Source organism: Sphaerodactylus townsendi, linkage group LG02, assembly GCF_021028975.2.
Source record: "Sphaerodactylus townsendi isolate TG3544 linkage group LG02, MPM_Stown_v2.3, whole genome shotgun sequence".
Taxonomy (NCBI): domain Eukaryota; kingdom Metazoa; phylum Chordata; class Lepidosauria; order Squamata; family Sphaerodactylidae; genus Sphaerodactylus; species Sphaerodactylus townsendi.
The window spans coordinates 33,983,100-34,055,188 of record NC_059426.1 but is presented as its reverse complement, the minus strand read 5'-3'; the positions used below and the strand labels follow the sequence as shown (position 1 = coordinate 34,055,188).

Below are 72,089 nucleotides of genomic sequence, written 5' to 3'. Positions count from 1 at the left end.
CCTAACTGTATGTATTATGCACTTACGTTTTATACCATTTTCCAGGAAATCACACTTTTTACCACCATTCAGTTCAGAATCTGCCAACCTATTCCAGCTAGTCCCCAAATGCCATCATTTACTATTTTAATTAATGGGAAGTATGTGCAACATCTGTTAGTCAATGGCAACTTGTCAAAATCAACTGCTGTTACTCAGCTGTGAGGTCTCTCCATATGCCTAAAAATAAAACTTGCTTTTTCCAAGACTTAGCCAAAATTGTGGCACATCATAGCCTCATCTTGCCAATAAGTCCCCATATTTTCCTTTCTTATTCAACTTTAGCAAAAGATGGATGTTTTCTCTTTTCTCTCCAGAGTCCCGTAACGTTATTTGTTAAATCTTTTTGTGTCAGCATGGATATAAGCTATCTCAGTACAATGGAAATGGCAGATTGTGAATAATTAACATCAGGCATCAAGACATTGACATGTCATTCACTGGTAACACCATGGGACGGAATGCCAATAATACTTTCTAAATATGCCATAGAGGGAATTCCTAGATTCTTAGCGGACTGTGCCTTGATACATAATGCATAAGGATGCATCCGCCTTCCTCTGCTACAACTGTGCCCAGATGAGAGAAGGTAACTGCATTAGCTTTAAAATATTGAGGACACCGATTTCAAAAAGAAAACTTTCGTATGGTTTTTTTTACAAACAAAACAACAAATAGATAAGAATTTTGAAAATAAAGAAACTTTTTGTAGAATATATTCTGTGTTTTATAACTTAGAGGACAGTCTTTTCTTCCTCGTAGGCTATTTCGTTAAGACAATTTAATACCTCAAAACAATTATCTAAAAAAGCACAAATGTACTGGGGCTCCAATCCACTATGGGCAATGTACAGAGAAATAGTTTCTTGAGCATAGATTTCCCTGTCCACAAATGTAAGCCACTGAAGCAGGCCATTAAGATCCTTCGCACTGAGCCTGCAATGAAGGACAAAATGTTTCATGCTGGACCTGAGAATCTATGGGAGAGGTAAACTTTACAACTGCCATAAAACTTTAATCCTAGTGGAAGATACAGAGGCCCTGTATACTTTTTTTAGTGAGCATCTGTTCTGCAGGAAATGGAGATTTTTCTTTGTAGAATATCACTTGCTTTACAAATGGAATACTACATACTACAGACCCTGGAAGACCTTTAAATTAATTTCTTTTTGTCTGGTCCTTTTTAATTTCAAAGAAATATTTGAATGCAATAATGTTCTAATCGCCATGCTGCTAAATCTCTGCCCACGTCCAAAAACTTGAACATGCTGTCTCCTTAAGAACGTCTTTCTTGATTGGCCTTGTGGCCATTTAAAACACAGTTCTACAATTAAATTCCTCCCTGGTTTTTTTGTGCACTTGAGGGTGGGGGAGTCAGAAGGCATATAGAAGTGGCTCAACAACTTTATTTTACAGTTCTCTTTCTGTAAACAAAAAAGCACCTGGAACATAACACAGCTCCAAACTACTGGTTTGTGAAGGAGGGTGCTATTTTGCTCCAAAAAATGGAAGCCACAAAAGGGTGCTGTGGCAAAAAAAAATAATAATAAGGAGAAAAAAGTGTTGTTGTTTTTAAAAACCAGACATTTAGAAGAGTGTGAAGAGAAGAAGAGTTTGGATTTATATCCCCCCTTTCTCTCCTACAGGAGACTCAAAGGGACTTACAATCTCCTTGCCCTTCCCCCCTCACAACAAACACCCTGTGAGGTAGGTGGGGCTGAGAGAGCTCCGAAAAGCTGTGACTAGCCCAAGGTCACCCAGCTGGCATGTGTGGGAGTGCACAGGCGAATCTGAATTCCCCAGATAAGCCTCCACAGCTCAGGCGGCAGAGCTGGGAATCAAACCCGGTTCCTCCAGATTAGATACATGAGCTCTTAACCTCCTATGCCACTGCTGCTCAGAGAAGCATTGTTTTGGCCTCTGCAAAATATTGCCCTCAGTCCTTTCACAAAAAGATGACATGAAAACATTCCATAGAAATGGTACAAGTTATCAGATATGAAAAACCAGGAGAGGGCATCTAAACAAAAGAAACGTGCCGTCTCCTGTGAAAATGTGTATCAAGACGGTGGGTCTTCAAAAAAGGCTCCAGGAATTGTGAAACATACTGACATCTGCCTCCAAAATTAGATTTATTTAGTGAGATATTTTATGACTTCCAGATATGCTGGAATTTGGCTTGGACTAAAGTAGAGGTAGGATACTGATGGCTACATCCCAGAAATATGTGAATAAATTAAATTGGCAAGGTAGAAGTTTTTGGTTTTTTAGCACCTGTTGAGTATTCTGCTATGGGACACACTACCTAACAACATGACTATCAAGGAGATGGACTGACAGATAGTTTCATTTCTATTTGATGACCAGATAGTGGCTAGCAGAATCATTCAGTAAGATCCTTTTGATACAGAGGCTTCTGTTCTTTAACTGACTATATCTTAGGTTTAGGGAAGTGAAAAAACTATTAAATGTAAAAAATAGAAATATCCTAAAATATTCAAACTAGAGATAAAAATGAGCTGGCACCAACATGGTCCTTCCCATTCCCAGGACACCATTCAGGAAAGGAAGGAAACAATTGGACCCAAACCAATATAGACGAGAAAATCATGACAAAATATGCTGCACATAAATCACAGTACAGCTTAGAGTTAACTACCAGTCCTCTTGGTTCAAGGCAGCTTACCATAATAGTTAAAATATTCCCAGCTAAAATCAAGGACAAAATAGAAAGTCTTAACCCCACACTCTTAACAGACGCCTGCTGTTCAAACTCCCTCAAAAGTCCTGGCAAGCAAGCAGATGCTGCAGCACCTCTTGAAGTTCTCAAGGGAGGGAGGGACCTCACTTCTTCAGGAAGCCCATTCTGAGATCCTGAATATGAACATTCACAGTCACTGAAGCTGAACCAGAAAAGATACAGGCTCTGGTCAATACAGATGAGCCAGTTGATGCACAGAGACATATGAAGCAGACAGTCCTTCAGAAATGTGGGTTCCAAGTTGTGAAGGGCATTAAAAGTCATAGCCAGCACCACTGGTGGAATTCAAACAATTTAACAACCGGTTCCGGTGGTGGGATTCAAATAATTTAACAAATGGTTGTTTACAAGCACCATTTCAACAACCGGTTCTGCCGAAGTGGTGCGAACCTGCTGAATCCACCATTGGCCCAGCACCCTGAATTGAACTCAGAAGCCCAATGGGAGACAACATACCAATTTTCAAAGCAGGTGATGTATGTTCCCAGTCCTTGACAGCAATTGGATTGCTGCATTCTCGACCAGTTATAGTTTCCAGGTTGTCTTCAAGGGCAGCCCCCCCCCCCCCGCAACCTTCACAGAGAACATTGCAGTAATCCAACTGTGAGGTAACAGAAACATGGATCACTATGGCCAGATCAGCTGAGTTTAGGTAACGAGAAAGTTAACAAATCAGATGGAACTGAAGGTGCTCTTGGCCACTATGCCAACTAACTGTCCAAATAGCAAGGCAGGGCCCATGAGCATCTCCCACCACCAGCTTTTAACCTGCTCTGAAAAAGCCAATGTTAGTCCAACTAGGTCAAATGGATTCTGTCCCTCACAGGGATAGGGAACCTGCGGCTCTCCAGATGTTCAGGAACTACAATTCCCATCAGCCCCTACCAGCATGGCCAATTGGCCATGCTGACAGAGGCTGATGGGAATTGTAGTTCCTGAACATCTGGAGAGCCGCAGGTTCCCTACCCCTGCTCTAGAATATCAGCTAAGATCACAATCATATGCATGGTTAAACAGAAATTAGTCTTTCCTCAATCAATGTGATTCATTCTCATACAGGTAGGTACGGGATTGTCACCTGCTAGAGAACTGGCTTCATTTTCTTTGGGCCAGGGAGGCACCAGCCTAGGCTTACCAATCTCAAGGTCAAACCTGGAGGACTCCCACAATAACCACATTAAGTTCTTCTGGAGGAAATGGCAGGTTCGGGAGGCAAACTCTACAGCCTCCCACCACCCTCAAATCTCCAGGAATTTACCAAGCCACAGTTGGCAACAAGTTACTCATTCCGATCAACAGCAATTATCTTCCATAATCCTTTTTCTTTAACCTTTCAGAGCCAGTGAAAAAAAAACAGACAATTTTTTTTACTTCTTTCACCCTGAGAAGCTGTTACCTGAAGTGGTGAGAAGTTTTTCCCTTTTGGTGTGGGGAAATTAGCTGGAGCAGACCCTTGGCATTGCAAAAGGCCAGGCAACACAGGGTCTTGACTGCCTATTTATACAAGAGTCACATGTTTCTATATAAAAATAGGCAGTCAACCTGGAATTTACATTGATTCCTATGGAAAAGTTTTCATCGGTTTTCACCGGTTTCGGTTTTCATCTATTCTTTTCAGACGGATTACCAACAAAAACTGAGGTTAGAACATAAGAACTAGCCTGCTGGATCAGACCAGAGTCCATCTAGTCCAGCACTCTGCTACTTGCAGTGGTCCACCAGGTGCCTTTGGGAGCTCATATGCAGGATGTGAAAGCAATGGCCTTCTGCTGCTGCTGCTCCTGAGCACCTGGTCTGCTAAGGCATTTGCAATCTGAGATCAAGGAGGATCAAGATTGGTAACCATAAATCGACTCCTCCATAAATCTGTCCAAGCCTCTTTTAAAGCTATCCAGGTGAGTGGCCATCACCATCTCCTGTGGCAGCATATTCCAAACACCAATCACATGTTGCGTGAAGAAGTGTTTCCTTTTATTAGTCCTAATTCTTCCCCGCAGCATTTTCAATGAATGCCCTCTGGTTCTAGTATTGTGAGAAAGAGAGAAAAATTTCACTCTGTCAACATTTTCTACCCCATGCATAATTTTATAGACTTCAGTCATATCCCAGGTTCTACTGTAGTTAGTAAACACATTTATCCCCTGATCTAGTGGGATGAAACCTCCGTGCAAGAAGGAGGGCTCTCCCCAGATTCTATGATATACCAAAAACACAGACAGGTACATCCCTCAAGGGAAGGGATGCTCTCCAAGACTCACTTCTGTTCTAGCCAGCCTTGAGCAGTCCCGCTACAAAGAAGATCCTGGTTCTGTCTGCATTCCCATGATCTGAAATCTGTGGATATCTTTATCAGTCATCTAGTCTTATGGACCAGTCCTCGATTCTGTAGACCCCTTGTCTGAGAGACAGACACCTCTAGTCTGTAATTGGAAGGATAAGTTGCTTTGGAATTTTAATATTACAATTGCCATTTTTATCCACTTGAATTTAATCCGTGTAACTCTTGTAATTGGATTTTGTTTCCGTTGCACATATCCCATTAGACTCCTTGAATGAAGAATTCATATCCTTTATATTAGTAATAATGATTTTGCTCAAATTGTTTTTAATTTTCTTTAGTGAAATAGCATTTTATGCCTCTTAGAAATGTCCTCTTACACTTTTGGAGGAAGGGATAATATTTGTTTTTTAATCTTGGTTTATTTCACATTTCCTGATGTATTATGGGAGGATTCTTTCCAACATCTAAATTTTGATCACTGTATATTAATAGTCACAAAACAGGACAAACATGCTTGTTGCTCTGCAGACAAATGTATAGTGTCTTGTGGGTATAACCGCAATTCTGTTAGACGTGATTTTTTAAATGATAAAAATAAAGATATGCATGCTAGAATATCTTCCAAATATCCACAAAAACCAGGAGGATGCCCCCAACAATATACCGTAAGACCAAACAGCTTCAGTGACTGTGAATGTTCATATTCAGGATCTCAGAATACCAGTTGTTACAAGCATATACTACTCCCTACAATTCCAATATGACTATGAATGGCAATAACCATTATTTCAGTTACGGTAAATTCATTTCCTAATGGATGTACATTAATTTCATTAAACTTTGGTATCTTATTGCCTGGGTCACAGTTTTGCATTGGAAAGGTTTATAAGAATTTATTTTTCCCCCTGTCTTCTTTGCTCCCGACCAAAAACTATATACTTAGTACTATATATCCAGTGATGGATGGAGTTCCTTTCTGTGCCAGTGTTTATATGCCATCCATAACTGATGACAGCGTTAACCTCTGTTTTTCAGTGTCTAATACATGTCACAAGCAAAAAACGAAAATGAAAAAACCTGTAGATAAATGTAGACTGGAGTGTGTTCATTTTTTTAAGGGAAATAATGAGAAAAATGCTAAATTCAGATAGGAATTCAGGGGAAAATGTGACCATTTAATTAATCCACCATTTCTACTAGTTGCTTTCAAGAGAAATGGCTCTTTGCTAGCTCCTTTTGAAAATGTTAGAAAGGTATTCCCTGAGCTATTATCATTAGCATATGGATGTGTCTCAGTGCTAATTTCTGCTTTTATTGAATGAATGTACATTTAAGATGGGGTGCTTTCAAAACAGGGAAATCTGATCATTTCAAAAAGATTGGGGAGAGGGGGGAGAGATTCCAGAATAAAATTTAACAAAAACAAATTGCTCCTTCTGGATAAAGATGTCCATATTTTAGAGCTTCCATCACTACTTACTGAACCAACAGATTTCTGGAATACTGTAGGCGAGCGGGGAAGATGCCCGATTAGAATCCTACTGCTAGGTGACAGAACTCATTAATCGGGCTAACAGTACCATAAAAATAGGTTATTTTGAACAGCTCATTTGTAAGAAGAAGAAAGTTAAAAATCAGCCTGGAAGTTAAAGTAGGAGCAATTAGTTTTATACCTACAGCAAAGTTCATTGAAGTGTTCCTTTCCAATTTCTTGTAAAAAGAAAAGGGGGAAAGATTATAGGGTTTGATTCAGTTGCTAGGGAAGTCACTGTCACTGCCACAGGTGGCTTCCAAGGGAATAGGATCAGGCACTTCTTCTGATTTCTGTTTGAAAATTTCAATGCAGTAGCATAGTTGCACTATGGGACACCTTGATCTTTTTGAGACCCAAGGGCATCAAAGCATAAATCAGTTGAGAATCCTATTTATCTAGATTCATCAGATGTCCTCCAAACCCATTTGCAGCATTAGGTGGGAGACAACCTTTATTATCAAGGACAGTATTCACTATCTTTGTGGCCTAATATTGTTCTTTCAAGCACATTATATTTACCAGTACTGTATCCTGGATACAGTTATTACTGGTTGTGGCAATCACTGGTTTGGATCTGGCTAGTTTTCTTAATCCAGTCTTATCCAGTTCTCCTTGGGGGGTTTAAACCCAGGTCTCTCAGATCACAGGTCATAGTCAAACCACTGCCCCATAATGACTCACTAAACTGGGCCTAATTGCACATTACAAGGTGTCAGGGGATAATATCTACATGATGGAGATGCATTCCTGAATCAATGTAACCATTTAAAACAACAAAGCAATGCTGTTAAAAGATATGTGTAACCATCACCATTTGGGGCATTCTTTCCTTGATCCTTACTTTATGGCTTCACATGCTTTGTACATAACTAGGCTTTCCCTGGCCCTCTGGTCCCATGAGAGAAAGAATTGCATCAGTTATCTCATGAGGCAGGAAGCCAGGTGGTTTTTTTTTTACTATCTGCCACCAACCTTGGGGTGCCTCAGTGCCAGGGGCTGTTTTTCTGTCTTTCACAACTTCTTGGGAAAACGGGAGGATGATTTACAACCGGGAATAAAGGGGATGGCAAAGACCAGGTTTGTTAGAACTGGTTTTGCCAAGCTTGGGTGCTCCATTACCTCAACAATAAACACTACTGATCAATACCTCAGAGTCTGTTTTTTGGCTTAAGATTCCGAGACCTAGCACAAGGCCCTTGTGTCTCCTCACAATACTACTCCAGTCCTTGCTGACTGGATGTGCCCTAGGACATCTGTATCTTCCCCACTGGAAAAATCTATGTGTAGCAATGGGCTATATGTAAGTTTCTGCAGCAGGAAACTCTGTGGCCATTTTAAGTGAGGAAAATCATGATAATTCCATGAGAAGCACCCTGTCACTTTACAGGTCTTCCCTGGAAGCAACGTTAACACCATCACACTGATGGCATCTACTCGCAGACTTCCTCTGGATACAAGCCACTGTCTGGTAACCTTGAACACAGGGCATGTGAAGATGCTGTAGCATGTACTTAGGCCTATCCCTTCACTCTTGCCATGTCAATGGACAATAACATGGTATCCCCCACCCCCACTCACACACAGAGACACACGTACAATTTACCTCTTTACATAACAGTTATTTAAAAAAAACAATTCACATTTGCCTGTTTAACTAGTGTCCTGAGCCAGCCCCTGTGAACTTACCAGGATTCAGAGGACTCTGAGGCAGAACCTGAGGACACAGTGCAGCCAGAGGAGGCTGCTCCTGAGGTAGACCAGGCAGCAGAGCCAACACCCAGTCTTTCCCTGCCTGATGACATACAGGTGGAGCAGCCGGCAGGGAACCCATTGATGAGCCAGCTGTGCAAGGGAGGCAAAAGCAGAGGCTGCTAACTACAGAAGCACAGAAGGAATGCTAGTTTGGCAGCAAGGTGTTGGAGATTAGAAGTCTCTGCGTCTGATGACGATTAACTCCTTGTAGAACCCCAGCCCCTTGAACAAGGCTCTCTATAAGCCTTGCTGTGAGCTTGCTTCTGCCTGGATGCAACAAGTGTATTTCCTGTTGCTTCTGTGTGCCTGGCCTACTGCTGATCTCCCGCCTGTTTGCCTGATCTCCTGTTCCGTGACCAGTTGGACTGACCCGTGGCTACGCCTTTGCCTGCTGCCTGCCTTGACCCATTGGACTGCCTTCTGACTACGCTTTTGCCTGCTGCTTGTTCTGTCCTGCGAGACTGGGCCTGACCACACCCTGCCTGCCTGCAGCACAACTAGAATTAGCCATTGTTATGGTGGGGGTAGACGTGAAAAGATATCAGCGCCCTCTGATTGAAATCCATTGTAATCAGCCAAGAAACAGACATGGCATGGCATTTACTTGATTTCAACCCAGACCAGTACAGCACTTCGCCCAAATGACTATCCATGTAAAGATATACCCAATGATTCTTACACTGGAAGTGTGTGAAGCTGGATTCATCTGTCCAGTTGAATCACCGCATGTGTGTTTTTTAAAATACATTTTTGCACTAGTTATCCTTCAAGAATGCAGTCACCTGTGATCTTTCTTTTTCTGCATGCATAGTGATTTCTTCTGCTCCATTCCCAGAGTATATAAAATGTATTCTTTAGCACTATAGACAATAAAAAGAATTCACAAGGGATGGCAAGAAATAATATTAGCTAACGCCACCCAATATTTACTTAACCAATCTCTTTTGCGGGTCTGCCATTTCCCTGGTCATTCCCGCCCCCGCCCCCCCTTCCCTTCCAATCTTAGCAACCCAGGAGCATTTAAAGTAGAAAGTTTTTAAAATATTTTCTTCAGCCTTTGCATGCCATATAATAAAAATATCTTTCTCCGCATCATCAGAGAGTGAGCAGAGGAAACATGCAGGAAACTCAACCACGATGGTCATGGTGTGTAAGTTTATTGGCCATGTTCTTTCTTTTTTTTTTCCTGTTTCAGCCGTAATTGTCAACAGGCTCCCTGTTAGTTACAAAAATGTTGCAATGTGACAAAGCAATGCGATCCATCAGGCTCCAAGTGGAGATGAATTTGGCAGAGGGAAGTAGAGTGGATGGGGTGATGTTTTTATTGTTCATTCAAGGTGGCAGTTGTAGAGACTTGATAAGGTATTTGTGTTTTTAAAAAAACTTTGCTGATTCGGTTTTAAAAGTACATGGATTCATTCAATGAGCAAAATGGCAAAGAATACCAAAAGTGCGCAGATGCCTGCCGGCATATCCCTGCAGCTCCTTTCTGCTATACGCTGTGTTCTAAATCCACCCCCCTTCCCTTAGTTTTCAGTTCCTCCCTCCCCCCCCCCACACAACCATATTCATTTCTCCAATATTTTTATTGTTTGTGAAAGTTGCAGACCTACATAGGATCCACAGTCAGCCATATTGTCCTGACCTCATTCACTCCAGCCATAGAGGTAGCTGAGATCCAGCAAAGCCAAGGAACACATGAAGACTGGAGTCCAAACGACTGACATGTTTTTTGGCAAAGGTCCTATTAACAGTGCGTGATGGGTTTACAGGGATTGGTCCCACACAGGAGCCACCAGCCAAAGTAGCACTGTAGCCAGGCTGGGGGGGTGGGGGTGGGGAGTCTTTGAATGTTTGATATACCTGGAATTTGTTAGAGCTGAAGAAGAGAAAGAGGGCCTTTGATCATGATGTGGGCCACCGAGAAAACAGAGAACTGACAGTAACAATTCTAAGGCCCTGATCACTCTTGGAATACCATGGAACTGGGCAAGAAGTAGGGTTGCCAACCTCCAGGTGAAACCTGATGATCTCCTGGAATGACAACTGGCAAAGATCAGTTCTTCTGGCAAAAAACAGCTCCTCCCCAAGCCCCATTATCCCCAAATCTGCAGGAATGTCCCAAACCAGAGTTTGCAACCTTAGTAAGTCATGGCATTTATTTTTATATGTTTGGACTGCACCTGGGGTGTGTGAAGAATGCTGGAGGGAAGCTATATCTGGCATTCTATGATAACTATCAGATCTCCTGCTCTTAATTTCAGTGGTGTAGGGGAGAAAAATAGCGCCCAGGGCAACATGACGCCCTGCCCCCCCTCATGGTGCCCACCCACCCCCTCGTGCTCCCCCACTTACCTCCTGCAGAGGCCTCCTGGGAGGGGCTCGCAAGGTCTCCTGAGAAGTGAAGTTCCCAATAGACTGCTCTTTCAGCCGGCTGTTCATTGCAGCCAGCTGAACTAAGGTAAGTGGAGGGGCACGAGAGGGGAGCGCTGGGGGTGTGGGACGGGGGTGGGAGTGATTTTCTACCCCCCCCCCCGTGACCGCAATGCCGCACACCCGGGGAGCAGCTATGCAACTGCTTAGTTTTCTCTGAAACAAATGCGAACATGACTACGCACTGGAATGTTTTTTGAGCAAATCAAAGGCAAAGCTCCAACATACATTTTCTACATTGCATGCAAGCATGGAAGTCCTCAAAGTGCCCAGAGATGCTTTACTGAATTATTTTACTGTTTACCTCTGCAGAGGGGTGTGGCATGATGGTAGAACATACGCCTTGAATGTAGAAATGCCCTGGTTCAATTCTTGCCACCCCCAATTAAAAGGATTATGTAGCAAGTGACATCAAAGACCACTTCCTGGGGAGCAGCTGCCGTTAGACTAAACTGACTTTGATAGGTAGCTTGCTATTTTTATTTGGCCCCCAAAAAATTATTACAAAAGGCCATTTTGCCATATCATATATTACTGTGTGTACTTTGTCACTACCAGATGAGATTACTAAGCCAAGTCATAATTGCCCCTCTCTGTTGGCTATAGCAATGGTAGCAGCTGCCAATCTTACCTGTTTGCTAAATGCCAGTTCTCTGTGCCTGGTTCAGATAGGCAGCAAGTAACCTTTTTGACACAAATTGGTACAGCATTATTTAAACATTGAGTAGAAGTATCTAATAGGAATATTATATATCCACGAAGACTCAGCCTTCTGTTTTATACGTGTATTTTTTTCCCCTATCAGGCTATGCAGGTTAAGAGGAATACAAGAAACTGGGATCATAATAGTAAGAAAATGGAAAATGCCTTAGGACAGCAGCATAACTAATATCCGCTAATGCACTGGATTTAGAAATAAAATTCACTTTCCTTCCGTTCGCAGACCCTATTCAAAATACATGAAAAAGGAAATGAATACCTGCTGAAAGATTTTGCTAAATAACATTTTAAAGTAGCATTTGCCCTCGCAATGCTCAGAAAAGTGAGGTTACCAGTGCATAGGCATGCGAGTCCGATCTGTACCTCTTGAGTACTACCCTGTTTCCCCAAATATAAGACATCCCCTAAAAATAAGACATAGTAGAGGTTTTGCTGAAGTGCAAAATCTAAGGCATCCCCAAAAGTAAGACATAGCAAAGTTTTTGTTTGGAAGCATGCCCGACGAACAGAACACAGAAAAATAAGACATCCCCTGAAAATAAGACATAGAGCATCTTTGGGAGCAAAAATTAATATAAGACACTGTCTTATATTCGGGGAAACACGGTATATGTACCCACCATCCATGTGATTGGTGTATCCCCTCTTTTCTTCTGGACAGATGAGAACATGGGCATTTGACCTGCCTGCAGCCCAGGAGATGGCAATTCACACCCATAATCAAGTGCAGAATCTGCATGCTCAAGAAACTGTGTGAACCAGCTCTCAATTACTTCCTCGTTATGATAGTCCTGGTCAATTTTTCATTACCTTATTCTCTTTATAGGTCGTACCACATATTTCTTTTAATATGGTTGTACCCTGCAAATTAGACTTCCAAGCTGACGGTACCATGGGTTGGATCCAGTAATCTGTCAGTGGAAAATGTTAACAGATGTGAATCTTTGGCATATTCCATGGCCCCAGCAATTCTTTTCAATGTCACAAGACCTATTTCAATCTAGTTTCAGGCCTGGGTAGGGAACAGAATCAGCCTTGGTTGTCTTAGTGTCTATTTGGAAGCTTAGGGGAATACACCCCATTCTGTTGGACCTTTCAGCAGCTTTCGGTACCATCAACCATAGTATCCTTTTGGAAAGCCTGGTTAGTTTAGACCTTGGGGGCATTGTATTATAGTGGTTCCCGTCTTTTCTGGAAGGCTATTTTCAGAAGGTGGTCTGGGACATGCCTGTTCAGTGCCTTGACCATTCGCTTGTGGTGACCCTCAAGGTTCTATTCTATCCCCCATGCTGTTTAACATCTATATGAAACTGCTGGAAGAAGTTATCTAGAGGTGTAAGGCACAGTGTCACCAATATACAGATGAAATTTAGCCTATACCTCTCATTTTCTTCATAAGTCAGGAAGGCTGTGGAGATGCTGAACCAATGCCTGAGATCAATAATGAACGGGATGAGAGCCAACAATTTGAAGCTTAATCTAGATAAGACAAAGGTATTACTGGTTAGTCGCAGTTCAGACCCATGGATAGGGAACTCACCTGTGTTGGATGGGGTGGCACTCCCCCTGAAGGCCCAGGTTCATAGTTTGGGGGTGCTCCTGAATCTGTTGTTGACCCTGGATAACCAGGTTTCGGCAGTGGCCAGGAGTGCCTTTGCTCTTTTTTGGCTTGTATGTCAACTATGTTCCTTCCTGGAGTTGTCATGCTGGCAGAGGCTGATGGAAATCATAGTCCATGAACATCTGGAGGACCAGAGTTGGACACCCCTGCACTACAGCTTTCACTTGGCAAACTAGCAAATGTTCATAGACCAAGGATAAAAATCTTAATGCTACTTGAAGACAGTGGATCACCCTCCCCTTAATGTTTTGGATTATCTTTTTGGGTTTTGGCAAGCAATGACTTTCAACTGGCAAGAAATGTCTTAGACCCCTTCCGCACGTGCAAAATAATGCGTTTTCAAACCACTTTCACAACTGTTTACAAGTGGATTTTGCTATTCCGCACAGCTTCAAAGAGCACTGAAAGCAGTTTGGAAGTGCATTATTCTGCATGTGCGGAATGAGCCATACATTTTAATTTGGTGTGCTGAGATATTAGAATGTTTAACCTGATGGGTAACAGTTAGGGGGACTGTGGTATTTTACACTGTTCTTTTGAGGGTCTAGTACTGAATCAGCTGTTCTGAAACTAGATGCGTGAATTTTTTTCTGCTATTATTGTAAAGCTAACACATTCCACAGATCCCACAAATCTCCAGTGCTTCCTCAACTGAGGACGTTAAACCTCACAGAACTTGGTCTGGACTTCTAACTACTTAGGGAAGTGTAGAATACTTAATGTATAGAGAGATTTCCTCCTTCGGCAGTTTGAAATACTCTTAAAATCTACTATGTTCCAGACTACTTAAATTGGATTATCCCACTGTAAACTGAGTAATACCATTGTGTTTGGAAGGAGCCTGACTCCATGCAGGATAGGCCACCTTGGCCTCGTAGGAGCTCAGCTGCCCTTTGAGATGAATGAAAACACAACTCTGGCTTCCATTTATAAGTTCTTTACTTCTGTCAGGCAGTTAACATCACCCTGCAGTCCTGAGGCCATGTACCACATGCCTCCTCCCTCTTTCCCTGTCTCCCTTTTATCGCTTCCAGGAGGCTCCCTCCCTCCTGGAAGCTCCCTGCTCCAACCTACTAATGGCTGCCAAACTCTTTGACTTTCCTAGTTCTCTCCCATGATTGCAGCCTGGTTGGGGCTGTGCCAGCCCTGCCCCATTCTCTAAGGCTGCTGAGGACTTCTGATTGGAGCTTGGCTAGAGCTGTGCTATCTCCACCCTTTCCCCTGAAACTGCTGATGCTTGCTCTTTCTGCTGAGGCCCTTTTGCAGTTTCTCCCAGTTTCTGGCTTCCTGGAGGTTTCTGCTCCTGCTGGTAAGTCCAAGGACAGGGCTGACAATTGTGGGGTGCTCTAGAGTGCCTGAATGGACATGTGTGACAAGGAGGTGGGTAGAACGGCCTTCCAGGTGCTGGGAGGCAACCTTGTCTCTGGACACCCATTATTCTGTAGTTTTGACACCTCCAACTAATACAGACACACTTCCATGACACCCTGATTTGTACAATTTCAGCAAAAAAGTAGTATAGGACTGCCACGATCAGGCTCCAAGACTACTGCAGGAAAAAACCCAGGACAGAAAAAACACACACAATAAAAACAAGACAACAGCAACTACTTGCTAGTGAACACAGGAAGAAATATGAGTGAGGTGGTTTTACTTCCCATTATTCTAGAATAAAATAATGGTTACCCTCTGATCGAGGGAAACATAAAGACCAGATTTGGAAGTTATGTTTCTCCAGTAAAAGTGGCAATAATGTGTTATTTACTTGTCTAATAAAATTGACAGCAATTATCAGGAGTTATTTGGTGCTAAATCACATTACCCGAAGGGAGAGAAAACAGTCTATTTGCTTAGTTTCTGCTTTCCTTCCATCCTCGGCTCTCTCCAATTCTCTCCCTCTCTCTCCTGCTGGAAGGTTAACAGAGAGATAGCACTTAAGGAAGGAAAATGTTTCTCCCATTCATTTTTACATACTGTGATGAATTCCTGTTCAATAGCTATTTTGCTGCCTCTGAGCTTTTAAAAATCTCCAGGCTGGGACCTAGCAGCTCTAATTCAGCATCATACTTAGAACATCTTCAACACCAGCCCCTGGGTAGAGTGGTATTTAAGGGGTTTTTTTTTTGTTTTTTGTTTTAAAAAAAGTCAATGCACACCTCACTAAGAGGATTGCCCTACCGGGCTTGAAGATTCAGAATGTCTGTACCTGTGGCCTTTTGAGAAATCTCTGTGATAAGAAACAATGTGCGTTTTCCTGGCTTTATAGTGAATCTTTGAATGCAATTTCCTATTTAACCCCAACAAGAAGATAAGGACTAACCTAATAGCTATAGGTCTAGTTAAGGTGCGTATTTGAATGCACAAATGCTATTATACCAGCCGCATTGCATAACAGTTGGGCAAAAATGAGCAGATGCATTAATTTCTTCCATGTTTTGGAAGGAGCATATCAGATGTCCTCATTTTGTTGCTGGCCTGTCCTAAACCCCTGGAATAAGAGGTGATCTATCCAAAAGTACAGATGATCCAGGCTGCTAACAGCTGTCTATGGTGAATAGTTCTACAGGTAAAAAGAATGTGAATGAAAGAGGTATGTGATGTAGTGGTCAGAGGTCAGACTAGGAGTCCCAGGGTTGAATGCCTGCCCTGCCATGTTTGCTGGGTTACCTTGAGTCACCCATGCACCGTCTCAGACTAGCCTGCCTTAAAGAGTTGTGGTGACAATGAAACAAAGAAGGGGAGAAATATATTATATCGCTTTGGGTCACCATTGGAGAGAAAAGTGAGCTATACATATCTAAATAAAGAGAACGTTCCCTTTCCATCTTCTTCACTCTCTAAATGGAATACTTCCCCTTGAGGGGGGATAATTATGTCAAGAAGAGTCACACTTAAAAAGAAATACACTACAAAAGCAATTAAATTTGACAAACACTCTATTTGAGTATAAAAGGCAACAGAGCACTCTAATCTCCTCAATTTTAAGGAATATCCCAAGGTATATTTCAAAAGTTTTAAGGTCTCGGCTCATCCACTGTGATCCTGAAGTCACAGTTGCCAACAGGGCAAAAACCACTACTTACTACAGGTAAGTGACATCTGTGGATAAATCAAATGCAGACATCAGTCTTTTAACCAAAATGTCTCTCTAGCGCTGTAACAACTCTTGTTAAATTCAGTTTTGGAAAAGACTAAAATATTCAGACAAAACCCAACCGCCACCTAAAGTTCTATGTCCCATCGTCTGCTTCTGAAATTTAGGTTTCTAAGGAATGATGCTAGGAGGCCTCAAAATTACACAACATGGAGGAACAATTAGTATTGATCAGAGAATTTTAAATTCCCCCCAAAGGCAATTCTTCCAGGAACCCATTTGATTCAGATGAGCCCCAAAGTATTTATGTAATTAACTAACTTTAGGGGGCCCACCAGATGCAAAACATGCTCTGCCAGGGACACAGTGCAGCATTTCAACTTCTTCCATTTAATGTCCCATCCCTGCTCCCCACCCCACCCACCCCCGCAACCCTTCTGACCTCTCTGCTTTTATAAAGTCTTTTTTTAAAATTAATTATACAAATCATTAGTATTTAAAAGGTAATATAATGGTTCCAAGAACAAGCTTCACAGAGTATCTGCATATTTAATCATCTGTGTTAATAAATATTTAATCATTCATTGAATTCAGGTTCTGTCTTGAAGCTTAACTTGATAACAAACCTTGCAACTGGTAGAACTAATTGGTACAGAACAAGTGAATAATTTATAAGGCGAAAAAGCACAGGGTTTTGCTGAAGGTGTGCGTTGCTGGTCAGCCTCCGCTGTCGCTGGGAGCGAATGGGGAAAAAACACAATGGCTCCCTCTAGAAATTCCGCAGCTTGCTGCTGCCCTCCGGAGGCCAACACGTGCCATTGTTCCCATCTCTTGAAAGAGGGCTAGAAGGCCGACTACAAAGTCAGATCCATTAAGTTTTAAATATTCATGCATTTCATTAAAGCTATCATAATTGGTCTACCGTACACATTGATTATGCATAGACCATCAAGTGTTTAACCTCTGAAAGCTTGCGTGCGTATTTAAATATATCTGTTATGCCCTGCCTTGGTGGCTTCAGAGGAATCTTCGGCAACATGAAGCCGCATTAGGGAGGGGAAAAAATATGTATTGCAGTGCTGAAGGAAAATGATAGGAAGTTTAACGGAAAAAAACACAAGATTTTAGCAGCCTCTTTGAAAAACATATTCGTTTTCTTCTGTCGCGCCTTCTGCAAATATGTAGCTGAAACATGGCGGAGGGATAAGCTTGTTAAAGAATTCTTCTCCACCATGAGATTTAACTTCAGGCTCCTATTCTTCCACACACATTTCACATTCAAAGCACAAGTCCTCGAAGCAGAAGCGGTGACTGGCAAACAATTTAAACCATTGTGCTTACTGTTTTAGCCTTTTAGCTTGAGCACACATGTAAAAGTTCAACATTTGATGCCCCAACACACTGCAGAATGTGCTTTGATATTAAAGGCAGATGATGTTCATCCCGCTCAAAAAAATAAAATAGACCCAGACATGAGAGTTAGCGTATCTGTGAATGTAGCTCTTAGTTGTTTCATGAAGATGACAATGTGCCTTCAAGTTGATTCAGGAAGCACATCTACAGTCCCCAGCTAAGGGAAGGAACTGTGTGTGTGGAAGGTCCTAGGGTTCAGTCTCTGGCATTTGCACCCAAAAGATCTCAGGCAAGTGTTGGCAAAGACACTTCCCTACCTGACACCCTTGACAGCAGCTGCCAGGCAAAACCAACAACACTCTGGGCACTTTCGCACATGCAGAATAATGCACTTTCAATCCACTTTCACAATAGTTTGCAAGTGGATTTTGCTATTTCGCACAGTAAAATCCAGCTGCAAAGTGCACAGAAAGTGGATTAAAAGTACATAATTCTGCATGTGCAAACGTGCCTTTAGTCAGACCAAAGTTCAAACTCGGTATAAAGAAGTCAGCTGAACAACCTTTATCGGGCAGGCTCCATTTTTTCCTTTACCTCATTTTAAGAAATAAAGGCGTAAACAGCACAGGAAGACCTAAAATCCGCCCCCCCCCCCCCCAAGTCTAATACTAGCTTAAAAGTATGAATTGTCTGAAAACCTGAATGTGTATTTATAGATCACAAATGTGTATTTAAGATCACAAATGAGTGTGCATTTTTATTACAATCATATTCTCCCCCCGACTACTTCATTTTCCAAAGTGAGTGCTTGCTGGCAAAGGTGTGGGGACCGGCAGAGAAATAGATCCACACCAATCAGACAGGTACAGTTGGAAAAAAAATTGGGTTCTCAGTTACATTTTCAAGCCAGTTCATTTTGACAGAGCATCTGAGACTTATTTAGTGCTATTGGGGTGGTTTTTAAAAAAAAATTCTGGAGCAAAATATGGTTTTCATTTTACACATAAGAAACTGAGGAATTGTGCAATTAAAACTGAAGTTATTTAACATACCTACTAATCATGCAAAGTACATGAACATCCTGACAAAACTTTTCACAATGTTTTATGCTAAATACTTTGGTGATTATTGTCTTATTTTTATGTGATCAGTTTCAGATAAATCTACTAAATCATATCTTATTTTAGAAGACCAACTAATTTGTATGGAAGGGGGAAAAAAACCTAAGTTGCCAAATGTGGAACATTCAAGAGCACAGTCTAATCTAGAGCTTTGTCGAAGATATTCATGTTGGGGTTGAAGTGCAGTAGGAATTGTGCTATCATATTAGAAAGAATTAGTACTCCAGTCTAAGCCCACTGAAGTCATTGGACTAAGACTGGTAAAACTTTGCTTAGGAAATATACAATTAGCCCACTGCATATATGAAAAACTGATGGTAGAAACCCATAATAATAATGTTGAGGCTTGTTGACCTAGGGGCATGATTCTCCTTTGGAATATGAAAGGGTCAGAGTTTGACTCCCAGAGAAGCCCATGGTTGAGATTTGGGGGAGGGCAACTACCGGTAAGTGGGGAACAGGAGACAGGCTACCGGTTTAACCTGGCACATTAGCTCTTGTATCTGTATGTATGTGTTCAGAGCAAAAAGGCAACAGCATCAAGTTGCTTGTTAGAGACTCGGTTATTTTATTTGCTATCTTCCACTTACTCCTCAGTTTTGAGACTTGTGAATTTTGCTCCAATTACAGTGCAGTCTTAAACAGAGACACACCCTTCTAATCCCATTGATTTCAGAAGTTTAGAAAGTTCAGTGCGTTTAGAAAGGTGTAACTGTTTAAAATGGCAGTGTTGACCTCTGAGGCTAGGATCCAGCACGCCCTTTTGGTGGTCATGAATTCTTTGTGCTATATACAGGAATCAACTTCGCATATCTTGGCTCAGTAAACAACACTGTGAGAGAAATGGTGTTAAGTGCAACTACTGGATTGATCACTGTAAATTCATCAAATTAATTAAAAAAACCCAAAAGACCAAGCTTGCATGCCTGCAAACAACATTCAAAAATATAGTGCAATATATGCTTAGGTTTTATTTCTACCCACTGTGGGTGCTGTTCAGTCTCACGGCGAACCAACCCCAAGCTCTTTGCACACAATTACTGTGTAACATTAGCAAGAATATGTTTCAACTAGAAATCGCCTTCAAAAGTATAAATTAAAGTAGTGGGAAAAAAGCATTTATTTGAAAAAGTAATCCCTAAGAACGCAGCATCATACAGCATTACACAATTTCAGCTGGAGATTCATTTTTTGGAAGATCACCGTTGATTAGTCAATTCTAATACAGAAGTATCAGATCCTTTGTTTTTCCGTGACACATACAGACTCTGCTTTGTAAGCCAAATTTTTACATTCACTGAGTGCACTGACTTTACACTCCCTTTATTTAAGAGACTGCTCTGTTAAAACAAACAAACGAACAAGCATACTGCCTTTGAATTCTAGGAAGCTTTGGTGAGACATTGCCATTTTGGCTAAAGTGCAATCTGGACACAATAATGTTTTAACCTGCAAGGAAGTATGCCTTTATTGAGCTGGTAGAACTCCACTAGTTGAATGAGATCAGAAAATCTCGTGTGACCGTCATCCAGTGTATAAAACAGTTTGCCTTCCTCATCCAACTGCAAAAAGAGAAAAAAAGAGAGAGAGAAAAAATAATCAGTGTTTTTAATATGGCTTGCTTGGTCTTACTGCATTCATCCGGCCTCTTTAAGGATGGTCAGGCAGATATCAACGTGCAAAAAGACTAGCAAACTTCCAGACTGTATTTTAACATTCATTTAAACTGGGCAAATGTATTTGCATAAAGTTCCATCAAGACACAGCCGATTTATGGCAACCTTGGAGGGTTTTCAAGGCACGGGAAAAACAGAGATGGTTCCGCCTGCCTTTGCATAGTGATCCTGGGTCGAATCCCCACTACCGTCTTAGCCAGGTTTCAGAACACAAACGACCTCAAACCTGGTTAGTTTGTGTTCTGAAACCTGGCTAAGACGGTAGTGGGGATTTGACTGGGGAGGTCGTCCCTCAAACCTGGTTAGTTTGTGTTCTGAAACCTGGCTAAGACGGTAGTGGGGATTTGACCGGGGAGGTCGTCCCTCAAACCTGGTTAGTTTGTGTTCTGAAACCTGGCTAAGACGGTAGTGGGGATTTGACCGGGGAGGTCGTCCCTCAAACCTGGTTAGTTTGTGTTCTGAAACCTGGCTAAGACGGTAGTGGAGATTCGACCCTGGACTCCCTTGGCAGTTTCCCATCCAAGTATTAACAAAGGCCATCCATCCTTGCATAACATCCGAGATCCAGCTAGCTTGACCCATCCACGTCAAATGTCAGGGTGGTAAACAGTGGGTCCACATGTCCCCACTTATGTATCCTATCAATTCACTGCTCTTTCCCCCTGATGGAAGGGCTTGATTTAACAAGCAACAGAGGATGAGGACAAAAGACAGAGGCTAGCTCTGTGCAAGAGAAACAGAGAACTAGTAGTACAGGCTCTCTCAAATTTGGTCTAGCACACAGACATATTGATGACCTGCAAAGCTTTTTGGAAATTAGGTAAGCTATCAATCGTAATTATAATGTTCATGATTGGACATAATGCTCCTGAACACTGCTGATTGGATTCATATATTGTTAAAAATAGAATTTAAAAAAAAGTTTTCTATCAAGAAAAGCATGGATCTGCTTGTGTATTCTCTCAGACATGGACACTGTGAGATAAGGCACTCCGCAATTGCCACTGTTCTACAAGGTCTCACCCAGGATGGACTTCCACACACCCCACTCTCCACTGGTCTTTTAGCCCCCATCTTCTTCCTTCTTCAGGTAGAGGGTCAAACTAAACTGGAGTCAGTGGGCAAGGCAACCTTGGAAGAATTTTTAAAAAATATCTAGCCCAGGGGTCTGCAACCTGTGGCTCTCCAGATGTTCATGGACTACAATTCCCATCAGCCCCTGCCAGCATGGCCAATTGTTCATGAAAATTTAGAGAGCCACAGGTTGCAGACCCCTGGGCTAGCCAAGTTTATTTTAAAGCTGCAGAGTGCTTAGGATTGCATGGCTAAATTCTTGGACACACCAAGCTGCCTTACCGCTAAGTCAATCTATCAATGTCTATTCTATCTAGCAGCAACTCTCCAGGATCTCTCGTAGCGGGCTTTCACATCACCTGCTACTTGAACTATTTAAATGGAGACAGTAGGGATGGAACCGGGGACCTTTGAATACCAAGAGGGTGATTTACCACAGTCCCCTCTTCTCTTCAGCAGATTTTTTTAAATCTCTACCCACAGAGAGACATTCTATATACTAGTAGAAAACACAGTGGTAAAGTTGTCAGGGGTGATAGCTCAGGAGTAGGGCCAAAGCTCAGGCTTTCAGATAACATAAGGTGGTTTCTGCACGGGCTGAAAGCAACGGCTTCAGCCCGGTAAAACACCATTTTGGCGGGGACCCTTCGCACAGGCGCCGCTGCCAAATCGATGCAGCAGCGCTCTGTGCCTGCCCAAACGGTGTATTCAAAACTCGCTTGGGGAGCGAGTTTTCCTGCAAACACCGGCTTCCATCCGCTGCCATGTGAATGGCAGCGGGTGGAAGCCAGCGTTTTCCCCTCCCCAGCCCCAAACGCCTCGTTACCTTCTGCTGGCAGCCACATCGCTGTATTGTCGCTCTGAGGAGGGGAGGGGACATGCCCCCTGGTTTCTGATGCTTCAGCCATCGCTGTGGCCATGGGGGCGTGTCCCCTTCCCTCCTCAGAGCGACGATAGAGCGACGCGGCTGCCAGCAGAAGGTAACGAAGCATTTGGGGCCGGGGAGGGGAAAACGCGGCTGTGCGGAGTTTGGTCCCACAGCTGTGCATCCCATGGGGCCGTTTGTGCGAACGGCCCCATAGCCTGCATCGGCATAATTAATGCCGATGCAGGGTCTCTCCCTTGGCTGTGTGGAAACCGCCTAAGTTTGAGGAAAGACTTGGGACCTGGGTATCTGAAGGATCATCTTCTCCCCTACACTCCTACCCAGTAAAGTCACAGGGAAAGACCCTTTCCCATCGACCAAAGAAGCTTGCCTGGTGGGTATATGACAGAGGGCCTTACATCGGCAGAACCATAGTTACGAACAAGTCCCCTCACTCTTGTTCTTTAGGAGACAGTTGAAGACAGTTTTATTCATCACAGCATTTGATTAGTTCTTCTGCCTACCCGCAGTTTTAAATTATAAATTTTTAACTAGTGGTTTCTATGTCTTCTATTTTTATTTATGTCGTAAGCTGCCTTGATTTCCTATAAGGTAAAAAAGCAGCAGCCCATTAACATTTTAAAAATAAATTAAATTAAAAAAATCCTTCTCTCTACCCGAATAGAAAGTCAGTATAGTGTAGTGGTTAACAGCGGCAGACTCTAATCTGGAGAACCTGGTTCAATTCCCCACTCTTCCACATGAAGCCTGTTGGGTGACCTTGGGACAGTCATAGGTGTCTCAGTCCACCCAGAGGCAGGCAATGGCAAACCACCTCTGCACTTCTCTTGCCTTGAAAATGCTACAGGGTCTCCATAAGTCAGCTGTGACTTAACAACCCTTTCTACCACCACTACCTGAGCCACTACCAATTAGAGTAGGGAAACAACTGGATAGGCTCCATATAGGGCAGTTTCCAATCAGATAACCCCTACAGCACAGGTGTCAAACTCACGGCCCTCCAGATATGGACTACAGCTCCCATCATCCCTTGCCAGCATAATGCTGATGGGGGATGATGGGAACTGTAGTCCATAACATCTGGAGGGCCACGAGTTTGACACCTGTGCCCTACAGTCACAAGTGAAGAGTCAAATGAACAATCATTTTGCTTTCAGAGAAAGAGAGGAATGAGACTCAGGAAGTACCAGGTGGAACAGGAGACCTTGGTTAACTTGGGCAGAGTATAACATGTTTTCAATAACAAAAATAACTGGAAAAGCAAAGTAGTTTTAGCATGGCCATGAACAAGAGTATTTGAGCCACTGGGTGTGGGGTGTCTCGTTTTTTTAAAAAAAACAAATCTCCCCTTTTCATCTCTACGGAGTTCTACTTGCTCTTGCTCTTTGCCAAGTGTTGGCTGTCCCCCGGGTCCTTTGAAATACATGGGAAGAATGATTATAAGGCCAGAATGGCAAATTTGTACTGAGAAAGAATGTTTACTATTGGCACATGGATCATGCTAACGGGGAAATAATACGGAGCAGTCGATAGACTCCCATTAGAATCCAATTTTCGTGTTGTGATGGCTTTTAGATTTAGCAACTGCCTCTTTCCCAGATGCTTGCAACCAATAGGCTTCAACTGCTAAAATGCATTACCATAACATTCATCTCTGTCTTAGCGTTACTTTATCAACCATGAGAGTGCGTTGCTTTATCTTACAGATTTACTGGTTACTTACAGGCACAATTTGGAAGTGCTTTATTTTTAATCCATGGCTCAATGACAGCACAAACGTTTTGGGGTTACTTTGGCTATCCCGTACCAAGAAAACTCTAAAGGGAAGAGGGGAAAAGATATGTCAAACGTTGAGGAAGTGAGCTAATGTTAAGCTGCAACTAACTTTTCACATTTTTTGATAAAACTGGCGAGGGAGGGATTACAAACATCATCTGTACCCAGCAAAGTCATCTTCATTTTCTGCCTAACCTAACAAAATAAACACTGGGTTGGATCCAAAGTTTTTATTCCATTAACAGTACACCTTGCTCAGCTAGAAAAGTTACTTTCTGTTAGTAGGATTCTCTGTGCTGGAAAGCTCTGCCATTGATGGAAGATAACACTCCACCACTGGTGGATCTAACCCATTCTTCTCATCAAGGTGGATCTAACCCATCATTCTCACTCACTCACACCTTAACTGATTTATCAGGAGTGTGGGGTGGGGGGGTTGAGATCATTGATTATTTCCTGACAAAGCCATCTACCCCTAAAAATGGGTCACGTTCAAATGAATCAAGTTCAAGTTTATCTCCTGATAAAATCATCTACCCCTTCAAATAGGTCAAGTTCAGAGCCCATCTAGAATTTAAAAAATTAAAAACCCCACCTGAAGGGAGGGCATTTGCAAGGGAGAATGGCAAACAGTGGAAACACTTTCTTCTCACCCACCATTGGGTTCCTGTCAAGGCCCCGTCACAACCCCAATTCCACTGTAAGTAATGGATCTTTAGGAGAAATCCCAATGGTCTTGGACCCCACCATGAATTCTGCAGGCAGAAGGTTCAGGGCAATTTTTGTCAATTCTTCAGCCCCGCTGTAGGCCTCGGCCATTTCAGAGTATATACAGGAAAGAAACAACACCCTTAAATGCTTAAATCCTGTAGCTAGTTTTCTACATAACATGTACAAGCAGGGGTTTCTGCTGGGGGTGGGATTTAAACATTGAAATGTTCAGTCCTCCACCCACTGTCTAAACTAGAACCAGCCAAGAGGCCTGTTGTACTCAGAACATGCTCTGAATCTTCTGAGATACAGCAAGCGTAACAGGGAAAGGGCAGGCATCTTCCTTCCAAAAGAAGTCCATTAAGCTTGCAGCATAAAATCCAAAGTGATACAGTGTACTGGATCATCAAAATCACAGGCAGCTTATCTGTGGCTCCTTCCGCACACGCAGAATAATGCACTTTCAGTCCACTTTCAATGCACTTTGCAGTTGGATTTTACTGTGGAGAATAACAAAATCCACTTGCAAACTGTTGTGAAAGTGGATTGGAAGTGCATTATTCTGCATGTGCGGAAGGGGCCTGTGGTCCAATTTCCAGATAAACTCATTTTTGTTTTGCCTTTGGTTACAAAGAACTGCTGAACGGCTGGACAATGCTCTGCCTAGAAAAAACTGTAAATAAAAAAATCTTACCCATCAACCAATCCTTGCCGCAAAATCAGTTGATGAGCCTCATCTCTAGAGATCTTATGGTGAAACCACGGCTGAGAGCTGTGTATGGCTGGAAATACCATGAATAGGTGATAAATAAAATCTTGCTGGAAGGGTTATTTCAGCGCAAGTCAACATCGTTACATTCTACCAAACCTCACGACTGGCACTTACCTATGTTTGACGGGACATTTTGCAGAGCGGAGGGAGTACAGAGTCGTAAACAGCCTTTTTTCTGGATGGAAAGGGGGAAAAGTTTTTTTTTTTTTTAGTTGGGATGAGAAAAACAAATTAGAATTTCTGAAAAACTCAACGTTTCATACCCGCCACGCTAATCCTTCTTCAACTGCAACTGACAGAGCTTCTGAGGGGTTTTCAATAACTCTGGATTTATGTCCTGTGAAGTCCATGGCCACGAGAGAATTCTCAGAAACGCTCCTCTGCCCAAAGAAAATGCATACTTTAGAGGGGACCATTCTTATTTGTAATGTGTGTGTGACAGATTAGGCATTAAAAGGGTTAATCTGAAAAGGTGCAATTCAGCCAGAGCAGGATCATCCAATGTTAACCAGAGTACCACCTGATTGGCTGGCTAAGATGCAGTAGCCAAGAGCCACAGAGAGGGTGTGCTCTCATATAAAAGAAGAGAACGCCTGTCATAAAGACAGATGGGAGATGTGCAGAGATTGAAAGATTTTGAAAGCAGCTTGTGTGACACACAGATCGTGTCAGTCCTCAGATTCAGTCAGTGGAGATCATGTCTAAAGGCAGAGAAAGACAGAGGGAGAACGGAAAGAGATCTCAAAGACTGAGAGGAAAGAGCCTTGTTTTCACCAGAGGCTAGGAGGCCTGGTGTTGGTGGAAAACAAGAGGAAAACACTCCTAATAGCACACAGAGGGTTTGGCTATTGTCTCATGAGGAGACCACACCTAGATACTGAGCCAGAGAGCCCATGAGGGTGTGCTTAGCTTAGCTGGCAGAGTTAAGTGTGGGTTTAGTGAAACCTCAGAGCTTAATCTGTCCCAAGCCAGTGTGAGTTCTCTTTGGAGTTAAGGGTTTTAGGAGAGTGTTCAGGACCATGCTGAAAAGGTTTACCCTAAACAGAGTCCCCTGTGCATGTGTGAAGTTATCTGGAAACTGAAATAGCTATATTTAAGTGAAACTAAATTTAATCTGTAATCTCTAAGTAAATATCTGCCTCAAGGAACCAGAAACCTTTAAGTACCTCTCTGTAAGAAGAAAGCTTGTAAAATAAAATATAGTTTTATCTTTTTAAAGCCTCTCTAAGGTTCATTCCACACATGCAGAATAATGCACTTTCAAACTGCTTTCAGTGCTCTTTGAAGCTGTGCGGAATGGCAAAATCCACTTGCAAACAGTTGTGAAAGTGGTTTGAAAACGCATTATTTTGCGTGTGCGGAAGGGGCCTAAGTTCCCTGTTTTTACCTCAGAACTGGTGGCAGCTTATTATTAATCTTCCTGACAGGATTTTTGACTAAAAGGGCTTGTGTGTTGTGTGAGTGTGACATGCCTAGGCCAAAGGCAGCTATCAAACATCCATCCCCAGCAACACGCTTCCCCCCTGTTGGGCCTCTGTCTCTCTTCAGGGAGTGGGCGGTGTTACAGTGTGCATCATCCTCACAAAAATAAGAGTCTTCAGATAAATCCACCCAGAAGGATCAATTGAAGGATCAATTAGAAAAAACAGAAATTGTTTCCCAGTAGAAAAAGAAAATAAGAATTAGAAAATGTTTTCTTGTACATAGTGATATATTTTAAGGATGACTGCATTCTAAAGGATATCCCATTTGCCACAGATTTTAGAACAACCTTTCTGCCATTTGAGGCCACAGCGATTCTACATAGGACATCTAAAGTGAAGGATTATCATAGGACGTATACAGAACTGATAGGTAACTTTCTCATGAGTCAGAACTATGAGCTAAGCAGTTTGAAGAGTTTATCATACCCTATTAAAGGTGGAGTGATTGCTGAAATTATTTTTGAGACTACCAGTGTAATCTTAAACAGATTTACACCTTCCTGAAGCAATTTCCATGACCTGAATAGACCAGCCTAGCTATATCTTATCAGATCTGGGAAGTTAAGCAGGGTTGACCCTGGTTAGTACTTGGATGGAAAACCACCCAAGAAGTCAAGGGTTGCCACACAGAGACAGGCAATGACAAACCACCTCTGAATATCTCTTGCTTTCAAAATGCTGGATGGTCACAGGGAAGTCTAAGGCTGTTTTAATTTAAATGTTTTAACTGCATGTATCTCTGTATTGTTATAGCCAATGGCTCAAACAATAAATACTTGACTTGACTTGCTACCCAAAGGCAGGCAATGGCAAACTACCTCTGAAAGTCTCTTATCTCAAAACTCTACAGGGTCACCATAAATCAGCTGTGACTTGATGGCAATTTCCACAACACCGCTGTTCTAGTATGATATGTCAGGTAGCAATGTACTTTGCTTTTTCACTTAGGTATAAAAACCTTCATGTAATAGTTTATAATATCTGATTTTTCAACCACGTCATCATTTAATTTGGTAATAAATGGGCTGTTCCCTGTGCTGATCATGAAAACAACAAAACTACATGATATAAAGGTTTCCACGTTCTTGGCAGGTTCCCCAGTTATGCAGAAAAATATGCCTTTGTGAATTAAACAAAAAGACCTGCAACCCACACACACACACACAAAACACCTTGATGAAGACTGAACATGCTCCAGGGAGGAGTGGAATATTGAAACCAACATTTAGTTCAAGAAAAGAAAGTAGGAGGGGAAATTAATATGTTTCAGCTACTGTAAGCTTATATTTATTTTTATAGTCCACTTTCTGACCAAGCTTCCAGGAGAATTACACACTATAAAACAATGGGATCAAATAGCATAAGACGTTTAATAAACAATGCAACAGGACTGGGATTACAAAAATTGATAACAATCCAAAAGTATCAGACATGATACATTAAACAATGAAGAGTATGGAATTACCAAAAAAACCCAACAATACTGTATTATGGGCAGAATAATAAAGATTGTGTGTGATTTTCCTCTCTTGCAACTATTTTCAGATCCCCCATTTGTAAGGTGAGTGGTCTCAATCACTAGAAGTGCTACATAGGGCCACATAGAGGAAATTCCAGGCTTAAGGGAATACATTTTCCAGCTCAATATATTCCAAACAATTGAAAAAAAGATGTGGCTAAAATTATAGTAATTATTCAATTCTGTACAATTGGGCACACTGGCAGTTTAAGGGTAACTTGTATATTATAGGTATAATGTATTTATGCAAGGTACATGAACACAGCCACTCTAATAAGCTAAGCAGTTTCCAGAAAGAAACCCTATGTAGGAGGCCTTGAGTTCTGTGAAGAATGGTGGGATATAAATTGAAGAAACAGAAGTACCTACCGTAGGCGTATTAAGGGAACCACAGCCACCTCTACCGTGATATGGTTGCATGTAATTCTGGTACAGCTGCATTCCATACTAAAATCAAAACAACCGTTATTACTAGGTTATGGATTTATGAATCATAACCTAAGAGTACTCAGTAGAACATTCAGATATTCACAGGCTGAGTCTGTCAGTGATAGCTTTTCCACCCTACGCATACAAGAAGCAACTTCCTGGAGGTACACCTATTCAATCTCTGTCACCGATTAATAGTGAATACTGTCTGTATTTGGATGACAACTCTACTAAAAAGAAAGGGTTAAATACAAAAACATTACCCTGAACTGAAAATGGCCCTGATTCTTCTCACTATGCCTCAGAGTCTTCTGGCTGGTACCAAAACATGTAGGGGAAGATGGTGGCACCTATCATCCGGCTGTTCTCTACTCTCCACCCCCTCATCTTCTGGCTGGGATCCAGAAGGCATGAAGGCAAAGAGAGTGGTACACACATTCCCACCCACCCCCATGTGTAAACCCAAATACAAGACTCCCACCCCCTTTCTACAATGCCAGACAGATTCACAACAGTAATCATTTTGATCCAAATTCTGTTTGGGTTTTTATCGTATCATGTAGCCAATCAAATAGTCACCTAAGCGGAACCTAAGTGTTAAAGAAAATAACCAGTTCTGACACAGAGGCCCCAAGTGCCATGATAGTTACCTTCCCTAAGTAAACTAAACAACAGAATTGAATTAGTCTTTGTCTCATGAAGACGACTTGTGCCTTTAAGATTCTCTCCTTATCTGCTATCACCTGGTGCCACTAGCAAGCTCCAACTGTGCCTGAAAGAATGATCTGAAGGAAACAAGACACACAAAGAAACCACACTAAGAGGTACCTCCAGTCATTCTCAGCACCAACAGAAATAAAAGAGTCATAACATCTTGTACTTGATGGAATGCAACCAGGTTAAGTTTGGGTTATCATTCTTTCCTGCTGTTGTACACACTGAAGCCCAGGTACATACTACCAATTGTAAATCCCTCCCTGGCTATTTCTCTAACACTGCTCCTGAATTACCTGACGGTCTGCCTTATGGAGGAGTAAAAAGACTAGTCCTCTGTTGTTGTAATGGGCAAGACTAGATTCAGTGAGTATAAGTTACAGAAAGGCAGATTTGGGTTGAAGATTGTGAGAAACTTTCTAATGGCAAGAAGCAGAGGTGGGATCCAACCAGTTCACACCACTTCTCTAGAAGTGGTTACTAATTTTTTCTGAGTGCCGAGAAGGGGTTACTAAAGCAACCTCTCTGCCCAATAGGGACTGGAGGTGCGTGTGTGCGGCGGCACCACTGTTTGAATCCCACCACCATCGGAACCTGTTATTAAAATTTTTGGATCCCACCACTGGCAAGAAGAATATGACAATGTGATCAGTTCACCTGGGCGGGTGGTTCTCCTTTGCTGAAAGCCTTCAAGCAGAGGCTAGAAAATTGTTGCTTCAGAAATTGTACATATATATTGTCTATGTTTGAAGCTGCCCAATATTGACTCAGACCATTGATCCATGTAGGTCAGTGCTGTCTACTCAGATTGGAAGTGGCTCACCAGGATGTCAGGGAGAGGTCTTTCACATCACCTACCACCTGGTCCTTTTAAATGAAGATGGTGGGGATTGAACCTAGGATCTTCTGCATGCTAAACAGATGCTCTACCACTGAGCCATGAATTAGCTGCATGGAATGAATGCCAAGTCGAACTCTAGGGCTATTTTGCTCAGGAGCAGCAGTGGCATAGAAGGTTAAGAGCTCGCGTATCAAATCTGGAGGAACCGGGTTTGATTCCCTGTTCTGCCGCTTGAGTTGTGGAGGCTTATCTGGGGAATTCAGATTAGCCTGTGCACTCCCACACACGCCAGCTGGGTGACATTGGGCTAGTCACAGCTTCTCAGAGCTCTCTCAGTCCCACCTACCTCACAGGGTGTTTGTTGTGAGGGGGGAAGGGCAAGGAGATTGTAAGCCCCTTTGAGTCTCCTACAAGGTGATAAAGGGGGGATATAAATCCAAAACTCTTCTACTCTTCTCTTCATGCACAGAAAAATATACTGACATTTCTAACCGGCTGATCGCTTTATGTCTCCTTTCAGCCTAACTCACTTGGGTTTCTTCTGGCCAGTCATTGCCAGTTTAAAGAACATTTAAGAAAGGTCATTATTTAAAACACACGATTATCCATTTGTTTCTCAGCTTGAAGACCCAGGAGCACTGGGAATATCACCCCGATGGCTTTTTCACACTGTTGAATTCTCTCCTAGAAGCCAAAACTGCACTGTAGTTTCTAGGTACTCAAAACAAGCAGGTCCAAGGGACTGAAAGAAGTACCATTCCAAATGAACATTTGTCCTGCATTTTTAAAAAAAAAAAGCTCTTCAGGCCTTCTGCTTTAGTGCTGTCAAATTCCCAGTTCTGAGGACTATGTCCCGATATAGAGGCTTCTAATGGTGCAATTTGAATCAGTGTCATTCCCTCCAAAGCCCATGGTCTTCCATGGTCTTAGAAGGGTGCAACTCTGCTTAGGATGGCACTGTTGATGACATGGGGCCAGAGGCGTAGCTGGGCCAAACTTGGGAGGGGAAAATTTTGTGCCCCCCACGTGACCCAAAACTGTGCGCCCAGCACGTGGCGCACCCCCCACCCCCTGCATGGGACGGACCTAACCATCCTCCAAAGAGCCTTCCTCTAACTTTAGCAGCTTTTCCTCCAATGGAAGAAGGCTCCAAATTTTGCTCAGTGGAGTCAGCTGAAGATTATTAAACTGAAGAGAAGACTTTTTTTTTTACCTTCAGCAACCGAATTGCTGTAATCCAGCAGGTCCTTCTTTGCTCACTGTCTGCATAAAGTCGTTTCAGGTCTCTGGCCGCTCCTGCTTTGTGAGGCTGGAAATCCACAGCATATTGTTTAGCATTAATTCCTACCTCGAAGGCAACACCTGTTGAAATAAAGGCTACTAATTCTCCTAGTTCGTAAACGAATGCTGGTTCCCCCACCCCTCCGGCATTTTCAAAAAGAAAACTTGTCAAACAGGGTTTTCCTCACCCCCGCCCCCCAACTATTAAAAATTCTTCGTATATATAAAAATGTTAAGCATTTACCTTAAAGCAGAACCCATAGTCGATTGGTACTCCGGCTATCTTTTTGCCTGCCAAAGACATATACACATCACTACTGCTGAATTCACTGAAAAGCTGCAGGTGCCTTGGTTCCTAAAAGGAAGAGGTGAAGCCATTACATGTCGCACTAAAGAAGGAGACGATTCTTCTGTAATGCAAAATATAAAGCCTGCAAAGAGAAGAGACGATGAAATAACCTGAAGGATGAAAAACAATGAACCCAAGTAGGTTTTCCAGCATTCTGGGTGCCACTGCTGATGACAGTGCCAAAAGAACTCGGAGCTAGCTGTTTACTCTGAATCCATAAGAAATTCTTCTAAAGGATACAGGCCAGCATTGAATCCAGTCCACCATCTTTTTAGCTTAGAATCTCCAATGTGTAAAATGAACTCCCCATTCATTCCATTGCTGAGAGTACAACTTCATCCCCATTACTTTCCACATGTGGATCTGCTTTCTTCTTTGGAGTTAATAGCAGTTATGAGAACCCTAAGATTAGGTACCTACAGAGGTCCAGTGCCCAGACAGCCCACCATCATATTGGCTGTTTCACAACAGCATCTGACAGAAGTGAAGGACACAGAGCACAGGACAGTTAAGCTGTGCCACCTCCTCTAGTTCTTTTCCCATCAGGAAATGGGACATTACTGTTAAAGCAGCGGGTACTCTGGAGTAGACCACCTTCAGGTATGCAATGCAGAAACCACTGACAGACACACAGTCAACTGTTTATTGCTACTAACTACCAAAGTGCTTCGCCAGGCAACAGGTGTTTCAAGGCACACGCCTCTCAGTTCCCTGTGCCCACTATATACAAGCAGGCAGTGGTGGGATCCAAAAATTTTAATAACAGGTTCCGATGGTGGTGGAATTCAAACAGTGGCGCCGCTGCACACACGCACCTCCAGTCCCTATTGGGCAGGGAGGTTGCATTAGTAACCCCTTCTCAGCACTCAGAAAAAATTAGTAACCACTTCTAGAGAAGTGGTGAGAACTGGTTCGATCCCACCTCTGCAAGCAGGTACCAATTGAGTGCAGGAGTCTTATCAGTGCTACACACGGAACTAATGTTGCACTCGGAACTGATATTGCACACAACACTTGTCTAGGGGTTTTCATCAATTTGCGGTAAGGTGCAGGGGTTTGTGAAGAAAAATCACCCGGACAAAGCTGTTGCAGACCGTGTCTGCAACTTGTTTAATGACAATGTCTTGCCCCACTTCAGACAAATATTAAAGAGGCGTCAGAAACAGACCTCTCTGGACAGCTTTCTGGTGCGACATTGGTCCACTGGCTCTGAAGCTGGTCCTAGTGTTATTGTTTGTTACTGTTTTCAGCATTAAACACTATGTTTATTCTCCAAAAATGTGTTTTTGGTATGTTTTTTGGAGTGCCTAGAATGGATTAATTGGATTTACGTTGATTCCTATGGAAAAGTTTGTCTCGATTTTCATTGGTTTCGGTTTTTATTGATTCTTTTTGGACGGATTACCAACGAAAACCGAGGTTCCACTGTACAGGGAAAGTTAAACTTTCTTCACCAATGTTCTTTATATCCACAACATGTATTTGTTTACTGCATTTCTATACCTTTATTCTCTCCACACAAAAAGTCAAAATGACACTTTTAGAAAGCCATAAATTTGTCTGCAGCTTAGTCTGATTTCAGCACAGAATTCACTGCCACTCCCTGCCTGAACCACAACAGCAGGTTTATATTTGGCCTTCTGTCCCCTCTTCAAGAAAAAAATAAATTGGAAACAAAAAAAAAATTAAAAGGGGAGAAACAGATTTGATTATTTATTTGAAGAAAAAAATGAAACAAATACAACTGCTTGGATGTGTTGATCTTACCTTCGACATCCCCTTGGTGGAAAAATACAGACCAGATCTTCTCAACAAAAAGTACATCTTTTTCCAAGTTTTTTTCCCTTGTTCTTTAGCATATAAATAACTGTGGACTTCAGGATACCCACTGGCGCTTAAGAACATCTGAAATGTAAAATTAAACACACACGCTTTGTATCCCACCAGAATTCAGCTCTCCAACTGTACAAGAGTGTGCCTGTACCAAACAACTCCTTCCACATACAAGGGAGCCTCTGGCAGAGCTTTGGAAAAGGCTGACAACTGAGAGTATGATCTCTCAGACGCCTGTGGGAATTATGCTGTTGATTCCACTGAAACAGACACAGCACCAGGCTCTTAGATGTCTAGGGAAAGATGTTTTGTCAGTTCTGTCCTTAGAACATTTAGCATGCTCCACTAGTGCTACGTACATGTTTAAAGTGTTGAAGTCCTCCCAAAGTGGTTTTACACGTATTCTATATCTACCTTTGTCTTACATCCACATTCTTTCTCAATAGTTCCTTCAAACATGTTGTGAAGAAGGAATCGAAACAAATTGGGGTCTGTCTCCTAAGCCATGTATAGCTGTCCCCAGTGGAAGTGATGCTGCCTTCATGCTTGCCCAAGGAAATCGGAAGGGTTTCTTCACACCCAGACTTCCAGGGAGCATGTAAAGACTTCTAGAGTAGCCATGTAGAGTAGAGTAGAGTAGAGTAGCCTTCTAGAGTAGTAGTAGAGTAGAGGGTCAGGAATCGGTGGCAGAGATTCCCCCCCCCCCGCCCCGGCGTGGGCCCCGTCGATTCGAGGGCCCTTGGGAGATTGGACGTGTTCCAGGGAGAGTGCTTGGATGTTACGTCTGAAGTGGGAGTAGCTCAGGGGTTAGTGGCAGAAACCCCTGTCTCTCCCTCCCCGTGGAGATTAGCCGAGAGGCTTCGTGGACATATAACTCTGGACTCGGCCGTAACGGCTTGGAAGTCGACCAGAAGAGCCCGAGGGACAACTAACTCGGCAAAGACCACACCCACGACGCGACGTGTCACTCTGCGACGCTCCGGTTTTGCATTCTTGCAGCGACGGACGTGGAACCTGCCCAAAGGGCCATTGACACGGCGGGGAGCTGTTAAAGTATTAACACCTGAAGACGCTGTTACCTCTCCCCTGACGCGCCAGCCGGTCGTGAGAGGGCCGAGCAGGCTGCGTTTCAGGACACAGCTCCAGATCCTGGGCCCCTTTACCTTGGGATCAACTAGGACAATTGGGGCCAGGCCTTTTCGGGCTGTCAATTGGATTATAGCCTTAGATTGTCGCCTCTGTGGGTTTTTCTTCAATCCAGCTGGCCCACGAATGAGCGACTGGCTTGGGTGGTGTGAGCCCCTCGCCCTTCATCTACATTGTGGCAATTCTTTGTTTCTTGTATTTACCACCATTCCCACAGAGCTCACTGGGAAGCCCAACAGTAGGGGGACTTGGTGGCAGCAGCCCCCCTCGGCGGCTATTTAGTGTTCTCCCGGCCTCGATCTCCCAAATCCCCCTTTTATTACATTTCTCTTGTTTAAAGGCTCATTGCCATATTTGGAATGTATTTGTAACCATCATTTGTAATTGTAATTTTATTGTAGTGTTTCAGGCATTAGTTGTGATTAGTTAGTTATCAGCCTGGTTGTATACCAGGGTTAGACAGGCTAGGGCTAGATAGGTTTAGATAGAGGGAAGTAGCATATTCATGGGGGCACCAACTCTGGGGCTGGGGATCCCTGTATTAATGGGACGGGGTCGATACTGGGCGTAGGCGGCGGCCATATGATAGAAGACATGCGAGATACGGTTATGCCCGCACACCTTCTGACCTCCGACCTATCCCAAGAAACGATGGTGGTCGGGATCAGGGACACTCTGCTTCGTCCTTGGTGTTAATTAATGCCAGGTCCATCAACAACAAGACCATGGTGCTCCGAGATTTTCTCGGTGCCCAGCAGGTGGACCTGGCAGGCATTACCGAAACCTGGGTGCGCGAAGGTGAAACTGTCGCCCTGGGCGTAAGTCGCCGGTTTCGCATGTCTTCACCGATCATCAATGAACACAGGGCCGGGTGGGGTGGCATTGTTCATCCGCGAGTCTATTCCTTTAGGGCAGTCCTCGTTCGGAGATCACCGGCATAGAGTGTGTCGGCCGGGAGTGGTTGACCTTGGAGAGGGTGGCTGTCCTCTGGTGTACCGGCACGCTTAGCGCACCGAGAGACAGCCTGTCACGGTTACTGGAGGTGGTGTCGGACTGGGCGTTGCGGTTCCCCAGACTTATTGTCTGGGGTGACTTCAACGTCCATGTCGATGCCGCCTCATGTATAGTGGCCGCGGACCTAGTGTCATCCATGGCGACGCTAGGCCTCTCCTTAATAAACTTTGGTCCCACTCATGAGGCCGGGCACACGCTGGATCTGGTCTTCGGGTCGGGGATAAATCTGGTCGTATCCTCTATTGATAGAGTGCCATGGTCCGACCATTATGCCCTGAAGGTCCGGGTGGACTTGCCACAATGCCTCGTCTAGGCGACGGGCTTATTTATGTCACCGCGGAGACTCATGGATCCACTGGTTTCCTGAATGCTCTGCGGGACCCTGAACCCGCCGCACACTCGATGAGCAGGTGGAGGACTGGAATGCCCGGCTTTCCGATGCCATCAATGTTGTTGCCCCCCGGCGTCCTCTACGCCCCCGCTCTCGACGCTCTCCGTGGTATACAGAGGAGTTGCGTCAGATGAAACGGGCCTTAGACGATTAGAGCGAGTATGGAGGAAGTCTGGCGCGCGAAGCTGCTTGCTAACATCTTATAGGACGCTTATGAAAGCCTATGAGATGGCGACGAAGGAGGTAAAGAGGGCTTTCTTCTCCTCCTCGCTAGCGTCCGCTAGCTCCCGCCCGGCTCAATTATTCAGTGATAATTCGGTCATTGACCATTCTGTCAGAAAGGTGATCAAATTCTGAATTGGATATTAGCTGTGAGGCCTTTATGAGCTTTTGCGGATAAGGTTAGCGTCGCTTCCGGGCCACGACCTTCCACCCCATCACGTTGGCTACAATTAGCGAACTGGAGACTCCCTTGCTGTCTTCTGGCCCTTGTTTGGCCCAGTTTTCCCTGCTCCGTGAAGCCGCTGTTGACAGGACCTTAGCTGCTGTTAGACCTACTACCTGTCCTCTGGATCCGTGCCCGTCTTGGCTTGTGAAAGCCTGCCGAGTGGAGCTACGGCCCCATCTGTTGAGTATCGTCAACAACTCCCTTGAGCAAGGAGTTTTCCCAGATGGGCTGAAGGAGGCAGTGGTCCACCCACTCTTAAAAAGACCATCATTAGATCCTGGAGATCTGGCCAATTACCGCCCCGTCTCGAATCTTTCGTTTCTGGGGAAGGTAATTGAGAGAGTGGTGTTGGAGCAGCTTCAAGGTTTCCTGGATGACACATCGGCCTTCGACCCCTTCCAGTCCGGCTTCCGTGCTGGGCATGGGACGGAGACTGTTCTCGTCGCCGTCACAGACACGCTCCGTATGCAGCTTGACCAGGGCGGATCGGCGCTGTTGGTATTGTTGGATCTTATCGCAGCATTTGATGTGGTCGACCACGACCTTTTGGCCCACCACCTGGCTGCCTCTGGAGTGCGGGGCACTGTCCTTCAATGGATTGCCTCGTTTCTCCGGGGGCGGACTCAGCAAGTGAGGTGCGGGGATGAAGCCTCCAGGAAGTGCCCGCTTCATTGCGATGTACCCCGGGGGCATTACTATCCCCGCTGTTATTTAACATCTACATGCGACCCCTTGCTCAGCTGGTACGGAGTTTTGGGCTGTCCTGTCATCAGTACGCTGATGACACTCAGCTCATTCTGTTGATGGAGGGGGGAACAGCCGCCGCCCCTGCGGCTCTACAGCATTGTTTGGAGGCGGTTGCTGGTTGGTTGCGACAGAGCAGGTTAAAACTGAATCCATCGAAGACGGAGATCCTCTGGCTGGGCCGTGAGGGGACGCTTTCAGCCGCCGGTGTGGGAGGTGGTCTCATCGCCTCCGACCCCCTCCATACGCAACCTGGGGGTCCACCTGGATTCGTCTCTATCAATGGAGACCCAGGTGGCCCATATAACCCGGGTTGCTTTTTTCCATCTTCGCCAGGCCCGGCGGTTGGCCCCCTTTCTCTCCCAGACCGACCTAGCCACAGTGATCCATGCAACGGTCATCTCCAGATTAGACTATTGTAACTCGCTCTACACGGGCCTTCCCTTGCGTCTGATTCGGAAGTTAAAACTGGTCCAAAATGCAGCTGCGCGTCTGCTTACAGGTAATGCCATCTGGGATCATATCCAGCCTGTGCTACGCCAGCTGCACTGGCTCCCAGTAGAGTTCCGAATCATTTTCAAGGTGTTGGTGTTGACCTTTAAGGCCTTACGCGGCCTGGGACCTTCGTATCTTCGGGACCGCATCACCCCACATGTCCCGATACGGCCTCTTCGTTCAGCAGAGGCCAACTTACTGGTGGTCCCTGGCCCCTCGATGATACGGCTGGCCTCCACACGGGCCAGGGCCTTTACAGCCCTGGCCCCAGCCTGGTGGAACGCTCTACCACCAGCTGTCCGGGCCCTGCGGGACCTGACAGAGTTCCGCAGGGCCTGTAAGACGGAGCTGTTCCGCCGGGCCTTTGGAGGTACCAGCCGTTGATGGTGCCCCTCCCATGGCCGTACATCTAAGCTCCGTCATCTTGGGATTTGCTGCTCTTCCCTCCCATAAGAGGGTTTGAAATTGGGATTGCGGATGCCATCTTATACATTAATTTATCTATTATAGTCAGTTTCTATTTTACCGCTGCTTTTAAAAGTTTTAGTTGTTTTTAACTGTACCCGATGGTCATTATGTTGTGCACCGCCCAGAGCCCCTAGGGGATGGGGCGGTCTAGAAATCTGAAAATAAATAAATAAAAAATAAAAATGTTAGCCTGCTAGCACCAAAACACACTATAATTTTGTGATACCTTTGTGTGTGTGTGCCATCAAGTCATAGCTGGTTTATGGAGAACCCATAAGGTCTTCAAGGCAAGAGATGTTCAGAGGTAATTTGCCATTGCCTGCCTCTGCAGGGGGTGAGAGAGTTCTGAGAGAACTGTGACTGGCCCAGCAGGCTTCATGTTGAGGAGTGGGGAATCCGCAGCCCTTAACCATTTCACCACACAGACTCTCCATAACAGCTTTAAGATGAACAAATTGATTAGAGCACATGCTTTTGAGAGCCACAGCCCTCTTCATGAATCTGATGAGGTAGGTCCTGGCATGTGAAAGTATATGCAATAGCTGTCTTAAAGGTGCCATGAAACTTATATTCTACAGCAGTGATTCCCAACCAGGGTTCTGTGGTACCCTGGGGTGCCGTGAGCATGTCCCAGGGGTATCACAGCAACGTTACCAGCCCCCCTCACTTTTGCGGGTCTTCTGCCGGTGCCAGCAAGGACATGGAGCTGGCCCAGGGGGCAGGACCTGCCGCAAGGTCAGCAGCCAATTCCTGCCCCACAGTGCTTCCCTTCACCCTGGGAGGAGAAGGTGGGGGGTGGGGGTGGCAAGCAGGGACACTGGGCGGGCAAGGTGGGGGGATGGCAGGGGTACCGTGAGATATGAACAGTGAAGTCAAGGGTACCGTGATGTCGAAAATGTTGGGAAACACTGTTCTAAAGCTTTCAGCTGATTACAAACAAAGGAAGCGATTCTGTTCGTGATATATTGCCTGGACAAAATATTTTAATTAATATTTCTGGAGAGTAGGGATGCCAACTCTGAGTTGAGAAATAACTGGATATTTTTGGGGTGGCATCTGGGGAGGGCGGGGTTTTGGGAGCGGAGAGATATCAGTGAGGTATAATGTCACACAGTTTACATAAATTTAGTTCACACACATTTATATTTGCATAACAGCGCTATAAACAATAATTGGCTTCAATTGCTCAGAATTGAAAAGGCATTGTTAGGCAGGAAGTTACTAACTTTCTGTAATTGCCACAGGTCTCTACATTGGTCATATCACTAACAAACAAATTAGCACTTTACATAGGGATTGCCCTTGAAGGTGTCTTGGAAACAACAATTGGTCTAAATTACTGCAGCTAGAATCTTTTAATAAGTACTTGCTGCAGTGAGCTTATTATGCCTGTTCCGCAGCATCTCAATGAACTTCCACTAAATTTCCCAATGCAATTCGGGGAGCTGCCCTTGCTCATGAACAGGCTTGTCAGATTGGGTTGAAGGCAGGGGTCCCCAACTCTGTTGCACCTGTGAGAACTTTTGACGTTTTGAGAACAGTAGCAGGCATCACAACAAAATGGTTGCCGTAGGGCAGCGGTGGCGAACCTTTGGCACTCCAGATGTTATGGACTACAATTCCCATCAGCCCCTGCCAGGGTGGCCAATTGGCCATGCTGGCAGGGGCTGATGGGAACTGTAGTCCATAACATCTGGAGTGCCAAAGGTTCGCCATCACGGCCGTAGGGAGTAGAACCAATCACACAATGCCTGTCCAACCTCAAAATGTTAGGCAGTTGTATCCCAATCATTTTTCTATGATGGAGGCAGCTACTTTCAAGTAGGTGCTCCTTGGATACATAAAGGTGATACAGCCATGCTCTTCTGAAGCACTCTTACTTTAGTGAGATGGAAAAAAGCAAAAATTGGCTCTTTACTTTGGAAGTCAGCAAGCGGGCACTAGGAAAACCATCAGAGAGAACCACATGGGTGTAAAATATCTGGAGGACTGCCTGTACCCTAACTGCCCATGTTGGTCACCAACATCATCTGTCTATTGAGACCATATTCCACATGACCCCACCATCAACTGAGTGTAGCTGGGTAGAGCCTTGCAAAAGGGCAATCTTTGTGGTATCACCACTATCTCTTCCCAAAGAAACTCGCATTTGTTGTTTAGATCCATTCTTTTTTTTAATCATTTGATTAAGTGGTTAAGAGTGACAGACTCTATCTGAAGAACTGGGTTTGATTCCCCACTCCCACACATGAAGCTTGTTGGGCAACCTCAGGCTAATCAAAGCTCTTTTTGAATGCTTTCAGTCCTACATCCCTCACAAGGTCTCTGATGTGGGCAAAGGTGTAGCTGGGCCATATTGCGCCTGGTGCACACTCTGGGTCCCCCCCACGGTGCCCCCCCACTTAGTGAAACAGTGCAGGCTGGAGAAGTGGCCTATTCCCTTCAGGTTGAAAACAGCCTGGTGGGAACTACACTTCCTATGAGACCTTGGGGCTCGCAAGGTCTCCTGGGAAGTGTAGTTCCCACCAGGCCGTTTTCAGCCTGAAGGGAATAGGCCACTTCTCCAGCCTGCACTGTTTCACTAAGGTAAGTGTGTGTGGGGGCATTGTGGCAGGGGGCGATTTTCCACCCCCCAGGTCCATGCCCAGTGCAACACACACACCCCTTCCCCCTGGTAGCTCCGCCTCTGGATGTAGGGAGTGGAAGGAAAGGAGATCTAAGCTGCTCTGTGACTGCTTAAACGTAGATAAAAGCAGAGTACAAAACCCAACTAATTACTCTATTGCTGTTTTGGATTAATTTATTTGTACTTTGGATTAATTTATTTGTTTGTTTTCCTTTGACTTTTATCCTGATTTTTATTTGCTGTGAGGGGAAAAGATCTTTCATTGATTATAGTGAAAATGTGGTGATCAATGTTTTTTCTATACAGCTGTTTCAGTATTTCTATTTACATACCATTTATATTGTAATTTTATGAAATCTATTCTTATTTCTTTTTGGGTGAGGTATAGATGTTTAAAACAAAACAGATACAGTTTGATAACTAATGATTGTTTGGTTAAATAGTTTGTAGATCAATCAAATAACCAACCAAAACATTGCATCTGCTGAGTTACACCACAGAGGCAAACAGATCCATAAAGCTGGCTACACACTGGGTGTTTTATTTTGCTAAGCCATTCCTGTAGTGCTTTTTCAGCAGTGACTATATACATTATCCTTCATCTATGTGCACTAAAAAGAATGGCTATTCTTCTTACTCAGTTGAATTTTAATGATAAAAAAATAAGCTGACTGTTATTATTTATGACTCTTTGTCAAACAGACTCTTTGGCCACTGACCAAAAGATTTTCCTACTATTTTTGTTCACTTTTTACTTTTTAAAAGAAACACTGCAGGAAAATAAGGACTATGGCATAGAATTACTAGACCCACCGCCAGTCTGCAATGTTTTTAAACCTCAGACCTATCTTTAACCCCCAGACAGTTCCAAGTATGTGACATTAGATTCACCTGGGCCCCTACCGCACACGCAAAATAATGCGTTTTCAAACCACTTTCCCAACTGTTTGCAAGTGGATTTTGCCATTCCGCACAGCTTCAAAGAGCATTGAAAGCAGTTTGAAAGTGCATTATTCTGCATGTGCGGAATGAGCCCTGGTTAGAAGAGGAACAGCAAGTCTCTGAACCTGCCTGGGATAAAGACAAACCATCACTGAGATGTCCTGCTGCTCCTATCAGTGCGCAAACAAAGAAAGGAATGGAGCCCTTGTTTGACACACAACAAGTCTTAGCAGCAGGCCTTTCTAAAACATAACAAAAGTGGCAGGTTTACAGCAGCCAAGTAGGTGGAGTCCTGTAATCCAGCCAAAAGGCCCAAGGGGCAGAGTTGAAGACCACTGCACTTGAACACCTCCTGAACCAACTATTTTATTCACCGAAGCAATTCTTGCAGCTTCTTCACCCAGATAAGAATATCTTACCTGCAGAATCTGTGTGTGGCTCATTGCTCCATTGATCTCATTGGAGAAGGACACCAAATGTTCCGGGAAGAAATTCTGTTAGAGAGAAACAGAAATGAGAGGAGGCGGCACCAATTTCACAGCTTTTAATTAGCTATATTGAGCTGAAAGCGTAGAATAAGATTCTTTTTGTGTTCTATTGTTAGGGTCCTCTTATATGGGAGGCCACATGAGCAGCCGTTTGGCCTGAAAAACTACAGGCCATGCCCTTGTCATGCAGAGCCCCTGCTTACAACAGCACAAGAACTGCCACTAGTATTGACAGCAACACTTAGAACAGCTGATGTTTCTACTCGCTGCTGACATAATACAAAGGAGTTTGCAGTGCAACACTTCAAAGGGAATGATACTCAAGCCAATTCATTGTCCCAAAGATTCTCCCAGAGTAATAAGCTATTAGAGTTCTCTCATAAAGAGAGAACGTAAAGGTTGCCACAAAACCACAATCTTTGACCCAGGGTCATGCAATGATAGGGATGCCAACTTTGGGTTGGGAAATATTTGGATATTTGGGGGTGGAGCCTAAAGAGGGAGGGATCTGAGGAAGGGCAGGACCACAGTAGAGTACAATGCCATAGAACAGTGGTGGCGAACCTGTGGCACTCCAGATGTTATGGACTACATGGCCAACTGGCAGGGACTGATGGGAATTGTAGTCCATAATATCTGGAGTGCCAAAGGTTCACCACCACGGCCATAGAGGCAGTGGTGGGATTCAAATAATTTAACAACTGGTTGTTTACAAGCACCATTTTACAAGCACAACGGGTTCTGCCGAAGTGGCGTGAACCTGCTGAATCCCACCACTGCATAGAGGCCATCCTCCAAGGTAGCAGTTTTCTCCAGGAAAACTGCTCACTGTCACCTGGAGATCAGTTCAAATTTAGGGAGATCTCCAGGCCCCACTTGGGGGCTGGCAGTCATAGGTGATGACAAAAGGAGCAAAATAAACCTACCACACTTGATGGTTACAACAAATACATTATTGAAAAATGAACCAAACCATGTAAATCCCATAGAATAACATAAAATGCAAATGAGGAAACAATAACAGTGTAGCAGTCAAACACAGAGCAAAACTTAACTTCAATATGCTGAGCAGAAAGCAATAGAAGAAACAATGTAACTGGAGAACAGCCAAGCAAACTAAAGAGACAAAAGCAGAACAGGTAAGTCCAGGTAAGTGTATCAATCTTCAGGGGCTTTGTGTTTCCCCGTTTTGCAGAATAATTATAAAATACAAGTGATAACCATTAGTAAGTACATGAAAGGTAAAAAAAACCATTTGTAATTATTGTATATTATTTATTAATTGTAGAGGCCACATATGCCCAATGTTGGGCAAGCTTAAAGTTGGGTTGCCGTTGATGAAGCAGAACTGATTCTGCAAAACAGGGAAGACCCGGAATGTTCCATCCTTTATAGCATATTGAGGTTAAGTTTTGCTCTGTGTTTGAATGCTACACTGTTATTGTTTCCTCGTTCGCGTTCTACGTTATTCCATGGGATTTACATGGTTTGGTTCAGTTTTCAATAATATATTTGTTGTAACTATCAAGTGTGGTAGATTTATTTTGCTCTCTTGCAATCTTGGTCCACCCCACTTTCTGCTTTTGGGTTTAGTCACAGGTAAGGAGCCAGTGGGCTGGAGGTAATACCCAAATCTCAACAGAAAAGGCAGGCAGGTGAGCCAAATTAGAAGAGCTACCTGCAAGGCTGCTGTGTCAATGCAAGAACAGTCTAATATAACAGAAGCAAAGGAATTAAAGGGAGCCCAAATGCCCTCCTAATTATTTCACTAGTCATTCTGTTCTCTTTTTAAAAGTCTAACAGAAATCATTTGGACCAGCCCTCTGTAGTAAGGTCCCCCCCCCCCCCCAAAGTATAACATGTTGGAGACGTAGGGGAATGCGTAGTCCCACTTTACAGCACTAACCTGACTTTGACTGGATATCAGACTGCATCATTGCCCACCCAGGATGATTGTGATGAAATGTGTCAATAGCTGAATCAAATAAACAAACAAATTTGCTTTTCACACATCTGTTTTTACTTGCCACAGGGTTTTTGAAGAATTCATATTTAGCATAATTTTTTCTAAAATAAAGTTGATTGCCTTCATCAATCCCCCATTTTGACTGAACCTCAATCACCATTTCATGGTCTTCTATTATTCTTTCTGTGGGAAACAAACAAATAAACCAATAAGAAAATTCCATTAAGAATGTGTTGCTATGGTGCTGCATCAATTGCTGTGGCCTATCGCTGTGGCTAACGTGGCACCCTATGAAGGAACCAGGGCTCAGCCATAACACTCTGTTTTGCCTGCCTTACAAATTTATCTCCACTCTATTTCCTTATTATAAATTAGTGGTACAACTCCAGTTGTATTGTAAAAAAAGAGCACAAACAAGCTGACAAGTCTAAGTTTAACCAGGAACTGTTTATTTACAGAACTACGCTGTTTCCCCGAATAGAAGACATCCCCAGAAAATAAGACGTAGTAGAGGTTTTGCTGAAGTGCGAAATATAAGGCATCCCCCAAAAGTAAGACGTAGCAAAGTTTTTGTTTGGAAGCATGCCTGATGAACAGAATACAGAAATATAAGACATCCCCTGAAAATAAGACATAGCGCATCTTTGGGAGCAAAAATTAATATAAGACATTGTCTTATATTCGGGGAAACACGGTATCTGGAAGATCCAGAGCAAAACTCAGAATGCGTTCCACAAGAAACAAACAGAACAAAGTACTGGTTTCCAGCCTAGATTTGCACCCTGCCCCCTCTTCAGTCCATGACATGAAACAACAGTTGGTCACCGACTGAAAGCAGCTGGCTTTTCGCTGATGTCCACAGCTGAAAAAATTGCTATAAAGCACACAGTTGGCAAACAGAGTATGACAACAGCCTCTGTAAACCCTGGGGAATCTGGGCCACTAATTTCCACTGGTCCAGTTGTGGGAATGGGCATGGATCTGAGTAAAATATACAAACAATGAGTTGTCCCTGGTGCTCAGACCCATAAATCAGATTATATATGTTACTGCCTCAAGTCAGTGGTTCACAGGCTGGGGCTGCTAAGCATTTGGACTTGTGCAGAACTGCACTGTGATCAAACAGCAAAACTTTTTTTTATTTTTAGCCCACCATTGTGGGGTTGGAGTGGGTATCAAAAGTGAATCCCACCAGACTCTGTGTGCCTTACATTGAGACAGACTATTGATCAATATCAATGTTGTCTCCACTCACTGGCAGTAGCTCTCCAAAGTCTCAGGCAGATGTTTTTCACATCATCTACTGCCAGTTCTTTTAACTGGGACCCTGTGTATGCAAAGCAAATACTCCAGCACTGAGTTACAAGCCTCACCCAAGCTTAATCCCAAGCCCAGAAAACCTGTCAAAAACTTCCAAAAGGTGTCCAGAATTAGATCTTGGTGACTTTCCCGTGGTAGCTACACCACTGTACGACACAACACATCCCACAATTTCATGCAAATAAGAATTCAAAGAGGGTCAAAGGAAGACTTATGTTGTTCCAAAAGATAGCTTTAATTTTCATGGCAAAAGAAGGATTTGACAAATTGCACTGTAAAAGGAGCCATGTCTAAAAAAAATGCCTGCATGTTTTAACTTAAAGAAAGATTTCAAACGGGTTTGACATTTAAGCATGGTTACATGGATGGACTGTGACATTTATGAAAATGTCACCTTTAGGAAACTTGGAAGGTGGGGAAAGTATGTTTGCCAAAAAAAAATGTTTCATGACCCTCCTCACTAAAAAAATATTAACTCCTAGCAAGTTACATTATAGATGACTAGTTAAAGGAACACATGTTGAATACATTAGGACACCCTTCTGTAACTAAAGCAATGTTGTCTGTTCTGACAATGTAAAGCCAGTTTTTATGACTTGTAAAGCTGCTAAGTCTACATCTAATTCATGAAGACCTGGAAGCTTTCTTGGTAGCCCCATATATGAAATTACTCTGCAATAGTTTGAATGAAAGCATGTAGGAGACTGAATGAGCTTCTAAGTGCCCCCCCCCCCCCACACACTTTTATAAAGAAACAGGGCTTCCCCATTTTAGATCAGAACTGATTGAAATCAGAGGGTGTGACAAGCTGTTTTTTTCCTCCTGGGGAATGCATGCAACCTCCTAAGATTTTTGGGATCTTGGTTCATTTTGAACTATATAAGCCTTCCCCTCAGTTTCTGGGTGTTGCACAGGTAGCAAATGTATAGGCATTTGGATTGACTGCTGCGAGATAAATCTTGTTGTGCACAAGGAGATTACTGAGATCATGGAGGCTGGATTAATGTATAATAACTAAGAAGCTGTATTTATTTACAGATTGGCTGTAAAGGAACAAACCAGCACCACAGTTCTCCAGGTAGACAAAGTAGAAACCTGGTCGAAGGCACAACAATTAATCAGGTTCTAACTTCAAAGAGTAGTTAAACTTTTCCACAAAGCTTTCAAACACAAGCATACTTTTATTGGCCAGCCGCTAGACTGGATCCTCTCTCAAACACAGGATTCCACCCACACCAGCCTGCCCTTTCCCCAGGGTCAGACTAAATGGTACAAAGTCGCCAGAGACAGGACTAACAACTGAGCAAACTCATCTCTTCCAGAGACAGAGCTAAACCACTCAGCTGCACCATCAGGAAGAGTGTTCAACCCTTCACTCTGTCTGCTCCTTTTCCTGGGCCCTGCTGATCTATCGCCACATTAGAATTGAGGCTGGACTGCTGATAATGGCCTCTTCCTGGGACTGCCCATGAAGACAACTTGGAAACTTCTTTAACATTAACGGAAACATACATAATTGAACATCATTGTATTCTACTGTATTTTAGTGATGTTAAGGTCTGTGGCTACAACATCTAATAAAGAACTACACAGAAGGAGCTCTGCCCTATTAACATGAGCTTATCAGCAGATATATTTTTATCCCAGGAAAGCAAATAGAAGTTCTCTGGAGCCATGTTCATGCATCCACATAACAGAGATTGTTCCCAAATGATGAAAAAGGAAGTTAAATACTCAAAAGATACAGCCAAACACCTGGCCCAGTACCACAGACAGTATCAGGTTCTGGCTTTAGACAGGCAGCCCTCAAACAAACAAACAGAAATTTAAAATGCTACAGTTATTCAAACACTGAGCTAAAAGAACAATGACTCTCCTGAAATTCTGCACTTGAGTGTTTTTTTATTGACAAGCAGTGCCCGTATATGAGAAACAACAGTGGCACCCAGTGGGCATGTCAAAGTCCTGCACATATTTGCTTCAAGAAGGATTCAAATGCACACCAACCCACTGAAAAGCTGTCACCAAACTTACGCAAGGAAACAAAATTTCAAAACCTTCAGTACTTTGGAACCGGGGCAAATGTAGCCCCTTCAGTTTGAAGTTGGGGGGAGTCAACAAAGTTCTGGCCAGCATACCACATTGTGAAGCCTCTCCATTCAAACTTCACAATTCATCTGCACCCTTAGCAGCTGCAGTGGAAAGAACTCTGATTGGTAAAAGCAAATATCTACTGTGATCATTTTCTGATTAGCTGATTGGACGATTGAGTGGCTGCTATTTCCCCAGTAGATCCCTCACGCAGCCCCAACCTTACAATGAAGAGCAACCAAGGAAGCAATACAAAGTTTGATGGATAGTTACAGGATCATGACCACCAACTTCCTTCTGCTGGAGGAACATAGTTTCATTGCATAGCAACCGACTGGGCCAGGAACAGGGTTTACTAGTGGCACCCCCATGCTGGTGGAAATCTACAGGTGCAAAAGCAGGGTGGGGAACAGGAAGTACTGGGGCTTGTCAGGGGAGGAACAGGGTGCCTCCTGTTACCTGCACTAGTGTAAAACTATACATATCTGTGCTCTTGTTTGAGGCAACAAACCCTCAATGCTAGCCCTCCATTTCCTAGCTGCACCAAAGTGAAGAAGAAGTGTTTGGATTTATACCCTGCTTTTCTCAACCAGAAGGAGTCTCAAAGAGTCTTACAGCCTTCCCCACCCCACAAACGGGGAGGTAGGTGGGGCTGAGAGATTTCTGAGAGACCTGTTGACTGGCCCAAAATCATCCAGCAGGCTTCATGTGGAGGAGTGGAGAATCAATCCTGGTTCTTCAGATTAAAGTCTGCTGCTCTTAACCACTACACCAAGCTAGAACACTAACTCACTAACCAGTCAGGACTGCCTGTGACCTGACCTTACGGACTCAGCTACACATTACAATTTCTTCCTATGTTTACTTTAAATGACCCCACCCCACCCCCCAATTTAGCTGCCAGGATTCCTTCATCAAGAAGAACTGAATTTTTTTTGGGGGGGGGGGGAGGAGGAACAGGGACAGAGCGAGGGGGAAAGCGCCCGATACACTGGTGCGTCCTCCGCCCCCCGTCTTGCCCCGGAACGATCCTGTCCTGCCCCCACCACAGGGGAGAGTGCCTGGTGCATTGTGCACTCTCCCCCGCCCCCTTGGAGCTACACTTCTGGGGAGGAAAGATGATTTAACCATTTCCTTCCACTGTATTTTCATGCTAGGAGAAGCTACCCTGTGCTGCTTTTTCCCTGTTGTGAAAAACATACTTTTTTCTCCAGTGAAGAGCAGCTCAAGAGTGGCTTTTCCCAGTGAGAAAACAGGAGGAGAGGAAAGGCTAACATTTTTTTTTCTCTCCCCTGATTGGTCTCCTCCTTCATAAAGCAATTCTGGAAGCTAAAATAGTTAAGGGAAAATACAGTTAAATGAGCACAAGAGTTCATAACATGGAGTTGAGGCCTAACCCACAGAAGAGTGACGAAGTTCACACATCAAGGGACATGGTATGAGGCTCTCTTATCCGTAGAACCATAAATGCACAAAGTGACAAAATGAGTACTCTGCAAAACAGAGCATTTTTCACAAAAAGGCAAACACAACAATGAGGTAAGAAGAGCAGATGATAATCCACCAGAGAGTTCAACTTTGTAGCTACAACTGGAAGAACAAGGGCAATGTACAATGCACATGTACAGACACAAAATGGGTGCAAGGAAATCACCTGTGATGGGGAACTCATGCCTCCAAGAACAGGTCAGCATCTCCTACAAAAAGGACCTGAGGTAAATGTGCAGTTCATATGAAAAACATTGTGTGTGGGACGACACCTGAAAGAGTCAGGTAAATTTACATCATATATTAAGAAAGCTAGTGGGAAGAACTACCACCTCTGGATTAATTTTTCTTTGCAGGACCAGAGTCAAAGCATGAGGAACATTAGCCAGAGATCCAGTACAATCTTCTATCTGATACTACTATTGCACTCATTACCTCAACCATCATAGTTCCCCAGGTGTATCTAACAGGTAAAAACTAGGAAGTGTTACACCCATAAACAAGTACCTGATAACTGGTACTAGCTGTTGTAGCTGCTGCCAATTGTATGCAACTATCACCATCTTCCTCTTGCTCTCCTATGTGCTTCCATCCACCATGCACGCAGACAAGTACTGGACCCTAACACAGGACACAAACAAGGACTACAGCAAAAGCAAATGACAGGAACCCAGAAATTTCCATAAAAAGTAGTCACTTTTTTGGTACTTGAAGGGCTGTTGTGTTTGACACCTGCTTGACAGGTAGAAATGTAACAGATGCAGATTCACTGAGCATGAAACAGCAGAGACAAGGAAAGCCATACATGTCATTCCTCTCTATTATGTAGATTTTTAAAGTTGAAGGAGGACTCCTTGGCATTACAGATGGGCCTCTTTCTGTCCAATGCTGTTAAAGCATCCGAAGGACATCTGGGCAGGATTGGCCAGCACTACTAATTCAACAGATAAAGCAGCACAGAAAAGATGATACTGAGGGTGGAAGAGAGTTGGCTAGAAGGCATGGACAAGTGGCCACATTAAAATAGTGGAGACATGACTTGATGGGATGAAGGAAGCTAGGCAAAATAAAAGACCGTCAGACACAAACGAGCAGGCAATCCCTTCAACTATCTGTAGCATTACACCGTCTCAAGATGTGTAGGCAGTTCTTCCGAGCTATGAGAGTTCAAATCCAGGGTTTGTTCTTAATGATATACTGAGAGCCTTAAGGAAATCTTGCAAAATTAGGGATAACTCATTCTCAACATCCTTCCACTGAAAGGAACATTCACTAGTAATCAAGCCTGGGGAGATGTAAACAGTAAATAAAACCAGATCAATTTTAACCGACAAAATGTAATCCAAAACTAGAAGCCACTTTGCCCTGTGGCATCTAATAGAGAAGAAATCAAGCAAGCAAAACCTCCTTTTGGCCTATCGCTCCTAGAACTGGGGATAGCAGGGCTGACAAAAGAGATTACAACCTGAAAGTTGAATATGATCTTTACACCAAGTTTCCTGGAGCAGAATAATATCATAAGTACTAATAAACTCCTGGATTTCAGGAGAAGAAATACAAGGAAACTAACCTAGAGGTTGTTTTGAGGGCCTCTGTTACACATCTGTGGTGTACCACTATCTAAGTAGGACACCTTAACAGTGGCATATCTACAGAGCCCAGGGCAAGAACTGATTTTGTGGCCTACGCCCTTCCCAACTGCCGCAAGCATCCATGGAGGCAATAGTGATTCTGGAACATTCCTTCCACTCCCGGGGCAATCTACATATAGATAAATTACATTAACTTAGGGTTGCCAACCTCCAGATGGAGCCCAAATTAGAAATAACTGTGAACGGGGCAGGCAAGCTGCAGCAGGGGGCAGTGGCCAAATGAACACCCCCCATGACCTAGGCAAGTGACACCTGGATCAAATGCCCCCCTGTCCCCCAAGATATGCAATTGCACCTTAAATACTAAGTTACGGGTGGAGATGAGTAAAGGTGGAGAGGGCTTGGGAGACTAAAAAGGTCCAACGAGGACTCTCTGCTCTGTTTGGGACTGAGGCTGTCTCTTTAAGACACTGTTCTTAGAGACACAGGCTTGGATCCTGTTCCAGTTCCACTCAATCATTTATGTACAATTACTACTGCTGGGCAAACATCCAAACAATGGGCGTTGCTTCAGGGGAGGCCATGTCAATATCTTCCAGATTAGCAATGCCTCCTGGGAATTTGCGGCCTTGTTCAGCTTCTCCTTGAAAACCCTTTGCAAAAACGCTCCCTTTAGTCAGAAGCAGTGCTTTATGAATACTGTTGCGAGGAACGCTACCGTGGGACTAAAATGTCTCTTCTAGGGCACCTATCTGTTCTATGCGCAAACATCACAAGCACTAGATTATGGGTGCCTTTCTTGAGACGCCACTGTTGGCATTTCCAGGCAACTCACTTTTGGCACTGTGCATTGGAGCGCGTGCAATGGATTCCATTACATTTCATATTTGTTCATTATATAAATGTCCCAGTTAGACCAAATATATATATGTCTCTCATTCGTTGATTGAAAGTACTCCATTTTCTTTAAGCGTTGTGCGATTGTGTCTATTGATTTCATCTCCTGTACTTTATGTTCCCATTCCTCTAGGGTTGGTATCTCTGGTGTTTTCCATCTGGCAGCTACCAACATTCTGGCTGCAGCTGTCAAGTAAAAGAATAATCTCAATAAATTAGGGGAAAGCTGTAGTTCTGAAAGTACCGGGCTTAACAAATAGGTCTCCAAATTTAGTTTGTATTTTTGTCCAATTATTTTTTGTATATGTTTATGGATTTTTTTCCAAAATTTTTTCATTTTTTTACAGGTCCACCAAGAATGAGTATAGGAGCTGATCCCTTCACCACATTTCCAACAGGTTGGTACATTCCAACAGGTTATGCCTATTAAAGGTTAATAAAGATAAAGATAAAGGTTGGTACATAGGTTTTGAATCATAGAATCATAGAGTTGGAAGAGACCCCAGGGGCCATCAAGTCCCCTGCAATGCAGGAACACACAACATGAGCAGAAAGCACTCTCAACATATGTTTCATCTCCAGACTCCGTTTAAAAGCCTCCAAAGAAGGACACTCCACTGCTTTCCAAGGCAGTGAATTCCACTGTCCAACAGCCCTGACGGTCAGGAAGTTCTTCCTAATGTTTATGTGGAATCTCTTTTCCTGCACCTTGAATCCATTACTCTGTGTCCTAGTCTCTGACGTAACAGAAAACAAGCTTGCTCCCTCTTTGACTGGGCATCCCTTCAAATATTTAAACATAGAAATCATGTCCTCCCCCCCTAACCTTCACTTCTACAGACTAAACATCCCCAGCTCCCGAAGCCTCTCTTCGAAGGGCTTCAGACTTTTTACCATTTTGGTTGCCCTCCTCTGGACCCGTTCCAGCTTGTCAATATCCTTCTTGAATTGAAATACTCAGAACTGTTTAGAACAACCCCCCCAAAATGTGAAACATTTTATTTCAGAAGACTAATGCTGACCACTTTGCAGCTGCTCAAATTAGTACATTAAAAGCAGCTGGCACCATATTACAAAGTCCCTGCCCAGAAAAGAGAGTGATGTTCTAATAATTAGCATGGTGTGTAAACACTTCACACAAACATTCATTATAAAAGTTGACATGTGATTATTATTGTAAATAAAAGCAGGGTATTCAATTTACTATGATTCATAGGTTCAGACCTTTCATGCACAAGTCATTACAGCAGTTGGTGGGTATTCATCAAAGAGTTGGCAACCACTGAACTAGCACAGCCTAATCCCAGAACTAGTAAATGGAAAGAGCTTGTTAAATTTCCACCATGACAATATTCCATTTCCTTGACCAGAGAATGAAAGCACTGACTGAAATGAAAGCACTAACGGAACCAGCGAAATGAAGTTCAACCACAAACCAGCGAAATGAAGTTCAACCATTTAACACTTATTTAAGATCATTTCTGGTGTGGACCACTGGTATCTTATTCATCTTCAGAACAGGAAATATATTCTACAACCATGGAATCCAGGCTGGGTTTGATTTTGTTTTCAATGCTGCCTTCAACTTATATATATATATTTGAGGTGAATTTCTTACTCCTGGCACAGGAGACTGCTATCACATTGCAGCTAACTGATGGCAACCCTGTAGGATTATCAAGGCAGAAGGCAGAGGTAGTTTGCCATTGCCTGCGTCTTCAGAGCAAGCTTGGACTTCCCTAGTGGTCTTCCATCAAAGTACTAATCAGGACTGACCCTGCTCAGCTTCTGAGATCTGATGAGGTCAGGTTAGCCTGAGCTATCCAGGTTAGGGTTTCTTACTATTAGATGGGTTTGATAATGCTTTGTATGAGCCTTTTAATTCAGAATGCTGATTGTTACCTGCAACATCTCTACCCGGTCTGGAACAAAGGTATGTAGTGTCGAAGGCTTTCATGGCTCGATTCAACTGGTTATGGTGGGTTTTCCGGGCTGTGTGGCCGTGGTCTGGTAGATCTTGTTCCTAAAGTTTTGCCTGCATCTGTGGCTGGCATCTTCAGAGGTGTATCACAGAGAAATGCCAGCCACAGATGCAGGCGAAACTTTAGGAACCAGATCTACCAGACGACGGCCACACAGCCCGGAAAACCCACAACAACCAAAGGTATGTAGAATCATAGAAACAGAGCTAGAAGGGACCTCTAAGGTCGTCTAGTCCAAATCTCTGCACAATGTAGGAAATTTACAACTACCTCCCTCAACATCCTCAAGATACATGAAGCTACATGAAGGATCACCTTCTACCTGCTAAGATCATTACCAAAGCCCTTTGTGCCTCCATTCATTTTGAAATCAAGACAAATGGGACTCAAAACAAATAAAATGAATCTCATTTGATTTCAGTTTGATTCATTTCTATGAAAAGACAATTTTAGAAAAATCTTCTTTGCTACCCAACCAATGGAGATTAAATTCTCAAAAAAATGCAGTATTCCCCAAAGAAATTCTCCCTAGGAAACTTCAAAGAGTTGGAATAAAGGGTCCCAGTCCTGTATGCAATAGAAGTGTATACATCTTTAGAAAACTGCATTTTCAATCAAGAAATTTGGGAAGACATTTGTAAAGGATTCTAACTTAAACAGGAAGTATTTAAAAATGGAAAGTAAAGCATGGGTTTCCAACATGAATGATCCAAGGGAGGAGACAGCACACAGGATGTACTGATAGAACAGATTTTCTGTTTCAGATACGTGTTCTGACATTAACCGCCTATAAAACTAGCCATATTTATCCCATCTCTCTAAAGTCTGGCAGTCACGATTCTTTGGACAAGAGCGTTCAGTTCTGAGAATTTCATACAACAGGATATAAGTTACAGCTGGAAATATATTTTCCAGTGAAACTATTTTAGACAGCTAAATCAATGAAAGAAAGAAAAAAATAGGATACAAAAAAGAGGGTATGTGGTGCACACCACAAGTGGAAAAGTCTAGCAAATAAAAGCATATCTTCATCAGGATCTTTGGATGCAGCTCTCATTGTTTTGATTTGCTCTACCGTGTCTCAATATTAATTTCACATGATGCTGTTTCAAGAATCACAAGCTGTCAATAAAAAGACTAACTAAAACAAGAAAAGGATTGATGTGTGCATTTATGTGTCCTACAAAATATTCCCAAGTTATTTTTTTAATAGGGTTCATCTGGTGGTTAGTTTCCCAGAATGCCTTGATCAACTTCATATTATATATGAAAACAACCAGAAATGAACCTCCACCCCAGATCTGAAAGGATACCCAGGGTTTTTCTTTTGTCTTAGGGCAGTGATGGCGAACCTTTTCGAGACCGAGTGCCCAAATTGCAACCCAAAACCCACTTATTTATCGCAAAATGCCAACATGGCAATTTAACCTGAATACCGAGGTTTCAGTTTAGAAAAACGGTTGGCTCTGAGGTGTGCGTTACTCAGGAGTAAGCTTGGTGGTAGTTGGTAGCTTTGCTTTGAAGCAACCGTACAACTCTTCCAACAGGCGAATCATGACCCTAGGAGGGTTTACTCAGAAGCAAGCCCCATTGCCAGCAACTGAGCTTACTTCCAGGTAAAGGATTGCGCTTTAGTTCTTTGCATGAAAATCAGTGGGGTTTAACAGCGCTTAACAGGGCCTACACTGCTTCCCCAAAACTAGGTCTTAGGTTTAATGCTCATAATCGAGCCCAGGCCAGCCTAGATGTGTGTGGGGGGGACTCTGTTTGCATGTGCCCACAGAGAGGGCTCTGAGTGCCACCTCTGGCACCCGTGCCATAGGTTCGCCATCACTGTCTTAGGGTGACCATTTGGAGACTCGTTTCTCTTAATTCCCTGGCAAGGTTTTGAAAGAATGATTAAGAAATAAAAGCTCTATTAGCTAATGTAAGATCTGAGCAGAGGTGGGATCCAACCAGTTCTCACCATTTCTCTAGAAGTGGTTACTAACTTTTTCTGAGTGCCAAGAAGGGGTTACTAAAGCAACCTCCCTGCCCAATAGGGACTGGAGGTGCGTGTGTGCTGCGGCGCCACTGTTTGAATCCCACCACCATCGGAACCTGTTATTAAAATTTTTGGATCCCACCACTGGATCTGAAGTTTATTTCACACCTAAATCTTAACATTGTGTACAAATTATTATATTAACAAGAAGTGGCAGTTTCCCTTCTGCCTCAACTGGCATTACCAATGTTGCTCCAGATTTCACGATTACTTAATTCAGTGCTGCTTCAGAACCTTACAGCTAGAATGCTGCTAGCATAGTTTTGTGGGTCTAAACTTTTAGTAGTTCAGCACCTGTAACTCGGCGGCTGTGTTAGGGAACTTTAAAATCAAATCTCACTAAGACAATTTACGACCCCGTAAGAGGATGTTGACAAGTCATCTTCAGTAGAACAAAATGTAATTTAGAAGACAGACATCCCCGACCGACACAGAAATTCACAGCAGAATAACCCTTCTATATCTGATGTACATTCACCACTGCCCTTGCAGCAATATTTTGGCTGGCTGTGCTGAGACGGAAACTAGAGTCAAAGTGAGTGAAACGCTGTATAAATGGAAAGGGGGAAAGAGTTGGATAGACTTAAAAATATGTCTAAAACTTCTAAAAATCTCTCTAAAACTTTGCATAAGGTGTACAACACAGCTTCACTGCCTATTGTAAAAGGCAAAAAGCAGACAGGATTATGTTCAAGCCCTAGCACCATCCTTACTAAAGTCTTGAATGAGACTGCATTAGGGCAATACATCAAGAATGTGAAAGTGTACCACAAAAAGCTTTTTTTTTATAGATCACAGGTCGATTCCGCACTTGCGTTATTGACCTAAGTTCGAGCACTGCATGTTAGAGGCCTAGAAGTTGCGTCCGCGACAACCACTTCAAAGAAGATCTGGCGATGGAGCTTTGTACCAGCTTCGCCCCGTGTAACGGTCAAATTTCCAACTCTATGGTTCTATTTGAGAGTCAAAAATGTTTAAGTATCATTGCCCCAATGAAGTCCCTGGGCTTTTCCACATTCTCTTTTTCAAAATTCCTGTTTCCTCAAGTGTTTTTTAAAGTTGTTTTTAAGGTTTTTTAAAGTTTGCTCCCTCTAGTGGTTGCCTTGACATCACACCCATTTTAATGGCAAGTAAAAAGCTGCTGTAGGAAGCAGAACAGAAATAAACTAGATGTAATCTTTTGCTATTTTGAACTGACCACTAGAGAAAATAAAACATGTGTGAAACTTCTAAAAAACACTGAATACACAGGAACTTTGAGACAAGGAAAGAGAGAATGCGGAAAAGCTTCTGTTAAGAAAAGTTATGTTGAATGTTTTCTGGTATCACTACACTTATTATAACAGTTTTGCACGACATGTCAATGAAGGGGTCCTTATGTTCTAAAATGACGTCTTTTCTCTTTGAAACATCAGTGAACACTCTGAAGAGAGCAACTGAGTCTGTGGGAAACATTTTTGGCAGGGAAAGCAAAAATGGATATATTAGACCAAGGTCCCCAACTTTTTTTGTGCCTCTGGGCACTTTTGAAATTCTGACACAGCATGGTGGGTATAAACACAAAATGGCTGCCCCAGGAGAACTGTCTCAGGAGGCACACCCAGCCATAAAATGGCTGCCACCGTTTACCTTCTGTCACACAGTGAACATCTTTGTGCTGTGGTAGCAGCTGTTGCCGAAGCAACCTTTTAAAATTTTGCATGGCCAATCAAAACTCCAATGGCCAATCAGCAAAAGCCATTCTGGCTTCACTCACTTTTAAAAAAAACACTTGATGGGCACCATGAATGGAATCAGCAGGTATCATGACACCAATGGGCACCAGATTGGGGACTCTAGTCTAGTTCCTAGTGAAGGCCTGACTTCTTTTTCATCTTTTGAACTATTAGATGTAATCTGCATCAACAAATATTAATACTTTTGACACTTTGAACTGCACACATGTTCTGCATTTTTTAACTCTGAAGCTGCACAATAATAAAAAGCCCTGTTCACTAACGGGGGGGGGGGGGGGTCCACAGCTTGAAAGACTAATATATAAAACGAATTTATATAGAAAAGACTTATACAAAAAAACAGAAGACTTACATAAAAGACTTATATAGAAAAAGACTTCTATAGAAAACAAGATGCTACATAGGAATGGTTCTGTTCCTCACTGCAAAATGCCAGCTTGCAATTGTCTGGGATCCAGAAAACAAGCAGTTTGCACCAGTTCAAGACTTAAGATAGCTTCAGCCTGTTATAAGTTCTAACAAGACAAGTGGCCTCACCCCATAACTCCCTAGCCTGGATTTCCATTTCAAAATGATCAGCAATAATGATGAATTGAAGCATCTACACAGTACAGTGAAATCATTTTTTATTCCAGCCTAATGCTTCCCATTTGCTGTAATGATTGTAAAAAGCAATTCTGGGTCCAAGCAAACTTTATATCAAGGATGGACAATATGCATGTGGCAACAGAGTAGGGAAGTGAATTTAAGGGCCAAGGCCAACACAACAGGACAGATCTGAGATCAGCATCTTTCACAGAGCTAATTAGCAGTCACAGACAGGGAGAACTACTAAGGGAGAGAGAATACTCAACCCTTTCACCTCTTCCACACTTTAAAACACCCCTCCAAAGTTGCAATTAGTTCTGCATGAGGGATGAGACAGGTACAAGAGAGTGAACTTCTCTTTTTCGAATGTCCACCTAATTGCAGCTTCCCAGGAGCATTTTAAAGTGTGGAACTGATGTGGGAGAAAAGAGTTAAGCATCATCTTGTCTACCAACCCTTCCTCAATCCAAAACAGCCCCTGGAGCCAAAAACAGGCATTTTAAAAAAAATTAAAAGCATGAAAGATCCTAACCATGGATCTTTCAGATCATATCTGTTTTGTGCTGATTTCTGTTCAGAGTAAACATATCAGCACTCAGCCTCTTAACACATACCCTTCTCTGTAGCATGAAAAACAGCACTAAGCTAGTTTGTGGAATCAGAAGGTCTACTAGGAAGGCAAGATGCAGAGAGAATGGCAACACATGATAAAGAGCACATGAGAGAGGTACAAGCAAGCATGCTTTCTCCAAGCTTCTTAATTATGTAATCTATAGAACTGATTCACAATGAGATAACAGAATGTCTCTTTAGGCTCCCATGACTTATAAAACAATGTAGTTAATAAAAAGCCACCTGCAAGATCAGAAACTATTGCTAGGGTTCGAACGCTGCTACCACAGGACTCACCTTTAAACAACCTGTGGTCTACAATCCAATGATGACTCAATATTATAATGCTAACCCCATACTAAGACCCTGGGTTTAAGTCAGGGATCCCCAATCTTTTTGAGCCTGCAGGCACATTTGGAATTCTAGCAAGCTATGGTTGGCACAGCAACAAGATGGCAGCCACAAAATGGCTGCCGCAAGAGGCAGAGCCAGCCACAAAATGATTGCCATAGCATAGCTTCAGTTACACAGCGCAGATCCTTGGGTTGGGGTGGCAGCTGCTACCAAAGCAATATTTAAAAACTTCTGCCAGCCAATCAAATCTCCAGTAGTCAAACAGAAACCTTGCAGGGCAAAAGCCTTCCTGGCCCACCCACTTCCTACACACACTTGATGGGCACCAGAAAAGGTGTCAATGAGACCATGGTGACCACGGGCACCATGTTGGGGACTCCTGGTTTAAATGATCCCATATAGATGGTTGCATTCTCTCCCCACCCAACTTGGCTCCCTTTACAGTCTGCTATTCTCAAGGCAGAATACAAAATTTAAAAGCAATACAGTGGAACTTCGGTTTTCATTGCCTTCGGTTTTCATCGGTTTCAGTTTTCATTGATTTGCAGTAAGGGGTTTGAGGAGAAAAATCACCCGGACAAAGCTGTTGCAGGCCGTGTCTGCAACTTGTTTAATGACAATGTCTTGCCCCATTTCAGACAAATCTTAAAGAGGCGTCAGAATCAGACCTCTTTGGACAGCTTTCTGGTGCAACATTGGTCCACTGGTTCGGAAGCTGGTCCTAGTGTTATTGTTTGTTACTGTTTTCAGCATTAAACACTATGTTTATGCACCAAAGAATGTGTTTTTGGTATGTTTTTTGGAGTGCCTAGAATGGATTAATTGGATTTACATTGATTCCTATGGAAAAGTTTGCGTCGGTTTTCATCGGTTTTGGTTTTCATCGATTCTTTTCGGATGGATTACCAACAAAAACTGAGGTTCCACTGTACAACAAAGCACTACAATGTATACAACGCATAATGCAATAACTTTTTCACAAGGTACACTTTGCAGAAGAATTTCCTGAACAATTCCATTGTACGCATTCTGCGGAAAAAAAGGATTGCGGGAAACTAGTCAACCTTGGCAGACAGGAAGGCATTTCCACCATGTGGGAACCATAGACAATGCTTATATAGATGCAGTTACCCGAGTAGAGTACAAACCCAAGCATGGCTTCATGGTAGAGCATCTAGAACCCAAGCTAAGTCCCTGCCACCTCTAGTTTAAAGGATCAGAAGTAGGTAGTGTGAAAGATGTCCACCTGAGATCCTAGAGAGCCAATGCCACTCTGAGTAAGCAATGTGGATCTTTATGGAACAAGGATCTTATTTTGACACAGAAGTCAATTCCATCAAATTCAGTGGAGCTCCCTCTCAAAGCTGCATGTGTGTAGAACTGCAGCATTCACAACAACCCAGGCATTCCTGCCATTTAATAATTTCAGAAGGAACACTTACCTAAGCCTAAGCAAGCGAGGTTTTCAAATAAAGTCCAGCTGTGATCATCAACATAATGATTCTTCAGTATGAGCAACTGGCACAAATCTCTTGCTGTTATATCACTTGGTACTTCCAAAGTTCTACAAGTTTCATCCTCACTATATACCTTAACTACCTGGAAAAAAAGCAAAGAAAATGATTTGACAAATAATATTTGCTTCCCTAACAGGAAACTTTTATTCAGATTTTGATTTTGCAGTGGGAAAAATAGCCATAACACAAAATTCTGTAACATCTATTGATGCACATGGGATCTTTAATACAATTTTGTTCATATCTGACAAAATCTGAAAATGATACAAGATGGATAAATATTACTATTCTTTGTTCCAGATGTATTTCATATTTACTTTATTCTTAGACATTCTTCTGCCTATCTTGATATCCTTTCACTTTACTTTATTTCAGATGTATACCCCTCCCTTATTTAGAAAATATGTATATATATATATATATATATATGCCACCCACTATCACCACAGACCTGCTGAAGTGTCACACAGCATAAAAAATTACAATAAAACCATAATACAACAACAATATAACATTAGCCATAAAATAACCCTCAGGCTAGAAGCAAACCGTGAGCAATTTTAAAATGGAACTTCTTAGTTAAAAGTTATGGAGGAAAGAAATATTTTATCCCATACCTGACAGACAGTAAGACAGGCACTAAATAGTAATACCAGAAGGTATTCCAAAGGCGAGGTATTACCACTGAAAAATCACCATCTCTGGTTGCCCCCTGCCTCACCTTCAGAGGCGGAGAACACAGTGAGCAGGACTTTGGAAGAGGAGCTTAACAGGCATGCTGGACAGGTGGAGAGAAGATGGTCCTTCAAATATGTCCTTCAAGCCATTTCAGGAATTAAAATGTAAAAACTGAACTGTGACCAGAAATCAGCCATTGCACATCTTTTAGCAGAGGGGGTAATATGATCCATGTATCCAACCCCGGAAAACACCCTGACCACTGTATTCTGAAAGGTACTGATCATTTTCAAAGATACAACAGAGAAATTATGCAAAGCATCTCAGATCAAAAGGGAAACAAAAAGGAGAAGATGACGTAAACAGAGACATGCAAGTGTACGGTGAAAAGTACGTATTCAGACACTGCTGAGCTAGGAAGTGGTCTTTCCAAGCAATATCAGTGTACAGACATATGTGCAACTAGTCAAGAGGCAGATCAGGTGCAGATACAACTGGGATCAGGTTCATGTTCCTTAGACACAGGAAATTAATTTGCCTAATTTCTACTGGTAGCTCCCAGTAGGAGGAAAAGACAGACAATTTGTCCCTCCGTCCCCTTCTCCATACACTAAGCAGCAGATTCCTACTTGGGAAGCAGTTTGGAAAAAGAGAGAAGCAAGCTCTGCCCCCTCTTATACTTCAAACCACTGAACTTAATGGGAACGGGAAATCAAACCCATTTTTGAATACCCAAACTCTATAAAAAGGATCCCCAATGGCTTGCCTATGGGCATCATGGCACCTGCCAACACTTTTTCTGGTGACTACTAAACGTTTCTAAAAAGTGGGTGAGGCCAGGTGGGGTTTTTACCAGCAAGCCTTTTGATTGGCCATGAAGGTTTTTAAAACCTTTGCTGCCACTTTGCAGCACAAAGGTCTTCACTGAGTGACTGAAGGTAAACTGGAGCAACCATTTTTGTGGCTAGTTTGACTTCCTGGAGCAGCCATTTTGTGACTGCACTTGCCACACAGTGTCAAAATTCCAGCAGTGCCCATAGGCTGGAAAAGGTTGGGGTCCTTGGCTCATGTCTAGGAAATGCTAAAGTGATCAGATGCTGGACACTAATTTTGATTAAAGAAGAGCTGGGCTGGGCTGGGCTGACAATTTTTGGTGCACTAGATGAATGACTTCGATGTTTTCCTGCAGTGGCGTAGGAAGGTTAAGAGCTCATGTATCTAATCTGGAGGAACCGGGTTTGATTCCCAGCTCTGCCACCTGAGCTGTGGAGGCTTATCTGGGGAATTCAGATTAGCCTGTACACTCCCACACACACCAGCTGGGTCACCTTGGGCTAGTCACAGCTCTTCTGAGCTCTCTCAGCCCCAGCTACCTCACAGGGTGTTTGTTGTGAAGGGGGGGAAGGGGGGGAAGGGCAAGGAGATTGTAAGCCCCTTTGAGTCTCCTGCAGGAGAGAAAGGGGGGATATAAATCCAAACTCTTCTTCTTCTACTATTGTGGGGAAACCATTATCTACTTTCCTCTGCCTGCATTGGGGCTGGGGCTTGCTATAATACCACATGCCTCAACAGGGAAGAATTAGGGGGTGGGGAATAGCCCTGGATAAGAGTCCCCTAGTCCCACCCACTAGGACCTGGGGTGCTATTGCTTAGTGCAGTAGATCCCAACAGATTTTGTGGGGTAGCAACAGGGCTGGTTTTGGGGACCCTCTGCCTCTGGGGCTCCAGGCAATCCCCTAGGTGTGCCTAATGTACGAATGGGCCCTGAACAAGAGAGTTACACCCTTTGCGCATTACACTGTATACAATGTCAGCTTTAGTAAACTGATAATAAATACATCACGCTACATGACACTGAGGGAAACAGTACTTTTAAAGACGTTTAAAGTTGTGAAATTTGCAACTGCTCAAAACTTGCATTTACTCTGTTTGCAGCATCTATTTTCTCCCAAATCAAGTATCCCACATTCTCAGATTACTGATTTGTTTGCACTACTTCGAGGGTACTATTTGGCAATGACCCTCGCATAGCTGCATAGCTGATATTGGAATAGGTTTAAAGTCTAGTGAGGCAAATTCTGAGCAGGAGATTATACGAATTACAGTTTTCTAGGCCTCGTGATTCAATGGCCCATCAACTTCAGCAGACAGTCACTCTGAGGAAGAATACCTCACAAGAAAGATAAAACTCTGGCCAGGGAAGCAGGAGTTCTATCTTTGTGATATTCTCTGGGACATGTTCCCACCTCTCCCTTTCAGAAAGGAAAGGTTTGTGGCTGGGAGAGAAAGAAAATAACTGGTGGGGGGTCTGTATATTTCAGTGTACATTTCATCAGAGAGTCTTACAAAAATGCAAGTTGCTTTGGTTGGACATAGACTTTTTTCACCCACCAGTACATTCTAGCTTAGGGGTTTTCAAACTATGGCCCTCCAGATGTTCATGAACTACAATTCCCATCAGCCCTGCCACTTGGCCTTGTTGGCAGAGGCTGATGGGAATTGTAGTCCATGAACATCTGGAGGACCATAGTTTGAAGACCCCTGTTCTAGCTTATTCTGAGCATACAACACACACATAACAAGTTTCTAGAAAATATTCAAGAGCAGCCCAAATATTTGGGTGTGAAATTTATTTTTATTTATTGCATAGATCTTATGCAGAATTTGTAACTGTAGTTTAGACTCACCAGTAATATTTCCATAAAAGCTGATTCCATAGAAGTGTTTCTTTGGCCACTACATCTCAGTAAGCAAATGTACACGCCCATGTCCCATCATTCATTAATTTTACATCCATCCCCCCAAAAGGTCTAAATGTCTTCTAATCAAATAGTTACATCTAGCGGGGGTGGGGAGAACAGGACGATAACCCCCAAACAATTAGGCAACTTCAAGGCAATTAAAAGTCCTGGCATACTGGAATTCTAATTTATTTCAAAGACTAAGCCTATGAAGTGGTCTGGCAGTTTTCTTAACAGGGAGGAATCTGCTATCCCTTCTAACCCAGGGATTCCTGCCAAGAAAAGAGGATTATAAGCATTGGACGTGACTAGTTCTGCCAATTTCCTTGGTTACTATATGAAGAGTATTAAAGTATTTAAAAGAAATGGAGGTTGGGAGAGGGCAGGAGGAAGATATCAAGAATCAGAGAGATCTTGTTCCACTAAATCTCTGCAAGCTGTGGAAAACGACACATATGGAACGTTACAACGCTTGCTGTTCGAGGGTGTGGAAAAATGTCACTGGTTGTGCTCTGCCACGCAAGTGTTCCCATCCAAAAAGAGCTATTAGTTCAACTTCCCATAACAAAATACCATGTAAAGCTTTGTGAAGGTCACCAACAGTGTTGCCTTGACAATGCGGGGGAACGACAAAATCAAATAAAAACAAAAACGTGTGTTGTTGTGTCTTTGGTTAAAAACAAGATAAAAATGGACATACTTCAGCAAAAGGACAGGGCAGAAGGCAATTTGCAGTCAAATTAAATACGATGTAACAGGACATCAGTAGCATGTAGGTACAATTACTTAGTGCAAAGCCAAATTTCAACAAAATAATAAAGTGAAGTAGTGAAGGTCCATCAGTCTTTTATGCAGAACACATTTTTTGTCCGAGGTCAACCCAACATAAAGAGATTATCCATGCCACATGCAAACAATGTGCCTAGAATAACACAAAGTAATCTTATAAAGCCTATGGAGAACCATATGATCACTCCATACCAAGATTCCCTCTGTCCCTGACCCAATCCAAACAGCATAAAGAATGCAAATCAATTTTATTTATTTTCTTCCTTCATTTGTCCCTCACCTTTCATCCCACTGGGGATCCAAAACAGTTCACAATATTCTCCTCCTTTCCATTTTATCCTCACAGCAACCCTGTGAGGTAGATTAGGCTAAGAGAATATAACTGTCCCAATGTTATTCAGCAAGATTCCGTGGCAAAGCAGGGACTCAAACTGGGCTGCCCAAATCCTAACCACATGAATTATCCAGATCCAAAGTGACTTGGTCCCCTGGAATTTTGTACCCCATGCCATCCTCTCTTTGCAGCCCAGCTGCTTTACAATCAAGTACTGATTGGCTTAATCTATACTTTTTTCAGGTCATTCAGTGTCATATAAGCAACTGGGTCACAAAACAACGGTAGGTGGTGGGTGGTTTTCTCGTATTTAAAAGCACCAATAGAAAGTTGCTGCTACGGACTACCCACTTTGACGGACATACCAGTGACTCTCCCCTATATGTACATGTAACCCCTATGATCAGAATGGGTTGACCCAGAAAGGGGTGGAGACTCTAAGCGGCAGAAGGCTGCAAAAAAACCTGGTGAAGTTGAAGGAAGCAAGGCTACCAGGCTGGGACCTTGATTTAATCCGTTATAAGCTCTTAACACCTTGTTTAAGGTAATTGCAAAGTTGTTGGGAACTAGTGGGAAGGGAGTTGGTTATTTTGGCTATAATTGTAAATGTTAGAATTTATTGTTTCAGGGCTTGCTATGTATGTAATTGATGGGAGTTCATTTGGGGACCTTCATCATCTTGGATCCCATTCACCAAGCCTCTGAAGTCTTCATAAGACAACCACCAGCAGGAAGAATTGGGACCAGTAGCGTATCTACCTAGGGACAAGGGGTACCCCTTGTCCCCGGGCGCCACTCTTCTGGTCACGTGGGGGGCGCAAAATTGGCCCCCCACATGACCAGGAAGTCCTGCTGCCATGTCGTTTTTGCGTGCCTCCAAGCACCCTCAACCCCCTGGACTCCCCCCTCCCTTCCTTCCTCCCCTCCCCAGTCAGAAGAGACTGCAGGCTGCCGGCTGGGAGCCCAGCCGGCAGGGGGAGGGGAGGTGGGCACCCTAGACCTTGCCCATGTCCATGGTGACATGGGCGGGGTCAAGGTCAGTGGGGGGTTGGAACCTGGGGGCATCAGGGGGCAGAGCCGGGGTGGCGGTGGGGCAGAGCCTGGGGGGGCATCCTGGAGACAATTTGTCTCCGGGCGCCATTTACCCATGGTGCGCCTCTGATTGGGACTTTGCATTTATCAGTAGTTTGTCAAGATAAGGACTTGAAATGCAACTTAGAAGGACTGTAAATTGTTAATGTTAAATGTAAATGTTAAAAGTTTTATTTGTTAAGTAAACCATTTTGTTTTAAAATTTAGTTCTTTGCAACTCCTTCCAAGTTCTGCCCCACAGAACCCACAGTTAGAGGTTACATACACATACTTTATATATTATGCAAGAAGTGTATATATGTTTTCACAGAGAAATTGTTTGAAATCTATGGCTCATATTCCTATAAATGTGTCCTTACTTGGTGAGGTAGCAGTTCACTCATTCCATATATTTGTGGCTGTACCTTCTGACATATTATTTCAGTGAAAACTTTGGGATGATTCCACAGACAACCCAACTGAATTGCAAAAATCTGTTTGGCTGGCATTGCAGTTATTTTCTGCATGGTTGTCTTGCATAAAGTCAACTGTGGTCTTAAGTGTTTTTTCTACCTACCCTGTCATGCTAGAGACAAAGTCACATTTTTGTCAATATGCATCCATTGCAGGGAAATAACCACAGGCTCAAAAATCCCATAATGGCCACATTACCAGTACAGATCTTTTGCAAAAGCACAAATCCAGAGATAACGAAGGAAATATTTACAGAAGTTTGGCCTAGCAACTGGAGCTCGTGTCCTATGCTTACCCCAGTTTGGAACAATTTCCTACTGAAATTCGTCAGCAGAAAAATCTATCTTGCTAACAGCTCAACAAGACAACCTTAAGCAAGCTACTGCTGCTCAAATATACAGGCTGCATATACAGTGACCTACACCTTGCAGGATCACTGTAAAAAATCACCAAGATAATAAATGGGAAGAGATGTAAACCTTCTGAAATACCTAAGACACATATACTTTTAATAGCAGAAACAGAAAATAGTGCACAGTGAGCTTTTTAAAAAGGCAAACGATAGCACAGGAAGTTTCGTTGTGTTAAGGAAAATAATTTTTGACTCACAACATTTCATTAACATTTCCTATTTTGAAGCCATGAGTACACTCCCTGTTCACGTGATATATCTGCACACAGGCAACAAACTCAGGGTGTGCCTGCCAGTTCCAGCCTATAACCAGTGCAGACTCTATATGTACACAAGACATACTAGAGATCAGGGATCTTTTAAAAACCACCATTTAAAAAAAATCTGTTTCCATCAGATGCAGAAACATCTTTGGGGCTTGTGCACCCAATTCCATTTCACAAATATTGCCCAGTGTCATATACACTATGCAGTCCAGGATTTTAGTCCATTTTTTGTTGGAAGAGTACAATTCATTAAAATATGTTAATAAGTTATTAAGTGAGAGGCCATATTGCTAATGAAAACTCAGTGCTACTCGAGAAAGAGCAAAATTCTCCGTTCATAAATGACAGGACAGTAACTTTTAACATCCTCAGCCTTTTTCCTAAAAGGACATCTGTGTGAGAGGGAACAATTCAGCAAGCAAGCTTCCCCCAGAAAAGCCATACTTTTCGGATTTATGCCTGGTTTTGCAAGAAAAAGAGAGGCATAAAAGTTCCAGCAGGCTACAAAGAAGAAGGTGGAGAAGAAGAAACCCTACAACACACAGGATTAGACTTACACTCAGTTTTCCAATGGCAGAATGGAACTTTTTTGTCTTTCTCTCTCATTATATCCAGCAATAGCTCTGAGTTGGAAAATACATAGAGATGGGGGTGGGGTGGAGCCTAGGCAGGGCAGGATTGGGGAGGTGAGGCTTCAATGGGATATGATGTCATCGAGTCCATCTTCGACAGCAGCCATTTGCTCCATCACCTGGAGATCAGTTATAATAGAAAGAGATCTCCAGCCACTACCTGGAGGCTGGCACCCCTAGCAGAGGACATCCTCACAAGAACAACGTAAGGGAGGTATGCAACAGGAGAGTAGAATCAGTGACAATCATGAGTTTGGTCTAAAGCCAACCTATGGTATATTACAACTTGGAGCCATGCCATGGCAGTGTTAACATGAGCCCACAAAAATCCACAGCCACACGGTTTTGTTTACAAAACATCATATTCCAGCAGTCCTGTTACGTCAGTCACAAAAAGCCAAGACAGAAAAATCAGACATAGCTCATGTAAAATGCACAGCTGAAAGCCCCCCTCACCATTTTGTTGCAAGCAACCATAAAACAAGCAACCATGGATAATACGACCAGCGTCCATCCCAGTCAATTGTTCTCCTCGAAATCATTTTCCATCTAATTTTAACTCAGAAACCATATGTCTGTGCCCTCTCTTCATAGATAAAAGATTGCCATCAGCCTATCTGAGTGGGGATGCTCTATTGGGACTTGTAAACTACTTCGTCCACGATCGCCACTCTATAAATGTCTGCGTATCTAAAAATAATGAGACAGGATACTTGTCCTACACGTGGCACTTGGATATTTCCAGTCCAAAAATTCTGAGACATATACCCTGTAATTTACGAAGGAGGGACACCTACACAAACACTAGGAAGTACGGAAGGCCCCACTTCTATACATTTCAAAATGAGAATCAGCAATTTCTGCCAGCGTGTCCTCTCCATTGACATATTCTGTACCATGTCTTCTTAAACACAGATGCCTTAAACAAGCACAAGCCCCCCCCCCCCCCTCCTCACACATACCCCTCAATCCACCTACCCGTTTCTGCAGGGCAATTGGAGTAATTACAGGCAAGGTTGCTCTCCTTCCATACAAGTCCATTTCTGCTCCTCGCACAAACCAGTTCTAAAAGTCTATCTCAGCCACGTGTCAAATGAAGGTAACTCTTGCAGAGGATCCCGTGTTTTCCCCCAGACATCCACACCTCAGTGAGAGCCAGCCCAGAGAGACGACTGACTAAGCAATAAAAAGCCAGGGCTGTTTCTGTGAATCCATTCCTTCAGAAAGCCAATTAAGGATGACTCCGGGACAAAACTAAGCAGGGACGGGCCAATCAGAACTCCTCCTTTGCCCTTGGAAACACATTCAGAGACTTCTGTTTATTATATTTAAAGAACCAGATTAGACAAGCAGCTCGAATCATTCAAACACTTCTCTTTGATGGTGCCTTTATCTAGCAACTGTGGAGCTGTGCCGTTTATTCAATTTTTTTCCCTTTTGCATTAACATCTGCAGTGTGGATTAGAAGGGAAGGTTTAAGCAAAAGGACAAGAGTCGACCCTGCCTTTTGATCAAACTGGGATGTTTCACAAAGAGAGATTTAAATGCATTGATACATCAGGAAGAGATGGGTCCGGTGGAGCTAATTACCTTAGAATGGGAATGCTTACTGTTGTTCCAGGTCACAAAAACTGCCCCCTCCCGGCATCCTTATTCCCATGCAGGGCCAATCCAGAGTAATGTGTGAAAGAACACAATATTTAAGTTGCAGCATTCGCTTTGACAACGGGGGCCTGATATTTTTATTGCCTATGAAAAATTATATTACTTGCTTCCTAAAAAAAACACAGAAACGTATTTTAATGAATATACTACCTCCCTCTACTGCTAATGGCTCCCCAAGCACAGTTACCAGTAATTCTTGCCAAAATTGCTATCCTATTTTCTTGAGCTTGCTGGAACGGAGCCAACGATACGAACAATAGACAAGTGGGGAAAAGCTGGCTCAGGGTCACATTAGTTAGCAATATTAAAGTATTAAAACCTAATCAGTTATACAGAAATGGCACTATGTATAATAACTCACGTCTTAATAACAGGAGTGTTAACATGCTGCAGCACGTCTGGGTAATGTTATGTAGTTTATCCCTTTCTTTGTGGTAAGCCATTAACAGAATTAGGCCCTTAAGTTTCCAAGAAGACCAGACAAAAGTATTAATCTATGGCCATACCAGGCTCAGGTGGTCCTTGAATCATAACATAGTTTGAATTCCCTGCCTTCAAATCTTTACGCTACAAATCAAGGGGAATTTGGGCCCATTCCACACAGTAAACGTATAACAGGTTGCAGTCGTGATAAAGGAGCCCATTTTCCTGTTTTCCCATTCACATGAATTCCGTGCAGGCAGTGACTGGAGCCCACAGAAACAATCTGGGTTGCTGGCCTGCCTTCTCATAGAGATGCTTCTCTTTTCTTTCAATACTTTCCACAGGCATGCACTAATGAACCCCAATAGCCATACTGATGTCCCACGATATGATCAGTGGTGGGATCCAAAAATTTTAGTAACAGGTTCCCATGGTGGTGGGATTCAAACTGTGGGGTAGCTGGGCAGGGCACGACAGGGGCGTGGCTGGGCATTCCGTGGGCAGAGCATTCCTGGGCGAGGCTGTGGCAAGGATGCAGCCGCTGAGCCGGTCCTTGGGCGGGAAACGAATGCATGCAGGCGCAGGCTGCCACGCACGCCAGTGCACCTCCTGCTAGACTGCTTCAAGTTCTGCGCGCTACTGCTGAGAGGAGGGGCGTAACTAAGGCAAAAATCACGTGGCAAAATCACCAATTAGTAACCCCCTCTCAGCACACACAAATAATTAGTAACCTACTCTCGGGAACCTGTGAGAACCTGCTGGATCCCACCTCTGGATATGACCAGCTGCACCTGCACAGCTATGCAGTTGCAAGGCACAAAAAAAGAAGGAAAAAGGCCCTCCCTGCAAAGGCCAGGCAATGGTGGGCAGTTTCTCCCTCAGTGTGGAGGACAGAGTGGAAGGGAGGCTCCAACCTGCCTGGCCATTCACTCAGGAATGGCTCCAACCCATGACTTTTCAAAAGGATCGCTTGTTTGGCGATTTTCAAAAACCGCGGGTTGGGGAAAATAACATGGGGCAGACTCATTGGGGGGGGGGGGGACCTGTGCTAAGTCCCACCCCCAAAGAATGGGCTATACAGCATCCTACACCCGAGTTTCTTGGCCTGAGCAGAGTAGACCTCTGAGGCCCTTTCCTGAATGTGACAGAAGGCTTCACAAGTGTCCCTGCAGAAACTGAAGGAACATAGGAAATCCAAAATTCCTCAGCTTCGTTCATCACTGTGGAGCCGTGGACAAAATGGTGGACTAGCACAATCTGGACTTAACTCCACAAAGCTCGCCTGATCACACTGGGCCAGTCAGTACTTCACAATCCAACCTGCCTTCCAGGATAGCTGTGAGGGTAAAATGGAAGAGGGAACCAAACATACCACTCTGAGCATCGTCACTCTAGAAACACTATTGGAATGAATTCGCTACCCTGGTTGTACTTTGGGGGCAGGGTATAGCATTAAAAGGAAAGGGGCTCTAGAACCTTTTCCTCTTAGGACATTATGATCTGGTGCAACAGTAAACATGGGCCTCGAAGTACAGTCACTTGCAGTTTATTTTATTTTCTTTTAAATAAGATGCATAAAAAAAAACCCAGATAATTTACAC

The 72,089-nt window shown here is 43.3% G+C and overlaps 1 protein-coding gene across 1 annotated transcript; it reads right to left on the bottom strand.

The window, feature by feature from the left end:
- Positions 1–19,801: 19,801 nt before the first annotated feature.
- GRB14 (growth factor receptor bound protein 14) lies at positions 19,802–69,544 on the bottom strand. Its single transcript, XM_048485260.1, has 13 exons — positions 69,379–69,544; positions 60,929–61,085; positions 44,844–44,965; positions 42,748–42,822; positions 33,989–34,126; positions 32,117–32,227; positions 31,805–31,900; positions 28,977–29,054; positions 25,868–25,984; positions 25,719–25,779; positions 25,527–25,614; positions 24,069–24,162; positions 19,802–20,271 (listed from the first exon to the last, which is right to left on the bottom strand). Exons 1-13 carry the CDS (start codon positions 69,439–69,441, stop codon positions 20,125–20,127), a joined length of 1,347 nt encoding a protein of 448 aa, XP_048341217.1. The 5' UTR covers positions 69,442–69,544; the 3' UTR covers positions 19,802–20,124.
- Positions 69,545–72,089: the final 2,545 nt, after the last annotated feature.

Excerpts from the sequence above, each read along its gene's own strand:
- GRB14 (XM_048485260.1), bottom strand. The coding sequence starts at position 69,441 with ATGGACTTGTATGGAAGGAGAGCAACCTTGCCTGTAATTACTCCAATT. Across the intron at positions 61,086-69,378 it reads CAATTGCCCTGCAGAAACGG|GTAGTTAAGGTATATAGTGA; the intron begins GTAGGTGGATTG and ends CTTTTTTTCCAG. Across the intron at positions 31,901-32,116 it reads ACTATGGGTTCTGCTTTAAG|CCTCACAAAGCAGGAGCGGC; the intron begins GTAAATGCTTAA and ends GTGGATTTCCAG.